Below are 60924 nucleotides of genomic sequence, written 5' to 3' on the forward strand. Positions count from 1 at the left end.
TGATACCTTGGACTTGCTCATGGTGCGGGTTTTGTGCTAGCGAGAAAGAAGGCCCAGTAGGACAAGAAGATCCGGAGCCTATAGCCTGAAAGGATGTGCACAGAGCTGGCCAGAAGAGCAGGGAAGCAAGGCAGAATGGGCTGTGGGAGCATTAGGTGCCTGTCCTCCCTACCCAGCCTGCAGCTGTTGGAGGCTGCACAAGGAAGGCTCTGTTTACTGGTGGCCATGGTCCCAGTGGGAGGGTGCATTACTGCCAGGCAGGAGCAGCAGGCAGACAGTCTTTGCGGCCTTAAAGGACCCTGTGGTCAGCTTTTGTGGAAGGCCTTCCCTCACCCCGGAAGAAGCGGTGCCAAGGTGTTTCCCCTGTGGACGAGGCCTCACTGACCTCCCTGAATGGATCTTCCAGGGAAGCAGTCTGGCTCAGCCCCGCCTCTGGAACATCAGAGAACACCATAAGGCTGTGTAAAAGCACCCTGCAACCAATCAATCACAAGAGTGGGTGAACTAAGGCTGCAGTGCACAGACCTTGCTCTGTCTTTCCTGGGGTTCATCTCTGCAAGTCCTTGGCTCCCAGAGCAGGCAGTCAATTCTCTTGATAGACAGAATGAATTCCAGGCCCAGGAATCCTAGGAGCTGGGGTAGGGCATAGCACAGAACTTGGGTGACATAGAGGCTATGGGTAAAGAGGCCTGGGTTGTTCTAAGATACAGAAAGAACCATAGAGACATTCACAATGTGTGTGGAGGATTGTAGGGAATCAGAAAATACAAAGCGGCCTAGACATATGGCTCAGGAGTTAAAAATGCTTGTTGCCCTTGCAGAGGGCCCAGGTTTGTATCCCAATACCTACGTGGTGGTTCACAGCCATTCATCCATCAAGGTGACCTGACACCTTCTGACTTCCAATGGCACCAGGCACAAGCTGTGCACATACATACACATAGCCAAAAAAAACAAAACAAAACAAAACCCCCCAATAAACAACAACAGAAACACACACATAAAATACATAAATCTAAATAAATGTTAAAACACACAACCAGGCGGTGGTGGCACACACCTTTAATCCCACCACTCAGGAGGCAGAGGCAGGTGGATCTCTGTGAGTTCAAGACCAGCCTGGTCTACAAGAGCTAGTTCCAGGATATCCTCCAAAGCCACAGAGCACAGAGAAACTCTGTCTCAAAACCTCTCTCCCTCTCTCTCTCTCTCTCTCTCTTTCTCTCTCTCTCTCTCTCTCTTTCTCTCTCTCTCTCTATCTCCTCTCTCTCTCTCTCTCAATCAAGGATAGTACCCTAGAGGCTCTCCAGGCTTCATCTCCCTGAAGGCCGTATCTGTTGACCCACAGTATCTGGCTAGGCAAACCTGGAGGTAGGGAAAGAGGTACTGGGAAAGGTTTTGGGGCAAGAAAATTCACACAGATGTGGGCAAGGGTGGTTATAAATGAAACAACTCAAACTAGTGGGCTTACTTATAAAACATTGAGGGTTTTGTTGTAACTCAGTTGTACAGTTCTGGGTCATGAGCTTTGCGATGACAATGTCGTGCCTCAATGTCAAAAGACTGGACATGCCTGAAAGTTGTGATGGACAGACCAGTGGATATCCCTGTCCAGTCCAGGGTCAGCTCTTCTGTGGGTCCCACTGCTATAATCCAGTGCCTGAGTTTTGGGTGGCTTTTGGGGGGGGTGGGAGAGGTGGGGGTAGGGTTGTCAGCAGCCTTGAGCTATAGGAAGTGGCGAGAGGCCTCTGCCTCTTTTCTGGTGTCCAGTTACCTTTTGGCTGCAGGACAGGACAAGCCTTCCTGTTTAAAAACCAGACCGCCTGTGGGAGGCACGGAGAAGGAGGGTAAGAGCCCCTACCAGGGCCCCATCCTCTCCCAGGGCCTTTCTTAGGCACTCAGGCAAAGAAAATGTCACCAACCACCACAGAAATAAACAAGCCCTTATATCCTTTCAGCTAGATGGGCAAGTCCAAGCAGGCTTTCTGGACAAGTTTGGGCACCAAGGTGGCGGAGGGAGGGTGCTGTTTAGGATCTCAGCAGGAGGAAGGGTGCCCCCTGGCGGCTAGGGAGACCATGCCTGACCAAGCTATGGGGCAGGACACAAGCTGAACCTCTTGAACAACTCAAACTGAACCTCTTGAACAGTCATATACTCTACTGTTGGGCCCCAGCCCCCATGGGGTCTCTGTGGGTTGCTTGTCAGCCAATAATCACAGATGCATCCTGTTTTCTTTTCTTTTTTCTTTCTTTCTTTTTTTTTAAGACTTTATAGCCTGGCGTTGGTGGTGCACGCCTTTAGTCCCAGCACTTGGGAGGCAGAGGCAGGCGGATCTCTGTGAGTTCGAGGCCAGCTTGGTCTCCAGAGCGAGTGCCAGGATAGGTTCCAAAGCTACATGGAGAAACCCTGTCTCGAAACACCCCCCCCCTCGAAAAAAGGCTTTATTTATTATTTATTTTATGTAAATGAACACTCTATTTCCACATACTCCTTTATTCCAGAACAGGGCATCACATCCCACTACAGATGGTTGAGCCACCATGTGGTTTCTGGGAATTGAACTCAGGACCTCTGCAAGAGTAGTGAGTGTTCTTAACCACTGAGCCATCTCTCAATCCTGTATCCTGCTTTCTAGTCCTGGCTTATAGTCCCTGCCTTGCCCCACTGGCATCAACCACACCTGGGAAAACACGAGTTCTTAACACCTGGGGTTTTCCCACCGTGCTGTAAGTCTGTATATAAGGTTGCTCCCACCCTACAATACAGACACACACATTCTCTTAGCACAAACAGACGTCTTGTCTTTCATTTAAATCTCCAGGCTTTCCCCCCATACATTAGATTTGCTCGTGGTGCAGGCGCCACACTCTACTGTAGGTTCTTCACACCCATCGCCTGGTGGATGGCTCTCTGGTCTCCCTCTCCACGAGAACTTGGGCTCTCTGCCCTGCTCAGCCTTCCCAGACAGCCCCCAGCCGGAAGGCCTCCTGTAAACCGGCTGTCACCAACCACCACAGAAATAAACAAGCATCGACCTAGGGGTAACTCTAATCCCGAGTTTCCGATAGGGGCAGCATGGAGCTGCTTGTCAGCCTCAACTCTGTTGGGATAGGTGCTTCCTCAGGCGGCATTACCTGAGAGAGAAGGTCAACACTCCTTGGTAACAGCGTCATTTATTTGCAAAGAATGGCATACAGGAGACTAGAACGTCCATGTTGAGCCCCTCCCCTCCGTCCCCAGGGAAGACTAGCGGGTGGTCTCTCCAGCCTCCAGTGGCCTGAAGCTGGTGTAACTAGGTAGATGTACTATGCCATCCACTTTTCACAGCTGCTGGGAAGCTATGATCTCTGGGTTCTCATAGCAGTTAGCCACTTTGCTGGCCATACTGGAGTTGCTTTTGCAAGCCCTGCAGGGGCAACAACCAGTCACCAGGCGGTCCCAGGGCTCCAGAGAATGGAGCCAGAGAGGCAGCCAGGCCCAGGATCGAAGACAGTGAGGCAGCCAAGATGGCCGGTGTCTTTGCAGGATATTAACCAGGATGATAAGGAGCACCAACCCCACCAGAGGACCTCCCACTGCAGCCAGCACTGAGCCCCCTGCCAGGGAAAGTCCAAAGGCTGCCAAGGGCAGCAGCAGGAAGGTGAATAGTAGGTAGACAATGGCTACCCAGCGGTACTGGGCAGTCAGGTCCCCAAAGCGCTTGGCCAGTGGAATGGGTAGTCTCAGGACAGGCACCAGGTACCACAGCAGTATGCCAGCCAGGTTGAAGAAGAAGTGGATGAGAGCAACCTGGTAGGCAGGAAGGGCAAGAAGGGGTGAGAAGCTTGGACCAGATGATATGGACCACTGGGCTTTTAGAAACCGGGCCTTTTGCCTGGTGGTGGTGACTCAAGGCTTTAATCCCAGCACTCAGGAGGCAGAGGTAGGCAGATCTCCGTGATTTCAAAGTCAGTCCTGTCTACAGAGAGAGTTCCAGGACAGCCAGGGCTACACACACACACACACACACACACACACACACCCTGTCTTGAAAAACAATAAATAAAACAAAGAAAAAGAAACCATGCTTTTCCCTGTTCCGCTCAAGTCTGAAGCTTGTCTGTTATGTCCCGCAGAGTGGTTCAGATAGACCGATTAGGATGACAGGGTCCATCCAGAGTAGGTTGGTGTTCACCACATAACCTCCCCCACATTTCGGGAGATAAGGGCCTATGCCAGCATTTGTGTGCAGTAACACATCCCTGCTGCTGTCAGAGACAATGCAGGGTGGAGTGGGGTGAGCAGGGAACACAACACATGGCCTTTCTGTGAGTGAGCACAATCCAGAGGACTGAGAAAGGATGGTTCATGGTCAGGAGGATCTGAGTGACAAAGATGACACAGAGGCAAAGATGCAGGTGGGGGGGGGGGCGAGAGAGGGCTAGGTTGGTGTTTTTCCTGGGAGCAGCAGCTAGCGCTACCCAAGATTTCAGAAACCGATCCTGTCCTGCACAGAGGGAAGTTAGAGTCAGAGCAGTGGACCAAAGACTAGGTGATTTAGAGGGTCAGAGCTCAAATAGGACTAAGGGTGAGGCACAGAGCTGCAAGATTTAGGGTTAGGGGGAGACAACTTAGAGGCAGAATCATGTCTCAGATGAGGTGGCATGATGCAGCTAGCACAGGTGCACACGTGAGCTGGGACATCCCCAGGGTGGGGTCTTTAGCTAGTGTTCTTGGTACATGGAGGAACAGGAATTTTGGAACAGTCACATTGGAAGTGTGGACCAGAGGGCCACTCTTGGATACCCCGAGAGGAGTCCAGGATGAAGGGACCAGAAAAGTAGTGATCCTTCAGAGGAAGCTGGGGTGCTGCCAATGATAGAGGGACAAAGGGCATGAGATGAAAGTAGCCCTGGAAAGGAAGAACTGAGGCTAGAGCTGTAAGTGGCTGCAGTGGCCCCCCGGATCTGGTGCTGCAGGCCTGTGGTTGGAGTCTGAGGACCCCAAGAAGAACTGGAGCTGTAACCAGCTTTGGCTGTGCTTGGAACAGGGAAGTGGTTGAGGGCTGTACCTGGACTGCGAAGAGCATCATGTCTGCAGGGCTGGCCAGGGCAGCCAGCAGGGCCGTGGTGGTGGTGCCAATGTTGGAGCCCAGGAATAGGGGGTAGGCCCGTTCCAGGTTGATCACCCCAACCCCTGGAGGAATGAAGGGTCAGCAGGGGCTCCAGCCCAGCTCCCCCAACCCCAAGTCCATTGTCCACTTTGGCTTACCCATGAGAGGCACAATGGCTGCTGTGAATACACTACTGCTCTGAAGCAAGAAGGTTAGGCCTGCACCAACGAGGATGGCCAAGTAGCCACTGAGCCAGCCAAAGGGGAAGGGGAAGTCTGCAGGGGTGTAGGGTGGAAGGCAGTCGGGTCATTCTTAACTTCCTGGCTTATCCTCCAGCCCAGTTCCAGGGCCCCATACACCTACCTGCATTGATGACAGTTCTCACAGCCTGTGCGATGCGGCCCTGCAGCACAGAGTTGAGCAGCTTAACGATAAGGACCAGACAGGTACAGAGCACCAGCAGAGAGCCCGCTAGCAGGATGAAGCCTACAGCCAAATCCGTGAGCCCGGTGCCCACAAATAGGTGATTGCCTGTGGCAGGGCAGGGTGATGAGTAGGAGGGAATTAGAGCAGTAAGCAGGGTAGTGGGTAGGACTGGTGGAGGTACTCACAAGGCACTTTGCTCTCCTCTGGGGATGCTGTGCTGTTCTCTGTGCAGGGGTTGAAGATGCTGCATTCTTCATTGCTGCCCTGAGGCTGAGGGGTAGGGAGGACTCAGGCCAGGCTCACAGCGGGCAGATAGAAGTTAAAAGGATCAAGATCAAGGGTGGGATGATTCAGCAGGTCAGAGGTCAAATGAGGGATGGGGTCAGAGGCACCTCACCGTCTCCTCCCTGACGCCACACCATTGCTTAATCAGGCTGCTGTTAGTGTTGTTGCTGGTAGCACTTCCAGTGATCACGCTGCTATCCAGCTGGTAGACAGAGGGGGCATAATTATGTGTCTGAGATTCTTTATCCCTCAGCCTATTACAAACCTAAACCCTCTTCTGTCCCCATCCAGGACAGGGCTTCTGCCTCCTGTTCCTCATCAGCCAGACACCGGTACCTTCTTATGGCACATCTGTCCTCACCTGGATGATGAGGTGTGTGAAAGGCTGCGTCAGTGCCTTGAGGATGTCGGGGGCCTGCCCCCCTGGCTGCAGGCTAGCAGCACCCAGGGCCAGTTCACTCAGCCTCTCTAATGCTGCTGTGGCGCACTCCAGTGGCAGCAATACCAACACTGTGAGCCAGTTGAAGATACCATGCACAGCCGAGCCGCTGAAGGCCCTGCAGTCACACAGGGCAGGCTGTCTGTCTGAGCAGCCTCTACTGAGGCCAAGGCAGACCCAGCCTGGCCCTTCAGTCATGACTCACCTCTGGAACTCATCCCGGTCCCCTGACTGCGCCATTGAGACCAGGGTGCTGGTGATGGAAGTGCCCACGTTGACGCCCATGATGATAGGCACAGATACCTGGACAGTCAGCACTGTAGGGGTGCCGTTTCAGCAGCCCTGCCTGTTCACCAACCCACCCACCGCTGCCCTGGGAAAGAGAGATGCACTCACACTTTGAGGCCACCATGCTGACCACGATAGAGGAAGATGTGCTGGAGCTCTGTACAAGGACTGTGACCAGCACACCAATGACCAAGCCAGCCACAGGGTTGGACAGTACCACATTGTCCTTGAAAATGTCTCCAGCCATTTTGCCTGTCCCACACAAAGAAATGCAATGAGGCTGTAAAGAACTAACTTCCTAGACCCACCCTGGCCTCCCCCCCCCCCCGGTCACTCACTGCCTAGCAGCTGGAAGGCAGAGCTGAGGATGTCCAGGGAGCAGATGAAAAAGTAGAGGCTTCCCAGGAGTCCACACAACTTGAGGAAGCCGATAACCACCTTGCGAAGCCTGCTGGCCATGCTGACCTCTAGGGACACCAGATAGACAATATTTGACCAACTGGCTACTACCCGGCAGCAGTACCCCCTCCATATATACACACACTTTGTTCCCGATGAACAAGGACCATGTTTCCTGTCACCTCTCAGGCAGAGCACAGGATCTCCCTTCTGTCCCATTGGACAGGAACCCATGTCCTCCTCATGTGTTCCCCAGGGCAGAGTCTGTGTCTCCTCCTTTCTGTGTCTCCTCCTTTGTCCTCTCTTGTTCCTTTGCCATATGGCTAAGCCCATGACCTTGGAGGGGGAGTCCCAGAATTGGAGCCATCATCAGGGAGGAAAAGGAAGACAAGAGGCTGGAAGGGGAATTTTCACTCCATCTCAAGCAGATTAATGTGGGTTTCTATGAGGTGTGTTCTGCTAAGTCCCAGCCTATACTCTGCTGAGAAACAGGAAGCCAGGGACCTGCCTGTCCACTGTCTCATCACCCCCAAACCTACCTTTCAGTTGGCCAGTGTTCTTCAGCTGAGGGAAGGCCCAGGGATCTGTGCTTCCCTCCTCCAGGCCTGGGATAGAACTGGAGGTCCCTGCAGGGGTCAAGTCAGATAGGGCTGTTGGTAGAACCCCCAAGGAGGAGGGACAAAAGGAAGTAAGAGGTGTAAGGGGCTGGGTACAAGGGGCCAGGGTGAGGAACAAGCAGGGAAGGGAAATGGCTCCGGTGAGTCTGGCTCAGGCCAGAGGTGTGAGGAGACACTAGAATCCTTCAAGAGGGCATCTAGAGAAACCTCATTTTGCCTAGTGTAGAGGTAGAGCCCTGGGGAGGCCTGATACCTGCATTTCTCGGATTCCGGTCTTCCAGGTCAATCGCATCCAGAGTAGGGTTGGGGAACTGGCCACCAGCGAGGGAATTCGGCATGGATTTCAAGCAGAGAGTGACCCAGGCCCAATCCTAGATCTGCTGAGGGCAAGGCAGGTAAGAGCTGGTTGTTCTTCCTACTTCACCTCTAGCCCACGAAGCAGTCTGAAGTCAGGCCCCTGATCTGAACCGTCAGCCACAGCCCCCACCACACAGGTCTTGGTGGCTCTCCCCTCTGACCATAGGCAGATGGCTACTGTGACCTCAGGTGGTTGTCAGGAGAGCCCAGTCTAGTTTTAGAGGGCAGAAGACAGGGACTACTGGAGCCCCAGCTCTCTTACTGGTCTTGGCTGGAAGAAGGTTTGACAGCTCACTGAGGGCACAGGGTTCTGGGGCGCTGGCTGGAAGTAGCCGGTAGCTAGAGAGCCCTGGGATTTCTCCTATCAAGTGTCAGTGAGGACACTGCAGATGGTCCCAGCTTAGACTTTGGTATTTGATACCAAACAAGTGACGTCTTTGCTTGATAAGAGCCCCACCCCACCCCCAACTTAGGAGCAGGGCTTGGGAGCCCCCTGCTCACGTCAGGTCCCTTCTAGCAGCTCTGGCTCCATGGGTCTCTGGGTATGGAACTCTTTGAATCCTAGTCTACCCTGACCCCCTTCCCTAGTGCTTGGGCTCAGGTCCAGGGGTCCTTTGTGTCCCCTCCCTCTGGCTTGCCCTTAGGTTCTTCTCACTTGCTCTAAGGTCCTGGGGGTTCAGAATGGTGCCCAAACCCTGGAACTGGTGGTCACTCAGCTCTGGTCTAGTGCCCCTTAGCTTGGTCTAGTTCTAGGAGCTCCTACCTGCATGTGTGGTGAGGGGCACCAGCAGGAAGGAGGCCCAGCAGGAATAGCTGCAGGTCAAAGATCTGCCCAGTGTGCACATGACCTGCTGTGTGTGGAGCCCCATTAATGTTTACCCAGGAGCTGGGGCCCCCAAGGGGAGACCCTGCCTGGCCCCGAGGACTTACTCAGGTCCTTGTCATCCTAAGGTTAGGAGTTCTGATCCCCCAGCCTAACTCTTTTGGGGTGGAACTTCTAGGGATGGGCAACACATGGCCAGGAGTATAATAGAGCTAGACACTGCAGCCACCAGTAGGCATCTGATACATTTAATGGACACTCTACACCACCCAGGCAGGACGCTTTCATTCTGGCTGCGGCTGCCTAGGGACCCCGGAATGTTGCCCTTCTCTTTCTGTGTTCCTTTGAACTCTGCAAACCTTATCATGATCATCTGTGCACCTGATAGAGATGAGATGGAAGAAGCCCTTTGCACCAACTGGGTGTGGAAGACAGATTTCCTCAGGTGGCCTGGGAAGGTACCCAGGCTCTCAGGTCAGCAGATTCAAATCTGAATTTAAGGGTAGTGCTAGGTCCAGAAGGGCTTTCTGTGGAGACTAGCAGGGGGCCAGGACACAGAGTCTCTATCTGCAAAGATGGAGGGAGGAGGGCAGAGCCCTTCCCCATCCCACAGTGTTCATTGCCTGAACCCTATCTGAGTATCTTTTCCCAGATGAGTGCTATTCTGAACCCATGTGCTGTGAAATGTCCTGTCTTGTGGGTCAGCCCCCTTCCAGCCCCTGGGTTGGGTACTAGGCCCTCCCCTGCAAGCTATTTCTCCAGCAGCCCTGTAGGCTCCAGCACCCTGCTCTGCTCACTGCCCAGCTCTGTCCCTGGGTGCTTGAGGGACTTTGCCCAGGGAAGGAGTCTTCTTGATGTCTATTCAGCAAATTCTCTTTCTTCCCCATCCTACAACCACTCCTCAGGAGGCCCCTCCCAGGGGCTCCTGAATACAACTCCTTCCTAGAGGGATGGAGGGTTACAGAGGGTTTGGCCTGAGGGTTGTCAGTAATCTGTAACCTTGAGCACCTATACAAGAGTCTATGTTATTATGGTCACCAGAGGCAGAAAGAGGCTGGGAGTCTTGAGATAGGATGATTGAGCCGGGCAGCGGTGTTGCACACCTTTGATCCCAGCACTGGGGAGGCAGGGAGTTCGAGGCCAGCCTGGTTTACAGAGAGAGTTCCAGGACAGGCTCCAAAACTACAGAGAAACCCTGTCTCAAAAAACCAAAACAACAACAACAAAAAAATTGTATGAGATAGGATGATGAGCTGTGAGACCTCAGGCAAGACTCCTTGTCCTTATGGTACCCTGGTGTGATGCCTGTCAAAGAGGGGGCTTTGTGCTACGGCAGACACTCTCAGAATAGTGCCTGGCTCATGGGAGTAGCTCAGTGGCCACTGTAGAATAGATGAAACAGGTAAGACTCCGGGACAAAGGAGGTAACCTGCTCTCCCTCCTGGCTCATACCTCTGAATGTCTACCGAGAGGCAGACCTGCTCTGATGCCAGCCACTCATACACAACCACAGCCTGGCCCTGTCCCAGCCACTTATTCCCACAGACTTGTAGGAGCCACTCTCTGAGCTAAATCCTGGGTTTACAGGTGACATAGACAGAAGAATGTTGGTTAGCCAAACAAAGTCAGGCTAGTTTGGGGTATGGAAATCTAGACTAGTATAATGGGAAGTCACCAGCCTACTGTGGCCATTGACTCTGACCTTAGGTTATAACCTGAGATGTCTCTGGTCAGGGTGACGCCACTATGTTGGGTCATGCAGGACTATAAGGAGGATTCCCTGCTAGCAGGCTGTTCCATTTGCACGGTGTATGATCAGTGGCTCCAAGGCAGGCAAGCTGCTAGCCCGGTTTGCTTTGTGGAGGTGGAGATAGCCAGAATTTAGATCTCAGGGTTCCCAGGGGGATACCAACACAGTCTTCCCCAGCCCCAGCAGCAACAGCCAGGCTCAGGAAAGTGGGGTTGGGGGCCCAAGGTGGGGTAGAGTCCAGCTGGCTGCTGAGTGATGGTAGTGCTGACTTTGAGGGGGACAGAGGACCTGGGTTCTAATCTTGATGGTTCCCGTTCAGCTTTGACTGCCAAAAAGGCAGCTAGGTCCAGGTCCAACATGGTCACCCCTCCTCGGGGCATAGGGGTACTTTGACGGCACTGTGGGCAGGGGATCCAGTGCTGTTCCTGGGCTGGAGTGTCCAGCCGCCGCATGCATGCCTGGCAAAAGGTGTGGCCACAGTAGAGGCGGCGAGGCAAGTGTACTGAGAGGTCATAGGCAGAGTAGCAAATGATGCAGTCATTCCGTGGGGCTGTCAGGGCTGCCCCTTCCTCCAAGGCTTGGGGGCCTTCAGGCTGCAGCATCCTAGGGAAAGTAAGAGGGAACCAACAGGGCAACAGCACAAGCTACAGTCCACCTCAACCCACCTATGTGATGTTTTGGTCCATGTTAACCCCTAGATGACAGATGACAGGGCTAAGGGACAGTAATGTCTGCACACCTGGAGGGAAGATGTTGGCCTTGGGCTAACACCAAGTCTGGACATACCTCTCGTTTCTGTGGCCATCGCCTGAAACAACACTGCACCTCACTGTTGAGACCCTTCCATGGCCCTCCCCAGCCCTTAGCCTTACTGAACCCCAGGCTTCTCTTACCTGCATCCACTCCACCAAGAAAGATATTCCCAGCTAGAGGATTGCAGGAGAAGGGGGTGGGGACCCTGGACACCTCATGGCTCCTTCCTTGGGCTCGCGTTACTGGCCACACAGGCAAGTCGGCAGGAGGCAGGTGGTGGCTGCATCAACTGAGAGTGGGCTCCCCTTTCAGCCACAAAGCGCCTGCAACTGGATCTGAGGCACCACCCACTGGGCAGGCAATCAGGTGAACCAGCCCCCTGCAGAACGGATGCTATCCAGACCACTCCCTCCTGTAACTCCTAGAGATCTGGCTTTATCTTTCTCCACCCTAGATGTCCCCAGAGTTTATGTCCTCCCCATTCCTGTACCCTTCTCCCAAGCTCAAGCCCTCACTCCTCATTTGATCCCCCTTTTGTAATGTTTTCCTGTTTTGGCCTGAGGGATGCTCACTCTTCAGCCTCAGCTCACATCACCTCCCAGGGAACCTGCTCCTACCCCTAGCTCCATGGTAGGGAGCATATTCTTGCTAATTTATGGCACTTCTCAGGATCACCTTCCTCCCTACCTAAACTAGGTCTATCCTGTGATGTCACAGGCAGGAGCCTGCCCATCAGCCCTGAAGTGGCACTCAGATAGACTCCCTCACACAACCATCATCCCAGAAACCCCACACCCCATCCCAAGCACCTCCCAATTGATTGCCTATGGGACCCTTAGCCTTTGCAATAGTCCAGACAGACAGTTGAGGGAAGTGGGATCAGTGTTCCCTGTGATGAGGACTGGAGACAGCACAGAATGAGGGAGACCCAGTTGAGATGGGACAGGCTGGCAGGACCCCTAGGACTGCACACAGGGTTGCTAGGAGAAAGCCAAAGGGCACAGCAAGCTTCCTTTCTCACTTTTACCCACCTGCTTGGCAATCTGCCTTTAAGACTGGTCAAACGGGTTCCTGTGCTGGCCTTCACTGGATCAGGGGACAAGGGGCTTGGAGAGGAGAGTCAGGGCAATGAATGACCTGGAGACCTCTATACACTACACATCTAGCCTGCCCTCTTATATGACCTGTCTCTGCATCAGGGGAGGGCCAACTTCAGGAGGACTCGTTTGTCTTGTGAGGCCAGCTCTTCCTCTTCATGTGGCGCTGTGGCTCTGCCCTGCCCCGGAAACACCAGGCTACCCAGAGCTGGCCTGCTTGCACACTCCCTACCCTGGTGTCTCATACATGCCCCCAGCAGGCATCTTACACTGCTTGGACAGACAAGAAGAGAACACTCCCCCTTCACCCTTCCCTGCCTCATCTTCAAAGCCTGGTACACATCACTCGAAATAGGTTCAACAGCAGAACTTTGGATTGTAGGAATTATCTTTTGTGGGAAACTAGAAACATGCCCTGGCTGAGGCCGGGAGGTGACTCACATTGGGCAGGGCTGGGTTTTGGGCCCTGGATCTTGAGCTCCCACTCCCTGAAACCTGCTAACATCAACCCCACCCACCAACAGCCCTCCAATCTGATCCTTCCCCAGAGTATTTTCTTGGGGCCCCCCACAGTGGCAAGTATGAGACCCCCATCTTGTGACTTGGTTAACCTTGTTTACTACCTCAGCTTTAGCCCTAGGGAGAACTGGGACCTGGCCCAGGGAGGTGAACATATTACCACCTACAGGCCCCTGGGTGGACTGAAGCCTGCAAGGCCCCTAAATTGTGGATGTCATGAGGCAGTGGCTTTCCAGTCTCTGGAAGGTCCCACAGGGTCTGGGAGCCTACTGGGGAGATTGTATTTGTGTATTTGAGGGCAAAAGTAGCTGTCCAGACTAGGACCCTCTCCCAAATGGGCCCCTGGCAAAAAAAGGAGTCACTGGCACAATGCTCACCCTGCTTTATTGCCAAAGTCTTGCAGGAACTGAAGGGTGTCCCTATTCTGCCAATGTGGTTGGTGGCTGGGACCATATTCCAGAGGGCGCCAGTTGATCCTTCCTGGTGGACAGGCTCCCCCGTCCAGACCAGCAAGTGGCTGATGCCCATGACAATGGCCGCTTCTGATGTCCAGCACCACTTTGGCATTGAGCTCAGGCCTGGGCCCCACAGCCCTGGATATTGGATAGCCAGGCTAGGAGACAACACAACAACAGCTGTGACAACGGCAGAATCGTGGACAGTGGCAGCAAGAGCAGCAAGGGAAGCAGCAGCAGTTGTGGGCAATGTCATCGCCACGCCCCACAGGCGGCAGGCCAGCATAGGTCAGTCCTGATGGACGCTGCCCACTGCTATAGGGATTGCAGGGTGACTGCCAGGTCTGTTGGCTCTGCTCAGGAGTACCTTTGATACCCTTGATCCCCTTGGGCCCTGGGGCTTCAGTGGGTTGCAAGATGCCCACTGGTTCTGGGACACAGGTTCCTGAAGGCAGAGGCTGAGTCTCAGAGGAGGAAGATGAAGAGGGAACCTCCTCTAACTGCTGCCCCAGGTCAGACCGCAGGTGAGCCCGAGGGATGCTGATATGGGCATATGGATTCTTCGTAAGTATCTCATGGGGGTCCATGGCCCAGGCTGCAGGGGTGAGCAGAGACACATATGTGGACACAGGGAAGAAAAAAGCTGCTTAGAAGCCTGTAGCCCAAGAAGACACCCATTTAGGAGGAGCCTGCCTTGTGAAGAGCCATATCACTGAGGTATCTGCAGGCAGATGTGGGGACATCAGAATACACACAAGGCCTATGTGTCTTGGAGGTAGGTCCAAGTACCAGTTGCCACCCTCCATCAAGTATCCAAGAAATGCTCCTGGATGCAGCTGGGAATGGGGATATAAGGCTAGGAGACACTGGTGAGCTGGTCCAAGGGAGAGTAGGGGCTGTCTTAGGAGGTCCCTCTAAGTACAGGTCAGTCACTGGGGCAAGGACTCACCTGCAGTAAGCAGCAGCAGCAGTATGTGTTCTTGTCTTCCAGCTCCAGGTCCCAGTGCCTGCGAACACAGCTACCAGCAGGTGCCTTTTCCCTCCTAGAGAGGGGTGGGGCTTTGGGGTGGAGCTCAAAGATGGGGTTCCCAAGATCCTAAGAGGCCTTAGCAACTAGAGCACAGCAGCCAGTCACCCCTCATTCCCAGATGGGTGGAGGCCAAGGTTTGGGCTCTAAGGGGCATTTGCCAATCTAGGGTGAGTCAATCACGATTCATCTACCTCCTTGGGTCATGGCCTCTGGAAGGAAGTGGAGGCAGGCCATTGGATTCTGGGGCCTTCCGATGGGATGGGGTTATCCAGCCGTTGCTCACATTTCTACAGCACTGTCCAGAGTTCCTCCTTGCCACCTACTGCCCATACCCAGCAGATACTGGGATTCTTGAGACTACTTGGAGGGTTGTCCACTTTAATAATAATAAAAAAATGTTTGACACAACTTTGTAGATATAATTTACTCATCTTATAATTGGTGACATGGATTTCAGACACAGTGACATTTTCGGCTTGTTTTTGAAACTGCAGTTTCCCTGTGTTGGTGAGTTGGGGTGAAAGTTTCCCAAAGTTTTCTGTCCCCTGCACCCATTCTTGGCCCTGGCACCCTTTTGCTTCTGTATCTTCACCTCCTTGCCCATAGGGGACACGAAGAATGACGGTGGGGCTAGGGGTGAAACAATAGTAGCAAGCTTATGGACCAACCGGTGAGCTCTTCTGGATCTACACTACAGTGGGACAGGCTCGGACACCATTCGGGAAAACACCAGGAAGGAGAGACCAAGTAGGACAGGGACTGCAAGCCAGGGTGACTGAGTAGCCTGCGTAGAGCCAGTCAGGCAGGTTGAGCAACTTAGCAAGTAGAAGGAAATGGGTCTGGGGGAAACATGCTTAAGAGGTGGAAAACCGAGCTCTCCACGTAGGAGTCCGACTCCGCCCCTAGCCGCGAGCATGCGTAAACCCAGCCGAGGTGCCCAGTGAAAACTTAATTCCCCAGAAGCCTTCGCGCTCCAGGGTTTCCCGAAAGACCCGGTTTGGATGGATCCTTGCCTTGCTCCACTCAGGATAGAACTGCGGCGGGGGGATGGGAGGAGCGCTTATTCTCCCACGGGGCGTGGCTTTATTTCACGGGGTGGGACTCTAGGCAAAGGGTGGGGCCGTAGGTGGCTTTGCGCGTGGGCGGAGTGGGTGGGTGAGCGAACGGAGACCTCCCGGGAAAGGTGGACTCATTCCTTTCTCTGGCCACAACTACCTGAGTTACCCCAGCATGATGCCAGGATCCCACAAGACGCCTCCCCTCCACATGCCCGCACCTGACCCCTTCTCTCACCTGGTCTTGCTGAAGGAGCCCTGATGTGTGTCCTTGGTTCCATAGAGCTGTAAAGTCTGGCCCAGCTTTGGCTCACCAGGAACACTTAAGAAAATCTGGACTGTCCAGGGTCAGGCAAGGACTCAGTGTTGGTCACAGGTATGGCACCATGCTGCATGGTGGCCATGAGGTGGTAAAGAATGGCATTCTGAACATGTAGATATCCTGGTCCCCAGCGTGTCCTTTGTCCTTTCCTCACGGAGGGCTCCCCTGAGGCAAAGGTGTAGTCCAGGTAGAAGAGGACCAGGTAGGAGGAGGAAGACGAAAGGAATGGGGCCTCTGCTGGGTGGGGTCAGTTTAGTACATAACTGAGACGTAGAAGCACGTGCTGACCTGATGCGATACAAGAAAGGGCTACTCCACCCTAGGCAGGTGAGTGCTCAGTGGGCCCTCCACCCAACACGTGGACTCCCATCCTGTCCGAGCCTCCTCGTGACTGCCTCAGCTCCCCTCTGTCCACTCCTCTGGTATCCGCTTAGCCCCTTATCCCTTTTACTGTCATATCACCCTCTTTGAGCTGATGAGTCTTGGGTGCAATGTGTGGATACGTCAGTGAGTTGGAAAACTCCCGGCGTTCAAACAGGGGGTGTGTCGGGGTTTGGAGTGAAGGGACCCTCCCTGCCCCTTCAGAGCTCGAAAGGTAGAGGCGACACTGGTGGAACGCTGGGACTCCTGCTCGGGCATTGTGAGGCTCAAATGTGAGGGAATAAAAAGTGAAGGTTTCCCTTAGAAAATTCGGCGGAGGGTTTGGCCCCTCCGAGTGCCAGCTAAGAGGGAAGGGAATGTTGGCGACCCGGGTATCCTGACCCTCCTGTAGCTAGCTGGGTGGGCGACCCTGAGAGCGGACGCCGGGCCAGGAGTGGATCGAGGGGCGGCTAGGAGACTGGCCCCGCCCCGTGGACCCCGCGCGGGTCCCCAGACGGGGGGTGGCGCTGCGGGCGCGGCGGGCGCCGCGCGCACTGCGGTCCCCGCGCCTCCGCCGCAGAACGCGCCACGCTCCGCACGCACCTGCCGCTGCCGTCGCCGCCGCTGTCGCCGCCGCCTCGCGGAGCCTTGCGTCCAGCACCAGCGCTCGCGCCCCTGGGTGCCGCCTTCGCCCGCCATCGCCCGAGGTCGCCGCTGGAGCCGCGAGAGCTATCGGAGCCGCTAGAGCGGGAGCGCCAAGGTGCGAGCGCTGCATCCGGGCCTGCCTTTGAGACAACCTCTGCTGCTGCGGCGGCGCAGCCGGGGAACGCCAGGCTGGGGCAGGTGAGCGGGGGGAGGGGCGGGGGTCAGACGCATCATTCCTTCCTTCTCTCATAGGGTCAGTCCTCCGGACAGTGAATCTGGCCTCGGAGGGCATACTGGGGAGGGGGTTGGGTTCAGAATTCCGTGAAGACTTGGATCCCACGGATGAGGTCAGGGTCAGAGGTCGGGCACCCTGTCCTTTGTGCAGGGGTGGGGGTGAGGGCGAAAGTGAGGTGGGCCCCGTGCTGCCCTCACGCTGTCTCTCACCCGCAGCTCGGGCCTGGTGCAGGCCTCTCCATTGCTGTTGCCGCGGAGCCTGCAGCCCAGGTCCTCCGGCAGCCAGGGATCAGGCTAGCTGCCTTCTCTGGGCGCCCTGTCCTGGAGCCATGGGGCCCACCTAGCCCCTGCCTGCCCAGATGTCCCGGCCCAGGGACTGCTGACCTCTGCTGCAGGAGGAGGCCCCTCCACGCCCCCTTGCCAGCCTCAGCAGACAGAGACCCTGGGTGAGCCTCTGGGTGAGCCCCACAATCCAAGACAGCCTCCCATACCCCCCTGCCCCCGCCTGCTTCCCCCTCCCCCTCCTCTCCCTCCTCCTCTTCGGACTGAACCAGATAAGCCATTGTGGCCACTTGGGGGGGGGCTGCCCCCCAACCTGTCACCGGCTGCCCCTTGCAGTCCACGTTGTAACCGGGGTCCTCACCAGGCCTGGCAGGACCAGGATGCAGCCCCTTCTCTTCCCCCACGGCCCCACCCAACACCCCCACCTGTGCCAACGTCCGGTCTGACTGTAGAGAGCCGGATGCCAGCTGACCCTGGGCCCGAGGTGGGCAGTGGATGGCCGGGCCTCCTCATGTCCTGCCTGAAAGGCCCCCATGTCATCCTCAAAATGGAGGCCATGAAGATTGTCCACCCTGAAAAGTTCCCTGAGCTCCCGGCGGCCACCCCTTGCTTCCCACCTGCACCCAGGCCCACTCCCACTCTGGCACCCAAGCGTGCTTGGCCCTCAGACACAGAGATCATTGTCAACCAGGCATGTGGGGGGGACATGCCTACCTTGGAAGGAGCACCCCACACTCCACCCTTGCCAAGGCGGCCCCGCAAGGGCAGTTCTGAATTGGGCTTTCCCCGGGTGGCACCAGTGGATGAGGTCATTGTAAATCAATATGTGATTCGACCTGGCCCAACAGCCTCTGCACCTTCATCATCTGGGCCAGTGATAGCAGGTGAGCCCCTGGAATGCCCCACCTGTGGGCACACATACAACGTCACTCAGCGGCGGCCCCGTGTGCTGTCTTGCCTGCACTCTGTGTGTGAGCAGTGCCTGCAGATTCTTTACGAGTCTTGTCCTAAGTACAAGTTTATTTCATGTCCCACCTGCCACCGTGAGACTGTGCTCTTCACTGACTATGGCCTGGCTGCACTGGCTGTCAACACATCCATCCTGAGCCGCTTGCCACCTGAAGCCCTGACTGCCCCATCCGGTGGCCAGTGGGGGGGTGAATCTGAAGGCAGCTGCTACCAGACCTTCCGGCAGTACTGTGGGGCTGCATGCACCTGCCATGTGCGGAACCCACTATCAGCCTGTTCCATCATGTAGTGTTCACCTGCCCACTACTGCCTGCCGGCCCTTGCTCGCCGCTTCTTCAGGGAACTGGCCCTGCCCTGTTGCCCGCTGACCCTTTCTCGCCCACTGTGGCTTCTGGCCCTACCCCGCGTGGCATTGTCGCTGCAGCCAACTTTGCCATTAAAACTCTTTGCCAAAGTTTGCACTTGTTCACTGATTGAAGCTTACTCCTGTGGCCTATGCCCACGCTTGGGCCAAGGGTAGGTTCCCAGGGCTGTAGCCCAGACAGGGTCTCATTAAGAGCCAGAAGGCCACCCAACTCCATTCAAGGTTAGTCTGCTCTACTTGTTGATGGCCAGGCTGGGCCAAGTTTGCTGCTGCTGGGTCAAGTGTGCTGCTCAGGAGACCTGGGACTAGCTGTGAACATATTGGTGCAGAGGACTGCTAGTATGTGGCACATGGGGCTGTGACCCAGCTAGGCTAGAATTTTCAGCTGTGTGTGGCGATGCTCATTGGTAATCCCAGCACTCTGGAAGTTAAGGCAGGAGAATTGTGAGGTCAGCATGGGTTACACAGTGAGATCCACCCCCCTCCCAAAGTACCTTTCCCCTGGCCAAGGATGTGTGGAAATGGCCTTTGGACAGCATGAGTAGAGGCTTACAGCCGGCTAAGATTATGGCAGGACAAGACCCAGCAGTCTCCTGTATGGTGCTGGTCTGCCTGTGACTGGAACAGGTACCTTCGAAGGGTGTCAGGAGAACTGCCTGGATGGCAGAGATGGAGTAATGATGAGGATGACTGGTAACAATGGTATCAGTAGCAACAGTTTATTGAGAGCCATTCTTACGCTGGGTATAGACTGAAACATCCTACCTTTCATTGCATCACCAATAAGCCACGAGGTGGGCTTACATTTATCTTCATCTCCCAAGTGAGGGCTCCTAGTCCAGTGACACGAATTGTAGTCAACTAGAAACAGAGCTGGACCTTAGGCATTTACAGGCTTCGGGGTCTGGATTGAACCTTGGCCCTTGCAGTACAAAGTCAGTATTGATCCCAGTTGCTCTGGGGGCTGTCCTGCCTGGTGAGGGTATCTTAGGTTGTGTGAGGAGCTTTTAAGGCTATGTTTGTGCAGTGCAGGCCTCTCCTGCTAGCTACTGTGGCCTTCAGGGACACACCCCAACCTCTGGATCAGGTGAGAGGGTCTCTGCAGCCTTGCCTTCTCCTATAAACAAAATTACTGCTAGATCTCTGTTCACATGTGTCTACTCTCACCAGCTGGACTTCAGGAGCCAGTGTTATGACCCTGCCAATGCCTGTGGTCAGTAAAGCCCATGGCAAGCACATGGGTTTCTGTTCACAGCCCTTCCTGTTGGGCCAATCTCCTTCAGAGGCTGTCCTTGGGTTAGTGTCCTTGGCTTTAGCCAGTATCTGGGCTGCAGGGGTGTGTAAGCACTGAGGGCTGGCTCAGGCTCTTGGGCAGGCCTGGTCTTGGGATTGTGACAGAAAGTCTTTGCTGATTACCAGAATCTGGGCTTTGCTTAGCGGCCGGAACGGTCTAGGAGCATGAAGAGCACTCCTAGTAACATGAGTGGCATGAAGATGAGCACCAGCCCCAGCAGTTCTAATGCTAGAAGGCTTAGCAGTGAGAGGCGGCGGGCACAGGGGCCACGTTCCCGAAGTGCCCACAGCCAGGTACCTAGGCTGGGTGGGCAGGGTAGGAAGGGGAGACAGCTTCGGCCTCCCACAGGCCCTGCCAGAAAACGCAGCTGGTAGCGGTGCTCTAAGGATCCCCAGGGCCCAGGGTCAGGACGGAGGGGTATGGTGGATGCAGTGAGCGCTGGGCGCTGGGGTCCATCAGCTCGAAGCAGTTCCTCCTGCAGCTGACAGATCTCCCACTCTAGCATGGGTGTCTTCTGACGACACAGTGGACAGCACACACGGCCCAGGTCAGCTCTGGGGGTCATCCCTAACAGCTGGTGCAGGCAGCCCACACACAGGCTGTGACCACAGTTCAGCAGGGCTGGGTGGTGTTCATCAGGCCCATAAGGCTCAGTGCAGATGGGGCATTCCTCCTCTGCCTGCCCCTCACCCTCTTCCTGCTCCTCCATAGTTGACAGGGCCCAAGCACCAGTTGAGTCTCTGGCTCCCAGTTCAGGCTTACTGTCTGGACTCCTGGCACCCTGAGGGGGCATGAGATTATCCTCTTCATCTGATGGTAGCTGGCACAGTGGGTCCAGGAGCTCAGGACTCCAAGAAGCACAAGGTGAAATGGTGGGTGCAGAGCTGGTGTCATTAGGCCCCAGAGTAGAACCACCAGAACAGAAGTCAGGATGGGCAGATTGTGACTCCAGGGTGACAGCAGGGATTGATGGGAGTATGAAGGTTAAGTGTGGCCCCAGAAGCCAGGCAGAGTTTGATCTTGTCACTGGAGCACTGACCTCCAGGTACACCTTTGGCCTTGCTGGAAGTCAACTTCACTTGGGTCCGCACAGCGTTGTCAGCTCTTGGTATCTCAGGCCTAAGAGTGGTGTTGGCCAGGCCTGGTCTCTGTTCCAGCCGTTGTCGGACAAAGCAGAGGTTCCTCAGCTCCCAGCTGCCCTCGGACCTGTCTGACTCCTCCAACAGGGTTTCTCTTTCCAGGGGTAGAGGCCCTGCCCATGGGCGGGCCAACTCATATCACACCCCTCTACCCGCTCACTCTTCCAGATAGTACGTTCCAGCACTTGGTTGGGACTTTCCAATAGCTCTCTGGGCCCTCTGTTTGGCCAACAGAGAAGGGTATGAGCTTGGCTGAGCTGTTAAGGTTTAAGATCAGACAGAGCCAAGACTTGCCCTCTAAGAACAAAGGAGACACCAACAAGAACTTACGCATCAGACATCCAAGTGCAGTGTGACTCAAGCATAGCTATCTAACAAGGACACACACATACACAGTACATAGCCTGTGCACACGCTCTGCGAGGGTCTTTGGCCACCACTAGCAGATGCAGATAATCCATGTCCCACTTACCACCCTCAAATTTAGAAGAAGCAAAAAAGCAGAAGTGAGTAGCCACCCAGGCAGTTTACTGAAGATGTTAAGGACCCGGAGACAGACTGACTTGCTCATTTTCAATGCTCAGGAGACTTAGGCCTTGAGGTGTTGTGGGGTGAATGGAAATAGCACCAGGGCAGAGTAGCAGTGTAGCCCTCACAGACTCCATGCCTTTTGGAGGTCTTAGCAGGCCCCCGGTGGTATGGACCATAATGTATACCTGTGGACACAATGAAGGAGACTGAAGAGGAAACCAGGATGTAGGTTGCACAGGGGTTGGGATTAAGTGTGGGTGGGATACTGGATCCCACTAAGTATTCAGGGAGTGCTCTCCTAATCAGCTGGAGCCAAGAAGCTACACCATGGGTCTAACCAGTGTTCTGGGATCAGAGAAGGACAGGAGGTGATTTCAGTAGGTCTTCCAGTGCAGCTGTTATGTGGGAGTGAGCTAGCAAGTAGCTCCTCAGGCCCAGGTCTCAGTCTGGAAGCGCAGTGTCTGCTGGAGTCTGGCAAGGTAGACAGCTGCATCTGGGTTGGAGAGTTGTCCTATTTCTTGAAAAATGGATGTCAAGGCTTCCGCAACGTCCGTAGGCATATACTTTGCATTGCTGGAGGGGCAGGCCTCAGAAAGCTCAGTGATCCTGTGGCCCCAACCCCCACTCCCCACCTCTGAAGGCTGGACCACTCCTCTATACTCCCAAGTTGGCTCACCCCGCTAGATAGAAGTAGGCACCGCGGCGATCCAGCAGCTCCCAGACAAGTGGCCCTAGTTCTCGGAGCCGGTGCTGCACGTATACCTTCTGCTCCTGCAGGTATCAGAGGCTGAGTTTCAGCCATCCCCACTCCTGCCCCATCTAACTTGAGTATACTCACCTGCTCCCGAGAGAAGGCTGTAACCAGGGTCAGGCAGCCCTTCTTCTCTAGTTCCTGCCACTCAGTCTGCCAGTAGAAGTCCTGATCCCGCTGGCGGCAGCCAAAGAACAAGAAGTTTCCTGGGGTACAGAGGGTAGCCCCCCCCATCTGGATGCAGGGATTCAGTAAGACCAGTCTCAGTGGTCACACTGCCCTGGGACTCCTGTACTCACCAGTTTGGCCATGGGCCACTCGCTCTTGAATGGCTGCTCGAAAGGGGGCCACACCAGTTCCAGGCCCCACCATAATAATGGGGGTATTTGGTGTCTCTGGGAACACTAGGCTCCCAGGTCGCACCCATAGAGGCACCCGGACAAGTCCTGTTGCAGGAGGGAGATGTTGAGGAGGTCAAAGACAAGGTTGAGGTGCTTGCTCACTGGTGGGGCTTGAGCTCCTGTGGCAGGAGTCACAGGAGCTTGAGGCTACAATCTCTCCCACTCCCAGAAATATGGATTACCTTGCTCAGGATTCAAGGATGCTAGCCAGGAGGAGCAGAGGCCACGACGGGGCTCCTTGAGACGAGTCTGGTACTGTACCACAGCCACAAGGATCTGTAGCCTCCTGGGATGAGCCTAGGGGCACAGTGAAGGCCCTGCCCTACTAAACCACTCCTGCCTGCTACCAACCCCACCCAGAGACAGCCTCTGGTAGAGAAACAGTCCCTGTTCAGAAGACAGCCCCTGCCTGCCCTGTCCCAGCTTTCCCATGGCCATCCAGTCTTCACTTTTACTGGGTCCCTCACCAGCAGGGAGGAGGCGATGGAGAAGGCCCGTGGACGGATCCGAGGGATAAGGTCCAAAAGGTAGTCTGGAGGGATGGCAGCCGCCGTGTGTGGGAAGTCACATAGCACCTGGATAGAGGGAGTCTTAGCATGGTGGTGGTGTGCTACGGTTCAAGGGCCCATACCCACTGCCTGCCCACTAGCCCACCTCCAAGATGGTCCTGCGGGGCCGATTACAGTACTCCCAGAGCTCTTCCTGACCTCTGGCAGAGCTGAATTCCAGCAGCTTCTCCCGCTCTAGCCCATGTTGGGAAAGACAAGCCAAGAGCTCAAAGAAGGAACGGCGGGGCACGCTGGCAATGTCCAAGTACTGTGACACAAGATGCCACACAGTGCAGGGCTGAGGCAGTCCTGGTGGGTAAGGGACACCTGCAGGAATGGCATGGAGACTTACTTGGTGGGCAGGGACATCAGGTGGTGCCCTGGACCTTAAGAGTTGGTACATCTCCCAGACTCACCTGGCTCCCGTGCCTTAAGCACGAAAAACTGATTGGGGTCCAGGCACAGCAATTGGCAGAACTGCTGGATGTGGGTCTCCGAGTTAGAGGGCATAATTAATACGACATCACCAGCAGCAAAACTATATGGAAAAGTCACCAGATATGTGGGAATGGTGTGGGGAGGACAAAGGAGTTGAGGGGAAGGGAGAGTATGTACTTTGGGGGAGGATGAAGGGACTAAGTAGACTGAAGAGGAAGAAAGCGATTATTCAGGGAGGGCTGGAGGGCTGTGCAAAGATCTCCAAGCCAATGGGCTGCATGGTCCTTGGCTTTGGCAGACCTTTCTGAACCCCCACCTACGGCCTACTTTTTCCCTGACCACGCCAGTTTCCTAAGAACACACGGCACCCTGCCCAACTTCTTGAGGGATTTGGCCCCTCACCTGATACTTGAATCTGTAATGTCAAACTCAATCAGCCGAACATCCTGGAAATGTTGGGGGCCAGTGACCCTCTGGTTGGTGACCACAGGTGCCAGGAAGGGCTGTAACTCTGATGGGGGTCTCTGAGGAGCTGAGCTGGCTATGGTTAGCTCCTCAGCTCCCACGCTGGGGACTTCCTCAAGAAACTGGAATATGAACTTGGAGGGCAAGCTGTAGGGGAAAATGGAAATATCAGGTGTGCAGGGGCCACTCAACCTTACCTTGAAGGGGTGCTAACCAGCTCAAAGTCCCTTGGTATTCACAGACCAAAAGTTCAGACTCACGGGACTCCATGAGGGATCTCAGGAAAGTCAAGGGGCACTGGGTACAGTCCCAGTATTTTCTTCCAAAGGTCCCCCAGCCAGGGGTCAATGGCAGCATCAGGACTAGGAGAGAGCACAGGAATTGGCCTCTGTTGGCCAGAGCCAAGATGGGGTGCCAGAGAGGTAGCCTGCAACCACCACTTACCCCAGCTCATGCTGGTCATCACCTAGACATGGGGGCAGAAGGGCACTGCCTCCTAGCTGCAGCAGCCTACGATGTAGTTTCTTGGCCACGAAGTTGAACCTGTGAAGACAGCAGGCTGGCTGGGACAACCAACAGTGAGGAGAGGTAGTGTAGCTGACCTCTTGGGCAGAGTCAATAGTACAGGGCTTCCCTAAAGGGTTACTTCCTCAGCAGTGCACATTGGCAGAATCCTAGGAAGGGGTAGGGCTTCAGCAGGCAGGGGATGAGAGATTAGAGCACCGAGGACCACAAATGGTAGGTTCCCTGATCTCAAGAAGGTGTCACATGGAGGACAGTCGCATTTTATTGACCTACACATATTTCTGAAGTGACTCCCTTTGGTCAGGGCTCCAGTTACCATTTGAGATTGGGAGAGGGTGCAGATAACCATGTTTTCATGTAAAAGGATTTTCTTTCTTTGGTCTGTAAAAGACACACTGGTCCCTGCACCACCTTCTCTTTTTGGGGACCACATCCATAGTTGGACTCCCTCCCATGTGCTCTGTGCATCCACACACATTCAGTGAGCAAAATCTCTAGCAGAGCAAGGCCATGTTGCCACCCATCTCCCGATTTTCTATTCTTTTGGGTTTAGTGAGATAGGGCCCCACACTGAAGCACAGGCTGGCCTAGAGATTGTGGCAATCCTCTCATTTTAGCCTCCTTAGTGCTTGGACTATAGGTGAGTGAGGAGCCATCATGCCCAGCTTCTATTTTCTGTTCTTTTTATCTAAAGAGGTTAAGTACCCTGAGATGGGGGGCTGGAGAGATGGCTCAGTGGTTAAGAGCACTGACTCCTCTTCCAAAGAACCTGGGTTCAATTCCCAGCACCCTCTTGGCAGCTCACAATTGTCTATAACTCCAGTTTCAGGGGACCCAACACCCATGGCAAAACACCAGTGTACATAAAAAAAAAAAAAAAAAAAAAAGAACCCTGCCAAATACACAACTTTTTATGGTGCTCATAAATGCTGGATCCTGGGCCCTATGAAAACAGGAAATGTTCAAAGTGCTGTTTGTCTTAGGTATTAGAGATCTAGTTGCACCTCTGAGCAGAAATCCCTCATTATCACCACATGAAATAAATGATGCAAAGAGCATTGCTTGTTAAGAGACACAGCTATCCACAAAAACCCTGAAAGAGAAAACTCATGAGCTGTCTCCATGTCTGACAAGTCACTTGAAGGTAAGCTGTCTTTTCAAGTTGTCAATACTTCACAGATCAGGTGTTGCTGAACTTCATCATGTGTTGTAATGTAATGCTGGCTGGTCTCAGCCTCCTCACGCCCTGAATTCCGTCTCTGGTGGTACTCTTCCGCCCTGTTCCTTCCCGGACTATGGTCTCCACTGTGCCAAGGCCTTACAAGAAGTAGGGTGCCTACCAGGGACTATCTGTGGATAAGATTGATCAGCTAACAGTGCAGGGACACATGGTCTACAGTGGATGGGCACTTGAGGGCTCAGTTACCTGTATAATTTCTTTTTTTTTTTTTAAAGATTTTATTTATTTATTATGTATACAACATTCTGCTTCCATGTATATCTGCACACCAGAAGAGGGCACCACCATGTGGTTGCTGGGAATTGAACTCAGGACTTCTGGAAGAGCAGCCAGTGCTCTTAACCTCTGAGCCATCTCTCCAGCCTGCCTGTCTAATTTCTTGCTTGATCTTGAGAACGATCCCTATCTGGCCAGCACGTCCACCCCTACTCACTTGGCATATGAGGAGTCCCCAAGGCCTAGGACAGCAAAATCCATTTGACAGAGGGAGGTAGACAGCAGGCTCTTCCGGAATATGAACCTCCAGAAGTTCTGTAGCCACAGGAAACCATGTTAGGACCCCAGCTCAGGCTGGTTTTCTGTCTGTCTGAGGCCCCAGCTGGGAGAGGATGCTATGTAAGTAAGATCATTAGAGCCCAGAAGTGTACACTGGCCAATCTAGATATCTCTCCTTTACATGGTGCAAATTACAGACCAGGAACTTGTATACAAAGAAAACTTATCCTAACTGTAAGTATTTCTCTTAAATGGTGACCTGAAGCTCAATGCCCCATGCTGTAAGTGGTAATCTAGTTACTAGGGCAGCCTGATGCCCTCTTGCAGTATACTTAATGTTTACTCTTTTGGTCTAAGGGGTGAATTCAGTTGCCACCCACCAATTACTTCCCTATTACTGTAGTGGTGGACCAGCCAGAAGCTTTGACTGAAGTCTTCTGGGTGAAGAAAGGGAGATGGGGTGTGCCCCAAGTCTGATTAATGCCCTGGAACTCTGGGTTTACACTGAATTCTCCAGTTTGGTGACTACTGCTGAGAAGCCAGTGGCACCTATTGTTGCCCTCTGTCCTGTTGGCCATCAGGTCATGCTGCTCTTCCCCAGTAGTTAACCCTATACTCTGTGACTGCCCTTTGCCCTCAGTAGGCCCCTTCCTAAGATGGGGTCGCTATCTTGGGCTGTAGTCTTGTCATTCCATTATGTGCCTTTACTTGCCTGTCACCGGGGTCTTCACTCTAGCAGATTCATTCACTCATTCTCTCTCTCTCTCTCTCTCTCTCTCTCTCTCTCTCTCTCTGTGTGTGTGTGTGTGTGAGTGTGTGTGTGACCTATTTGTACTTGGAAGCTGATGAAAAAGCTCCAGGACATGCCTGTCCCACAGCAGGTTTCATCAGCAGGGGATAGGCAGAGACCCAGTTACTGGATCTTTTCCTATAATTCCAATGTGTTTTAAAGATCAGGGCAGAGAGGCCAAGGCCTTCCTGTTCAGCAGACCATCTGTTACAAGAACATGCCCTTGCATGTGTTTTTGGGCGTTGGGTCTGTAGCTTCTTCAAAGGTCTTCAGTTCCTGTTATGATTGAGTCAGACACTACTGACTCCTACTCTTAGGTGAGGGTGCTGGGTACCTTATCTGTCCATAGACCAGAACACCTCAAACCTGAGGGAGATCTCTATCTTTCACCTCCTTGGCACTTTCTTAGGTATTTTTTTTTAGTTAATTTATTTTTAAAGTGTGGTTTTGCTTGAGGCAAGTTTGAAGCTGGCCTCAAACTCATGGTCCTTCAGCTTCAACCTCTGGAATGCTGAGATTATGGCTGAATGCCACCATATCTGGCTGATATTTTTTGAACTTTTAAGACACTTGTCATGTAGGTGAGGGCAGCCTTGAACTCATTCTATTTTAGCTTCTCCAGCTCTAGTGCTTGAGATTATAGTCTCTATCCCACATATACTGCTCTCCTTAGCAATCACCACTGACCCTAGGGACACCTCTCCAGACTGGTTTTTATTCTGCTTCACCTCGGATGGCTGCTACTCCTCTCAAGACTCCCACCTTCTTATCATTGACCTAGGGAAGGGGAAACTCCTCCTGTCTGACCATGACCATGCTAGATGGCAGTCCTGGAGTAGACAGGGGCTTTGTTTTTTCATGATTTTATTTTGGTTGCTTTAACAGTGACTCTCATGCTAGGACCCTTCTAGTACTACACAGCTAACTGTAGTTCCTGGGTTATCTCCTGGCCCCTGCACAACCAGATTCCACTCACTCCACAGGTGGAACTACAGTGTATCCTGTTTGCTGTGTTGTGATTCAGTCCTTCCTCGTATTCTAGATTCCTCTCATGACTCTATCTTTCTGGCCTCTCTAGAATGTGCCTGTTTTATTCTGCCTTGTGCCACCACCCACCTCAGACCACATCAACACCTTTTACTTGTGGTGGTGCATTCCCTGGCATTACTCCTGCCACCTTCAGACAGATGGTGATTTTGCTACACTGTGGTGGCTACTGTGTCACTTCCATAGTTTCTGTAGCTTTCATCTGAAGCCCAGGTGTTTCACTGTGCCACCCAGATCTTCTGAATGAAACTTTCTTCCTTCCCTCTTTCTGCCAACACAGTCTGTGGCTGGGGAATCTTCAACTTCCTGTCCTTCACTCAGTTTGCTTCTTACCACCACCTGCCCCTGGCTTTTATTTATTTTGGAGACAGGATCTTACTATGTAGTCAGGCTAACATGGACATCACTACACAGACCAGGCTCGTCTAGAACTCACAGAGTTCCCTCTGCCTCTCAAGTGCTATGATTAAAGGTGTGCTCCTTTCTTCCAAACAGCTGTGTCTTATTCCATGACCACCCCCCCCCCAGAACATCTGGCATCTGGTATTTTCCTGGTAACTGGCCATTAATCCTGCTGTGTTCACCACTGAGCTCCATGAAGGAGAAACGTGGCTGCTGTGTCCCAGATGGTGCCAGGAATATATATGCTTGAGAAAAAAAATTAAAGAATGTTTTCTGAATGTTAAAAACGTTAAACTTCAGCACGTGACTCAGACTAGATTCCCATGTAGGTCTGGGAGAACAAACAAAATGGCTAAACAATAGAAATCAAGGCTACTGAGTGTCTATTAAGAGCTATTTCTCTCCCAGATCCACTCAAAGAATATCCCTCAAAGCTACCTCTCATATACAACATGCACTGAAGGCCAGCTATTTCCTGTGCACCCAGGGGCTCTCACAGCAATGAAAAAGGGGTGAGGGTACAAATAAGGCTAGTCTTACCTTCATGTTGTCAGGAGGGTCTCCTTGGCCTGTGGTCGCACAAACAAATACCACCAGGGGCTCCCTAATGAGATTCGCCTCAAGGACAAGACACGGGTATGCGTAAGGGACTGACAGCCCTGGTCAGTCCCCTCCCTGCATCGCTCCCAACCCACCCCATTCAGATAGGGTAACAAGAGTAAAGTGTTTGAAGACTTGTTCCCAGTGGCTACCGGGCCTTCTCTTTTTCAGGCCTCAGCCTCGTGCCAAGCCCCCTTTCCCCTAAATCTGCCTGGGCCGTAGGGCAGCACTCAAACGCCCTCCGTTCGAGGACGCGAGGTTCGGGGGAGGGTCTCCGCCGTATCACCCGAGCCTCACCACCGCATAAGAGTCGAGCGCCTGCACGCGGCAACCTAGCCGCCGGCGCCGGGCCTCGCGACCCAGCCTCTCCGCTTCATCCTGGGCTGTGCCAGTCTGGCTGCCGAAAAGCACAAGCAGCTGCGGAACCTGCATCACCGCACCACGCCGGCCAGAACAGTACACACCACTAACTTCCCTTTTCCTCTGTCAACAGGAAATGACGTGTTTAGGCTGCGCCAGTGCGAGGTGGGAGGGCGCGCGGGTGGGCGGGGCTGGCTCTGGGCCGCGGGCGTTCGCTAGCATCCAGTTCCGGGTCCGGGTTCGAGGTCTGGAGAGCGGCGGTGCGCTGGGGCCGGGGTCCAGGCCGGCCTGGACCGCTTGCTGCCTCGCGTGTGCAGCGGCGGCAGCAGGCGGTAGCCAGGCCCTCGGACGAAGCGGGCACGGCCCGGTGCGAGGCGCCGTCGGCCGGATTCCGGCCGGTATTAAACAGGCGCGATGTTATTCTCGCTGCGGGAGCTGGTGCAGTGGCTGGGCTTCGCCACCTTTGAGATCTTCGTGCACCTGCTGGCCCTGTTGGTGTTCTCCGTACTTTTGGCACTGCGAGTGGACGGCTTGGCCCCGGGCCTTTCCTGGTGGAATGTGTTTGTGCCGTTTTTCGCCGCCGACGGGCTCAGCACCTACTTCACCACCATCGTGTCTGTTCGCCTCTTCCAAGACGGGGAGAAGCGACTAGCTGTGCTGCGCCTCTTCTGGGTTCTCACAGTGCTTAGCCTCAAGTTTGTCTTTGAGATGCTGCTGTGCCAGAAGCTAGTGGAGCAGACTCGAGAGCTCTGGTTCGGCCTGATCACGTCTCCGGTCTTCATTCTCCTGCAGCTGCTCATGATCCGGGCTTGTCGCGTCAACTAGCCTCGTGCAGGGGCTGGGAATGGAGCACTGCGCAGCTGGAGTGCTGGGTCATCCAGTCCAGACCCTACTTGGCGCCACACTGGAGAAGCTTTGGTCAGAAATCCGTGTCTGCTTGTGCCCCGTTTACTGTCCAGTTTTCTCTATATCTAAGATTGTTTCCTCAGCAAAACTTAAAAGTGAAGCCTCGATTATTAAAAGTTATTTCCTGTTACTCATGCTCTGAGTTGCCAGACAATACTGAACTTTTATGACATTTGGAAACTGCATATACGTAAACTATCCTGATAGGCTCTGAATATTTCCCATGGTGATATACCCCTTTATGAATCAGCTTGTTCACTCAGAGCTTACCCCTCCATCGGTCCAGGCCAGACTTCTTTATACAATTGATAATCTAACAGAGCTTGCGTCACTTTTCTCTGTCCTGGGGAAGAATAGCCTTTTTTCATTCCATCCCACATAGAGACAGCAGACTGTTGAAAACAAAGCATGAATAGGACCCAGTGTGTTTATCTGCAATCTGAGAAAAAACTCTGGTCTCAAGACATTGCTTGGTTTCCTGGCCCAACAGATTACAGTTTCACGGAGTTTCCCACCACCTTGTGGCAGGCATCATTAATACACTGTGACAGACAGACCTCCCTAAGGGACCAAAGACAGGAAGAGGCGCTCACATGCTCATGGAAATGGATACTTACACATAAGAGCTTGTGAACAGCTTGAGTTTATTGACCTAAGGTCTTGATTTTATGTCAATCATGTGCCAAATGAGATCATTTGTTGAGATGGAATAATGTTTCTTGAAATCAATATATACCTAGACATCTCAATGTTTGAGTAAGGTGAATGCTAAGATCTTCCTTGTCATGTGGACAATTGGTCACAGGGTTGAGGTGGTGGGTGCACCAGAATGTACAGTTACAGCACAATGGGTGGTAGACTATTTTTGGAAGGTCCCTGTTTCTTGTTTTAGAAGATGGGTAACTTGGGCTGGAGAGATGGCTCAGAGGTTAAGAGCACTGACTGCTCTTCCAGAGGTCCTGAGTTCAATTCCCAGCAACCACATGGTGGCCCACAACCATCCATTATGAGATCTGGTGTCCTCTTCTTGTGTGCAGATATACACGGAAGCAGAATGTTGTATACATAATAAATAAAATCTAAAAAAAAAAAGATGGGTAACTTGCACCACTTCCCACCCCAGCTTAGAACAACAGGCTCTACTTTCTAGAGCTTGATACCAGAGCCCTTGACTCCTTGTTAGTGTATATAGCCATTGGTGAGCTCTGATAACATCCTATAGAGTTGACAAATGATGGCCCAAGGCCTAGTTTTTCTTTTCTTTCTTTCTTTTTTTATGACCCAGATTTGAGAATCTTTTTTGTTTTTATCTTTTTTTTTTTTTTTTGTCTTTTTGACAGAACTCAGAGATCTGCCTGCCTCTGCCTCCCAAGTACTGGGATCAAATAGGGTGTCATGTAACCAAGGCGTATCCCAAATTTGCTTTGGTTTTGTGTTTTGTTTGTTTGTTTTTTCAAGACAGGGTTTATTTGTATAGTAGCCCTGCGCCGTCCTGGAATTCTTTCTGTAGACTGGCCTTGAACTCAGAGATCTATTTGCCTCTGCCTCCCAAGTGCTAGGATTAAAGGTGTGTGCCACCACCACCTGGCTTAACTTCCAGTTTTATGTGATTCTGGGAATCAAACTGAAAGCATGCATACTAGGCAAGCATTATATAATTAATAGTAATAGTAGTAAACAGGAACTCACTGTGTAACCTAGACTGGCCTGGAGCTTACTCTGTAGACCACGCCTCAAATTCATAGAGCCTGGCCTCTGCTTCCCAAGTACTAGGATTAAAGGCATGCACCACCACACTTGACTTAGGCCAGCATCCTGCCAACTGAGCTACATTGTGGTTTTTACATTTTAAAATTATTTCTGTGTGTGTGTGTGTGTGTGTGTGTGTGTGTGTGTGTGTGTGTGTGCGTGCAGCTGCATGTGTGTCACACCACTCATGTTTGTTAGCCTTGTGATCCAGGGAGCAAACTCAGGTAGTCTGGCCTGCTTACAAGCCCCTTTACCTGCTGAACCACCTCACAAGCTAAGTTTTACATTTTTAAAGGATTTAAAACAGGTTGCCACAGTGTTTGCTAAAGTGGCTGTAAAAAAGAAAGAGGAGAAAAGGGACTTGGGGCTATAGCTTTTTTGATAGATTGTTTACCTAATCCCCCTTTGGGTGGGGTGGAGGCAGGAGGATCAGAACTTAGTTGGAAGCTAGCCTGGGCTGGGCTGTGAGACCCAGCAAGGTGGGGGGGGGGCAGAGTCTAAACGAAGATCAACGAAAGTTAATAGTTGACAGATTTAATGTGACCTGGCAGAGTACAGGGTTCCTCAGCAGAGCTGGATTTTTTTCTTCCTTCATCCCTCCCTACCGCCCTCCCTCCTTCTCTCTCTCTCTCTTTCTTTTTAAAGACAGGGTTTCTCTGTGTAGTCTTGGCTGTCCTGAACTCTTTTTGTAGACCAGGCTGGCCTTAAACTCACAGAGATCCATCTGCCTCTGCCTCTTGAGTGCTGGGGTTAAAGGTCTGTGCCACCATTGCCCAGCTAGATCATTCTATTTTATTTTATTTTATTTTATTTTATTTACTTTTTGGTTTTTCGAGACAGGCTTTCTCTGTGTAGCTTTGGAGCCTATCCTGGCACTCGCTCTGGAGACCAGGCTGGCCTCGAATTCACAGAGATCTGCCTGCCTCTGCCTCCCGAGTGCTGAGGTTAAAGGCGTGCGCCACCAACGCCCCGGCTAGATCATTCTATTTTAAAGAAATCATTTAAAAAAAAAAAAAGATTTCGTGTGTGGGTGTGCACCACGTGTGCAATGTCTGTGGAGGCCAGCAGAGGGCGTTGGATCCCCAGGAATGAATTACGGCCATATAGCAGATGCAAGGAACCAAATCTAGGTCCTTTGTGGAGCATCACGTATTCTTTTTTGTTTTGTTTTGTTTTTCGAGACAGGGTTTCTCTGTGGCTTTGGAGACTGTCCTGGAACTCACTCTGTAGACCAGGCTGGTTTCGAACTCACAAAGATCCGCCTGCCTCTGCCTCTCAAGTGCTGGGATTAAAGGCGTGCACCACCAACGTCCGGGGCCACACACACAAGTCTAAGCAACAGGTCTGGGATCTACAAAACCGAGATTATCGAAAAGCATTTCCTTATTCCTGGGCGGATCTCAGAAAAGGGCCCCTGGCCTGCCTATCCACCGAGGTTCAAGGGCTCCAGATTGGACCAGGGTCTGGGCCCAAAGGTGGAAGGCCCATGCGTTTGTGTACCGTCCACGGGGGCAAGCAAGGACCTCCTGGCTTCCGCGCAGAGATCTCTCCCGAGAAAACAGAGTAGTTGTGTGAGTGTCGAGGGAGTCGGAACTGTACGAAGGTCATCTAGGTCGCAAGGGTCTGCTAGGCGTTATGCCAAGACCAGCCCTGCCAAATTGTGGTCCTCAGGCTCCGGGTTCAGAGCGCAGAGGCGGAAGTGAGGGGCAGACATTGAGGTGCGGAGCGTGTCCACTGATCTTCACCCATAGGGACTGGTCGGTGCCGGTCGTAGTCCAATAAGAACGCTATAGGGGAGGGTGTAAATGCGTGTCCTCCAATCAACTGGGCGTATACCTCTACCATTGGCGGGCAGTTCTGCCCTTGGGTCAGAGCACACTTGCCCAATTGGCGGCTACCAAGGGGGGCGTGGCACGGCGCGGTACTGAGGCAGGTAGCTGAGAGAGTCTGTCTGAGCGAGCCGCAGCCTGTGCAGTCCCGTCGGCGGCTGCGTCCGCAGCATGGCCGGCCTAGGGCGGCCGGGCCCGGGGCCGCGCACCGCGATGCCTGCCTGGAAGCGGGAGATCCTTGAGCGGAGGCGAGCTAAACTGGCCGCCCTGAGCGGAGGCCCGGGACAAGGAGCGGCGCCGGAGGGGCAGGACGAGAAGCTGGTGCTGGCCGAGAGTCTGGGTCCGCTAAGCGAGAACCCGTTCATGCGACTTGAATCCGAGCGGCGGCGCGGGGCACGGCCCGCGCAGCAGCTGCTGGAGCTGTACCGACGCGTGCCCGGCGTGCGTACCATCCGAGCCGACAACATCCTCATCATCGAGTCAGCGCCTGGCTTCCCGCCCGCCGTGCCGCCTGCTGCAGGCATCCGCGCTGCCGAAGTAGTGGTGTACGAGACGCCTCAGCCGGGCCGTGTCAGCCGCCTGTTGGAGAAGTTCGATTCGCCAGCCGCGCCCCGCAGCCGCGGGAGCCCGGAGCGTTCCCGCCCTGGACTCCCGCAACTACCCGTGGCGTCTGCATCTGCTGCCACGCGCGCTCCCACCAATCGGTCGTTGGCTCCCGCCCCGTCGGTGCCTCTCAGCCCGCCCGCAGTCCCTGTTTCGCCTGTCCCCGTTGCCCCGCGCGCGGGTCAGCGCTCCGCCTGTTGCGAGCCTGCGCACCCCGATGGCACCGCAGGCCCCGGGATCCGGCGCAGCGACTTTCTACAGAAGACCGGCAGCAACTCCTTCACTGTCCACCCCCGGGGCCTGCCCCGCGTTGCGGTCAATCGCTCGCTTTCTCATGGACCCGTGACCCAGAAGTCCCCGGCCGGCCCTGCCAATGGGTTGTCGGGTTCTCCGCCTGCGCCGGGCAAGTGGAAGCCAAAGGTGGAGTCAGGGAAACCCTCCCACCCGCCCCCCAGCCAGGGGACCCCAAGTGCCACTCCAATTGGGCCCCCTGCCTTCCCAGCGCCCAGCCCAGCCAGTGCCACTCCTAGCCAGCGCCGGTGGGTCTCTTCTGCCACAAGCGCCAATGACTCCTTCGAAATAAGGCCGGCCCCCAAGCCAGACGTGGAAAGTATCCCAATCGGGGACCTTCAGGCCAGGGCTCTGGCCAACCTCCGTGTTAACTCCCGCAATTCCTTCATGTTGATCCCCAAGCGCAAAGCCCCTTCGGAGGCAGAGGGGAGGCAGTCAGAAGAGCCAAACGGGGAGGTAGGCTGGGCCTCTCGGAGCCAGGGGCTCAGAGCCCAGCTGGTGTCTACAGTGGATGGTGCCCCTGCCCCAGAGGGGAGTCCCTTGGCTGCTGAGATGCAGTGGGCAGCTAGGGAGGGGGGCTGCCCCAGGCCAGCCACTGCTGTCACAGACAGGTCTGTTAGGTGGCAGAGGCCATCCTCACCACCTCCATTTCTATCAACCACTGTTGAAGCTGAGCCAGCTGAGGGCTTGGGGCTTTCTGGCTTGGCCAAGAATGGCCAGGAGCCTGGGAGGTCAGGACTTCCAGTCACCTTCATTGATGAAGTAGACTCAGAAGAGGAGGCCTCCCAAGAAACCAAACTGCCGTCCTCAGCAGTTGGTTTACCTTCCCAGTATCACCTGGACCTTGCCAGGCCAAGGCACACCTCAGAGCTCCCAAATCGAGGGAGCAATACTTTCATAGTGGTGCCCAAGAGGAAGCCAGAGACCCTTCAGGTGCCACACTTCAGTCAGGCCAATGGGCAGTCCCAGCAACAGGAGGCTGAGGAACAGGATGCTGATAGTCTCTCAGGACCTCACACTGCTCTGGAGAACACCCTTAAGAAACGCTACCCCACTGTGCATGAGATTGAAGTGATTGGTGGTTACCTGGCCCTGCAGAAGTCCTGCCTCATCAAGGCTGGCTCCTCAAGAAAGAAGGTAAGTGGTAGGTAGGGAGAGGGCTGCTGGCATGGTCGGTTTCTATGTAGATAAAAATTGGGCTATGTGGTTGTGCCATGTTCAGGGCCTTTGAGCTGTTCTGGCTCAAGGCTGGGGTCGGTCAGCCTACTGTTTACCCCAGAGATTTGGAAGGGAGAGCTGGCCAGGCAGTGTAGAGCTCCTTCATCCTTTGGAATGGTTAGTTCCAACTAATTGCAGGTCTACCTTCAGGAAATAGCCTGGCCTGTTGGCTCTGACTTGGTCTTTGATTGGAAGGTAGCCTGGTATATTCCTATGGAACCTGGATGGCACAGATATCCAGAGCCTGGATGTAAATGAGGAGTTAGGCCAGTCATTCCTTGCAGATCCTCACCCAGAGGTCAGCCTGGACACAGCCTATACACCAACCAGAGGTTTTCAGCACCCTAGAAGGTACAGGAGTCAGAGCTTGGCAGGCCTCTGCCTCCTGCAAGCATGGATTGAGCACCAAGGCTTCATGCCAGACTTGGTCAAGAGGAGCTTGGGCAGAGATACTCAAGAACAATCCCCTAGAGGCTCATAGTTGGCCAGAGTGAGCCATATTTCCTGTCTAGCTCTGGCCAGTGGCTTGGAACCCTCTGGGCACAAGGAAAGCGTTCAGCAGATTCTTCCTGATTGTTCCAGGGTCTGTGTTTATCCCCTGGGGCAAATTCCAAGACCAACCACACATGACTCTCAGTCAGCTGGTACAGGGAGGTGCACCTTTCCCTTCTGCCAAGATGGCACCTACAGTTTCTGCTCCACAGCTAGAAACTAGGCTCACCCAGGTTAACCACCTCCAGCCTCAATTTCCTTGGAGACCCTTTGTAATAAGCCACACCACCTCCTCACTCTTCATTTTTTTCCATCACTTTTTGCTTCCTGTCACCATTGGGCTTGGCTTCATCTCTCTTGCCAATTCATCTGCTGGGTCAGGAATCCACAGTGATCTTTCTTGGATTCAGGTGAGGGGACCCAGGCTGTTACAGTTTTTGCCACACGAGGCCACGTCTCTTCCATGTCATCTGTGCTCTTTACCCCGAGTTCTTAGGGCATACTGATCCACGCCTCTTCTCCCTCTTTTCTGCTCCTTCCTTCCCTGCTTCCTGACCCTGGCCTTGGCATCTCTGTGAGGTGGCCATCCCCATGCTTGTCCGAGAAGTGATGAAAGCACCCCTTATGGAGATGAGGAAGCAGAAGCTCAGGAGGTTCATGAGGCTGTGGAGCTCATGGGACAGGAGCTGAGTTCAGGTTCCTATTTCCAGAGCCTTGCTCCTATCCTGGGATACTTCACCTTGAACTTAGTTTCATTTTGAGACTGAAAGGCTGCTACTAAGAGCCTGGCTATCCTGCCCTGTCTAGAGACATCCTGTGGGAGTCACTCATGGCAGGGTTAAAGTGAGAAGAGCAGGTGTACCAGGTGTGGTGGTTCATGTAGATTTCAAGAACAAAAGCAGGTCAAGGCCCAGATATCAGCAGGGGCTTGGGGAGGGCCCTGGCCAGCAGCCTGGCTGTCTTGGCTGGTCTGGGGTAGCTGAGGGTCCAGATGGATGATGCTTATTATGGCCAAGTGGCCTGGGCAGGGCCTCCTGTATCTGTGCAACCTGCTGGTTGTGCTCTCCTGCCTGTGCATGCACCAGCTGCCCTGCCCAGCAAGACACAGAATGCCTGTGGGAGGGGGCAGGGCACAGAGCTGCCCAACCTTCAGAACAGTGTGCAGGGTGAGGCATTCATGTACTTTGTCCTTTCCCTGACATTTCTCCTACCTGCAGCCCCTAGGGAAACCCAGGGTGCTTGTTTTGAGGCTCAAGTCATTGGCTTGGTCCAGACTCCTGCTTCCTTCTGGTGGGAGTAGGTGGGCCCAAAGGACCTGGAGCAACTACACTTTGGTCCCCCTTCCCCCATGACTGGGTGACCCCAAGGCAATGCTGGTGGTTTTCTAGGGGGTAGGTGAGGGATTGCTCTTCATTGGGCCTTCTAGGCAGCAGGGCATGATGTGGGGGTAACCTGCCTTGTCCTGGCAGCTTGACAGAGGGTATCATGACTTCCCAGGGATTCAGCACTGCTCTGGACAATGATGCCCAGTGTCTTTGAGGGGCAGCTTGGCAGAGACATTTCCATTTAGGTTATCTATTGGGAGAGAGCCCCTGTCTGTACCCCTCTTCTCTGATGTAGTGTGTTGAAGCCTCCCAGCCCCCACTGTCTTCTTGGCAAGAGGGGTGTCCTTTTAACCCTCCCTCCCTGATTGGGAGCACCAGTGGCTCCTGTCTGGCTGCTTCTTCCTCTTTCCCACCTCCTGTTCCGGTGCCACACCCAAGTGTGTTAGTGTCCTCAGGGCTCAGGCTTCCCACCTTCCCTGAAGGTGTAACCTTCACCCTAACTTCTGTGGCCTAGTTGTGACCCTCAGCCTGGCTCCCATTTGAAGGTGTGTCTGTCCTTTTGGCTCTTTCCAGTAACAACATCTTCCTTCAGTCTGCAACTGCCTCCCCTCATTGAAGTCTGAGTGTCTTACCACCCGCCTTTTTGTTCAGTTTCCCTCCCCCAAGTCTTCTCATGGGTGACCCCCTAAATGATCTTTCTGAGGCCAGAGACCCCAGAGAGGGACTAGACTCTTATTCATGCAATCTTCTCACTGTTATCAGGTCTGCACTCAGGAAGAAGCAGCTGTGGATATCCCAGTTGGGTAGCTCTGATCTATTGTCCTGCCACCCTTGGGAACTTTGGCTGGGGACCAATGGGGGGATGGGAGACAGACGTGTGTGCAAGGGAGTGGGGGCAGGGTCTGGCTAAACATCACCTCCAGCCAGTTGAGCAGTTTCCCTGCTTTGAGTCCCAGGGTGGACACCATTCAGTAACCCAAGCTGGGTGTGTATGGGTAGGGCAGGTTGAAGGAGAACAAAAGGGCCCTGTAAAAGCTGGGAGGTTCTGCCACCATAGGCCCTGTGAAAGCCCATAGGTTCCATACCTGCCTGTTGTATTAGGTGTGCTGGGTAAAGTCCCCCAGATACTGGTGACCAGGTTATGCACAGTGACAATCCCTGCCTGTACCTCCCCCACCTGCCCTGGCAGCTCCACCCCTTGCAGCATGAGTCACCATGTGACCCACTGACCTATGCTGGAAGGGAGGAGGCCTATCAACACTGGTCTGACAGAGGAGACAAGGGAGATAGTAAGTGACTGGGGGGAGCTGGGCCCCAGTTGAGACAGGCAGGCTTATAAGCCACTTCCCCACCCCCAGCCTGGCCAGGCTGTGCCAGGCACCATACTCACATGTATCTATCCCCCCAGCCTCCCTGTGGAAACTGGTCATGCAGACTAATGAGGGTGTGCTAATCCAGCTGGGCCCTGGCAGCTGGTCCTGTATTCTCAGTAGTAGGGGGATGGGCCTCAAGGGCCCCATTCAGGGGCCACTTTAGTGTAGAAGGCTTCATGCTGTTAGGCCCTATATGGTCTTGGGCTCCTACTAGGTAGGGTACCTGTCTCAGAAGATAAGTCAGGAAGGCCAAGTGACAATGTCCCTATGGCTCTACCTCACTTGTCTCCAATTTGACCTAGTCTTCAAGAACTAGGTAGGCCTTGAGACCAGAGCAGGGTACAACATGCCTTCATATGGCATGGACATCTTTGTTTTGCCTGACTCAGGGGGTCTCTCCATCTGCCTGTTCATGTGTGCAGATGGCCAAAGTAGGGAGGACCTGCAAGAATAGACCTGAACAGGCTAAGGAGCTAGGTGCTCTGATTCCTGAGGCCTTTCCCCTGGTTCTCATTTCCTCATTGGGAGGGGAATCTCCCAATGGGCAGAGAGGGCTCAGGGGTATCAGTAGCCATGTGGGCTAGTGTGGCCATTGGTTGAGAGGGACAGGAGGCAGGATGCTGGCTCCTAATCCAGGCTTCCTGCTTTTGTGGGCCTTTGTGGGCCTGTGCCAGGGTCACTTTGCTGCCTCAGGAGAGGCTCAACCCTCCTGCCAGGCCACTCTTCCATCCTGCTGGGCCTCTGGCTCCTTCCAGGGGAAGAGGGGGAACCTGAGCTGGCTGTTGGTGTCCTGTGCCTGGGAGTTTAATATTTCGAGCCCGGCAAGACTGCCCCGTCTGCTGCAGAAGAGTGCTCATGTTCATTACCAACCCACTAGACTGAGCTCAGCCGAGAGGGCTAGGGACCTCAGCAGTCATAAACTGAGGTGCATGTGTGTGTGTGTGTGTGGGGGGGCACTCCCAGCCCAGGTAGCAGACAAGAGGATCATGACAGAGGATGCCCATAGCTTTCTGTTCTTCAGAACCAGGCTACTGGGAGAGAAGGGAAAATTTGCTTGAATATGAAATTCCAGAGCCATTGAGGTACACAGTAGGGTAGGAGTTGCGAGTCACTGATGATATTGTGGAAACCCTAAACTCTATGGAAGTAGGATACCCTGTCAGCCTGAAAAAATGGGTGATGTTCTGAGCGTTAGCCTTATTATTTTTTAAATTAATGTAGAGAGTTTTATTGGGTGAAGGGATGGTAGAAAGGGAGGGAGGAAGGGGGGAAGGGAGGGAGGGAGGGAGGGAAGGAGTGAGTGAGTGTGTGGGAAGGAAGCAGGCCCCTGACAGTATGATGGTTGGTGCTCAGGATGTTTTAGGTGCACAGATACCTAGAATGTGGAATTAGCTTTAAGAGCTGCTGCCAGCAGAGTGTAGGATAGGTGGGGCCTGTAACTCTTTGTAGAAAGGTCTTCTCTCCCTGCTAGCATCTCTGCTTAACTGGGTAGTAGGACCCCTGCTGACATGGCTCTTACTCCTAGATGAAGATCTCCTTCAATGACAACAGCCTGTATACAACATTTGAGTACCCTTCTGAGAGCTCCCTGGAACAGGAAGAGGCGGAGGACGAAGAGGAAGGAGAAAAGGATGGTGAAGGGGAGGAAGTTGATTCAGAGAAGCCTTTCTCCGTCTTCCTGCCCCGGGCCACATTTGTAAGCAGTGTGGGACCTGAGATCCCCCGACTACCAGATGGCAGCTCAGGTAATCACCGCCTGTTGGGATGGACAGCCTGGGGGTGGAACCTGGGCCACATTTTCCATGTGTCTATGCCTATTCTCTTTGGTCCAAAGGCCTGTCCAGCTATACTCCCAAGCATTCCATGGCTTTCAGCAAGTGGCAGGAGCAGACGGTGGTGCAGGCTCCAAGTGAGGTGGAACTCCCACCGAAGGAAGTCATGGTAAGCCAGGATGGAGTTAGGGGTAAACACCCAGACCTCCAAGGGCTGGCCTGCTTGGGAAGGGGTTGATGCCTGGAAATCCATAGTGGCTATATTCTATTCTTTCTCTCAGCTGACACCTGCCAGTCAGAATGATCTCTCGGACTTCCGCAGCGAACCAGCTCTCTATTTCTGACCCCTGGAGCTGCCAGGATGGCCAAGACAGCCCCAGGTGTGGTGGCTCTGGAAGCCAGTCAATGCCCAGGAGCCCTGACTATTATTCTGTGCCCTTCCATCTGCTCTTTCTGCTTTCCTCTCTCCCTGTTGGTTCCTGCTTTAGAGCTAGGTCTGAATCTCATTCCTGTTTTGGGGCTCCAAGGAATAACAGATGGGAGCAGGCTGACATCTGCCTTTATATCGTCCCATCTGTGAGGAGGTTGGGGCCTGAACAGATCTTGTCCCAGGGTGCTATCTGTCCTGCCTCTCAACTCCTACCTTTTGGGGAGTGCCCACTGTCAGGAGTGAGAGGCTGTCCTATTTGCTCTTTGCTGAACCCCAAGCTCTTGCCCTCAGCCCATGATTCTATGGTAGAACTCAGCTACCCTTAATGATGGATGGCAGGGTATTTTTTCCCGATATTGGACTCAATAAACAGCACTGTAACAAGGCTGCTTTTGCCTTTTTTTACACAGACCTTAGTCTGAGAACAAGGTGGAGGCCTAACTTGGGCACCTGTACAAAGAAGCAAAAGGTGGCCTCAGTCTGGTGTTCTCATACCTTGAGGTCTTGCTGGTTCAGGATCTTGTCCTTGTTCTCTCCCCATCCCAAGCATGTTACTTTCCCCCTCAAAACTAGTACAGTGGTAAGTGGTCTAATCTCAGGTCTGGAACGCTATGTCCCAGGTACCTAAATGTCAGATGGGAGGAAGGTAAGTGTTTTTAAGGATTCACCATGGGGCCACGCACCTAGTAATATAGCTAGTTGTGTACAGCATAGGAATGGGCAAAGTGGAACTTGGGAGATCTTTTCTCATGTTTGATTTGGATACCTCCTGACCAATGAGACTGTAACAAGGCCCTAGCAACAGAGAACCCCAGGAGTCCAGGGAGATGCAGAGCTTGGAAGCTGTGTCCTCAGAGGCTTGGGCAGCCAGTGCAGAGATAGGGCTATCTACAGACGTGGGCAAACTGTCACAGGCACTAACTGCAAGTGTTTTCTCTTCCTGTCACCTAAGAGCAGATACAATGCTTGACTGGGCTCAGATGAATGTTACCTATGTTTCCCTCAGAGAATAAGTCCAGTGTTATGGATACTTTTTGTTTAAAAATGGGTCTCCCACTATAACCCAAGCTGGCTTACAGTTTACTATGCAGCCTAGAATGGCCTTGAACTTAAAGCCATCCTTTTCCCTCGGTGTTGGGATTACAGGTATAAATTACCAAACCTGTTTTCTGGATCTTTTTGTTCAACAAATACTTCCAAACTTGCCCCGGAGAAGCTGTGGCAAAGGGCTGGGCCATAGGGCACATGGAGATAGGAGTAAGCAATTCCTGTGGTTGGGAGATGGGTCCTGTCAGCAACAGCAGTGTATTGGACCAAACAGAACTTTGAGGAACAGACATGCTATATGAAGAACCCCAGTCCACGACGGCACTTAGAACCAGAATAGCTGCTATAGTGTTGCCAGGTTCTGTTCTGTACTCACCTCCATGGCATAGCAAAGCCCCTCACAGGAAAGTGGTTTGTGAACTGGACTCAAAGGAAAAGACCAGCACCTTTACAAGCAGAGGTAAGGACTAGGGCTGGCCTCAGTTCTGCGTTTGAAGATAGGATAGTCCGGGGAAACTTCTTCCCTACCACAGAATACATGGTAGATGGCAGACGATGCCTCAGATCTTTGTAAAACAATCTTTATTGAAACATCAGAGACCATGGGGATGGGCCCTAAGGTTTCCGTTCTGGAGTCAGGATTCTTTCCTCAACATGCCTGGCCTGGGCCCTTAGTGGCTGAGGAGACAAAGTGAGGGGCTCCCACAGTACTTGGACTAGGACCAGGGCCTCCTTGGCAGCCCAAGGGGATACAGGAGCTTCCGAGAGAGGCCCCTCATGGAGCTAACCAGGAGCTCAGGGTCCCCATGACACATGTGAGTACAGAGCCAGGAACTCCTTTCCTATTGGACTGTCCTAGGGCTTTTCTTGTCACCCAAGGCAGGTGGAGGTCGGAAGTTGCCCCTCTGGGCACCTGAGATAGTGAGAAGGCATCTAAGGCCACGAAGAACAAAGATGCTTCAGGACAGACATGTTGGGGACTGGGCAGCCATAGGCCACGGCTGAGACAGCCACTTGTCAGCTGTCCTTGCCTCCACTACTCTTCTGGTCTGAGGCTGTGGCTTTAGTCAGGTTCCCAGCTTCCCTTTTGAGGACACTAAGCAGAGTCTGAGAGCTCTCCAGGATCTGGGGCCAGAGAAATAAAAGGATTGTTATTTCTCTGGTAGGAAGATCTCACCGCCGCAGCCACTCACTCTGGAAAATGGGAATCTCCATCTGGCCTGTGCTGAAACCAACCGGCCACGGGGGGTGGGGGGTAGGGTAATAGTTACACTCCCCAAACCCACCCTCCCTGCAAAGCCACGCTGCGTTAGTTCTGGCCCACACCATGTACTCTTTCCAATACACCGCCTGCTCACTCTCCTGGATCCCATAGACAGAACAGCCTCGGAACCGCAATGGGCCCGAGCCTGAGATCCTAGTGAGGCACTGACAGAGCACAGCTGAAAGCCCCACCTTGAGGTAGGCGGCCTCTGTCTCTGCGATGGTCCGGTCAAACTCGTTGCGAGAGGCGATCTTGCGCGCCAGGTTCTCGTTGACGCGGGCCAACTTCTCCGTCAGCTGCCTCACCTCATTCTGAAGCCGCTGCTTTTCATCCTCCTCCTGCTGGATCTGCCGGCACAGCTCCTCTCGCTTCTGACACAGCTCCTCGATGCCTAGGGTGGGCGGGAAGACAGAGCTGTGGGCTGGGGCTCGTGAGCTTCGGACCCCGACTAGCACCACACGGGGCAGGCCGCAGAGCGAGGCTCGTGAGGCGTGTCCGCGCGGCCTCCCGGGTGGGTCGGCCAGACCCTGGCCCGTGGCCCTTAGCCTCCCGTGCCCGTTGCTTACACTTGACCAACTCGTTGTTGTAGTTCTGCAGCGCCGCGCCCTGTTGGGTCATGGTCGGCGCCGCGTCCGGAAGCCTCAACCGCCGCCCGCACGGCCAGGCCTGCGCCTGCGCACTGCCCCCGCAGCGCGCGCGAACGCGGACGTCACAGCGGCGCGCCAGTCCCTTGCTTGCGTCATCACAGTGCGCTACATTGGGCGGGTCTGTTTTGTGGACGCTGATGGAGGCCGAGGCTGTAGCGGTGGCGGCGACGGCGGCGGCGGCGGCGGCGGCGGCGGCGGCGGAGGCAGTTGTCGCCGCCGATGACTGTGACTCTGGGCCTGGACAGGAGCTCTTGGTTGCTTGGAATACCGTGAGCACTGGTCTGGTGCCGCCGGCCGCACTGGGGCTGGTGAGGCCTGGGGAATGGTTGGCGGGCCTGTGTGGCGTTGCCTCGACTCTGCATGCTTTAGGTTTAGGGAGTCCATCTAAAGTCCTGTAGGGGACTCGCCTCCTTCCTCAGCTATCTGATTTGTTTGGTTCCTCCTGCAGCCTTTGGCTGCTGAGTTTTTTTTCTTTTTCTTATTCTTCTTTCATTTCCCTCCCCTCCTTTTACCTCTACCTCGCCCCTCTGCTCCAGGCATCTTCTCGTACCAGCGGTGCGGTTCCACCAAAGGAGGAAGAGCTCCGTGCAGCGGTGGAGGTTCTGAGGGGCCATGGTCTTCACTCAATCCTGGAGGAGTGGTTTGTGGAGGTGCTGCAGAACGACCTGCAGGGCAACATTGCCCCAGAGTTCTGGAATGCCATCGCCCAGCGCGAGAACTCTGTTGATGAACCCCAATGCCTTCTACTGCTCCTGGATGCGTTCGGCCTCCTGGAAAGCCGCTTGGATCCCTACCTGCATAGCCTAGAACTCCTAGAGAAATGGACTCGTCTGGGCTTGCTGATGGGCACTGGAGCTCAGGGGCTTCGGGAGAAAGTTCATACCATGTTGCGGGGTGTCCTGTTCTTTTCCACCCCCAAGGCATTTCAGGAAATGGTCCAGCGTCTCTATGGCCGTTTCCTGAGAGTCTATATGCAGAGCAAGAGAAAAGGAGAAGGGGGCACAGACCCCGAACTAGAGGGTGAGCTAGACAGCCGGTATGCCCGCCGAAGGTACTACCGACTCTTGCAGAGCCCTCTATGTGCAGGATGTGGCAGTGACAAACAGCAGTGCTGGTGCCGACAGGCACTGGAGCAGTTCCACCAGCTCAGCCAGGTCCTGTGAGTACTGCCTCCTCGGCCATGCCCCAGTTTCTTTGGATGCCCCATTTGTTCTGAATTCAGTAGACCTCTGTGTAGAGCTAGTGACAGGTGAGGTCTTTTTCCATTTTTACTTGCTGCCAAGAATTATTTTGGTTTTTCAAGACAGAGTTTCTCTGTGTAACAGTCCTGGCTGTCTTAGAACTCACTTTGTTGAGTTCCAGGTTGGCCTGGAACTCTCAAAGATCTGCTTGCTTCTACCTCCCAAGTGCAGGGATTAAAGGTGTGTGCCACCACTCTCCTGGACATAGGTATAGGGTATAGAAGGGCCCTCCTAGGTAAGGGACAGGTGTGTGTTGTGGGTTCTCCATGAGCAGGGATTTCCTCCAGGCATAGACTCAGTCTGCTGGAGAGGGTCAGCGCTGAGGCCGTAACCACCACCCTGCACCAAGTGACTCGGGAAAGGATGGAAGACCGCTGCCGGGGAGAGTATGAACGCTCCTTTCTTCGTGAGTTCCATAAGGTGAGACTTCTCCCTGGACTGTGACCTGTCAAGGGCAAAAGTGGACTTTCTGCAGACCTGATTGCAAGAAGTAGGCAGATTGACCAGGAGTAGTGATAGCTGAAGTTATCTTGGTGCTGTTTAGAGGCCAATCCTGGACCCTGGTGACAAGGACAAATCTGGTATGTACTAAATAGGCCTGTGCAGAATCCTATAGCTAGAAACAGAATCCTGGGCCAGAGGTGGTTCCAAGGGATTTCCCCAGACAGATATGGCAAGACAGGCCCACCAGACCCTTTTCTTTCCATTGCCCTATAAAATGTGTGCTCACTTAACAGTTCCTTCTGGATTAACCCACAGTCTGTACCCTAGCATGGAGTTAGGGTGTCTCAGTGAAGGCCTCTGGTTGCCGATAATATTGAGGTATGGTATGTAATTCTGCTATGGGGTTCCCAGCATTGTGGAAAAGCTAGGTTCAGCCCCATGAAGCTGTCCACCCTGTTTCTGCTTCACTCCTGACCTCCCATTTTTCAAGTATCTATCCCCTGTGGATGCCTGTTAGCCATGATGGGAAATGTTCAGAGTGGGTGTCCCCATAGTGATCATGAGCCTAGAGTCATGAGCCTGCAAGCTCTTGGGGCAGCCACATTGAGCCTTGGGCAGTGGAGTGCAGGTTTGGTGGCTCCTCTAGGGTCCTGTCAAAGGCATATGGCTACTGGGTCAGGCTGGATCATTTAAGTGTTATTACACCTCATACACTAATGATCTTCCACAGTGGATCGAGAGAGTGGTTGGTTGGCTTGGCAAAGTGTTTCTTCAGGACAACACTACCAGGCCAAGTTCTCCAGAAGCAGGGAACACACTGCGCCGTTGGCGCTGCCACGTACAGAGATTCTTCTACCGTATCTATGCCAGTCTGCGCATTGAGGAGCTTTTCAGCATCATCCGAGGTTGGTCCTGTCTCTTACCCTGCAGAACCTTCCTTTTCCAGAGATTTCCTATGCTTTACCTTCAGCTGTTGGCAAGGTGGTAAGTTGAGGAGAGCTGGACCTCCTGACATGACTCAGAGTCTAGAGCAGCACTGAGCAGGTGCTTCTAAGTATCTACTCTCAGTTTTTTGTTTTTTTTTTTCCATCTTGAGTCCTGCTTGCGACTGGCTTCATGTATCACTCTGTCATGTGTGGTTACTATTGATCAAGTGTGAACTTGTAGAAAGTGTGTAGGGGCTGATGAGGTGGCTCAGAGGTTGCTCTTCCAGAGGTCCTGAGTTCAATTTCTAGGAACCACATATTGGCTCACAAGCACTTACAATGCCCTCTTCTGGCATGCAGGTGTACATGCAGGAGGAACATTGTATATATAGTAAATCTTTAAAAAGAGAAAAAGAACTTGTATAGGATAGGGATGGAGAGACAGCTCATCAGTTAAGAGGATTTGTTGTTCTTACAGAGAACTCAGAATCAATTACCAGCACCCATGTGGCAGCTCACAGCCATCTGTAACTCCAATTCCAGAGGATCCAAAATCATCTTCTGGCCTCCACTAGTATCAGGCATGCACATGGAGCATATCCATACAGACAGACAAAAACTCCTTACAAGCAAATAGTCATACATATAAAAATTTCAAATCTTGACAGGCGGTGGTGGTGCATGCCTTTAGTCCCAGCACTGGGGAGGCAGAGGCAGGTGGATCTGTGTGAGTTCAAGACCAGCCTGGTCTGCAAGAGCTAGTTCCAGGATGGCCTCCAAAGCCACAGAGAAACCCTGTCTCGAAAAAAACAAAACAAACAAAAAAATTCAAATCTAAAAAAAAAAAAAAAAAAAGGGGCTGGAGAGATGGCTCAGAGGTTAAGAGCACTGGCTGCTCTTCCAGAGTTCCTGAGTTCAATTCCCAGCAACCACATGGTGGCTCACAACCATCTGTTATGAGATCTGGTGCCCTCTTCTGTGTGCAGATATACAAGGAAGCAGAATGTTGTATACATAATAAATGAAATATATATAAAAAAAAAAACCCACAAGATTTGAAGGCAGTCCTTATTAATTGCAAGTTATTTGACAGAATTGTTTATTTCTCTTTTCCCAAGAGCCTTAAGTTAATATCAAATTAAATTTCACAGCTAGTACAACTTTGGACAGTTCAGCTGCCTGCCATTGTACACCACAGAAGGGATTGACTGTGTTCTGTGAGTTAAGGTACTTGTGGGTATCAGAGTCTTTGAGAGTCAAACAGTCAGCTGAGTCTGTAGGCAGATGAAACAGTCATCTCTGTTCAGGTTGGCCTCTAGTGAAGATTACATTGAAAATTGTAATATTTTGTTATAATGGGTGTCTCTTGTCTGGGCCACTGCCATGATACACACACCATATACTTTAATGCTTATCACACCTTTTTACTTACCTATTCTTGTGGCATGGTTCTCTTTCAGACTTCCCAGACTCTCGGCCAGCCATTGAGGACCTTAAATACTGCTTGGAGAGGACAGATCTGAGGCAGCAGCTGCTTGTGTCCCTCAAGGTGGCCCTAGAGACTCGACTCCTCCACCCAGGTACCATGATGTGTGGCCACTGTGGATTGGCCATTCAAATAGCCCTCAGAGCTCACAAGAAGTTTCTGTTTCTAGTCCTGGATTTGTAGGCCTGAGAAGGGAACAGGTTAAGAAGCAATTTTTGAAGTCCTTGGGAGAGCTGGGTTAACCCTGAGATTTATCTATCTTTGGAGGAAGTCAGAGCCTGTCTGACTTGGTCTAAAGGTTGTATGTGGTCTTTCATAACAGGCTGCCTGGTAAGGCGAAGGTTTGCGTATTGTGTTTCTGTGACCAAATGCTTGATAGAATCAACTTTAAGAGTGGAAGGATTTATTCTCTTGGTCTCAGGAGGTTACAGTCCCTCATAATGAGAAAGGAATGATGGCATAGTCACATGATAGACAAGAGACTCCAAGACTTCAGGAAGTGATGTACTTCAGTACTCTGCTTACTAAAGGCTCTTTGTTGTTGTTTTTGAGACAGGGTCTCCCTTTTTTTTTGACCAAGTGGCCTTGAACTCACAGAGATCAAGCTGACTCTGCCTCCCAATTGCTGGGATCAAACCACTACACATAGTTTGCTAAAGGTTCTTGGGCCTTAAAAATAGCACCACAAGTTGGGAATCAAGCCTTCAAAACATGAGCCTAGCTTAACAGTGGTGGTGCCCACCTTTAATTTCATCACTAAAGAGGCAGAGGCAGGTGGATTTCTGTGAATTTCAGCCTAGCCTGGTCTACAGAGTGAATTCTAGGACAGCCAAGGCTGCACAGAGGAAACCCTGTCTCAAAACAAAACAAAACCAAAAAACCATGAGCCTATAGGGGACATTCTAGACTCAAAATATAACAGACTGCTCCTTGGAAAATTCTAGAGGCTGTGCTTATAAATCAATGGAATAATGGAATGGGGTAGGGGCAAGAAGGTAATATGCAATCTCCTCGAATGAAGGTCATATGGTAACCTTCAGATCACCAGACAGTTGTAGCCAGCTTCATACTTGTGTTTTGGCATTCAGGGGGCTGCTGAACAAGCTGTGATTTTTGGCTGCTCCTCCCCACTGTAGGTGTCAACACATGTGACATCATCACTCTCTATATTTCTGCCATCAAGGCATTACGTGTACTAGATCCTTCTATGGTCATCCTAGAGGTGGCTTGTGAGCCCATCCGTCGATACCTTAGGTAAGTGGCACTAGCACTTGGTTCACTCCTTCTACTGAGCTCTGTTCGGTGTTTGCAGAACCCAGAGAGACAATTAGTCTTGATATGGCATAGACATGTATTGCCTCAGGGTAGGGGCCTCTCCTTTTGCTAGTGCTAGGTAGTTGTCCTTTCCACCCACACAGTGTCCTTTCCACACACTGTATGGGGTGTGTGTGTGTGTGTGTGTGTGTGTGTGTGTACTCGTCAGGGCCTGCTGCCCCACCCCCCAATAGAGAAGCTTATCAGAGCCTAGCCTTGTTCAAATTTGACAGATTAGCTGGGCGTTGGTGGTGCACGCCTTTAATCCCAGCACTCAGAGGCAAAGGCAGGTGAATCTCTGTGAGCATCCTGGTCTACAAGAGCTAGTTCCAGGACAGCCTCCAAAGCTCGAAAAACAAAACAAAACAAAAACAAAAAAATCTGACAGATTAGAGAAGAGGCCTGGTATCTGTACAGCTTCAGCCTTAGGTACCTCTGTGGCCTCTCTGGTTTCCTTGGCAGAACTGGCTAGAAAGCCCTTAAGCAACAGAGTTTCTAGGTTTAGGGATTAGTGAACCAGGTGCCAGATTAGTGACCCTAGTACCTGACAAACTAATAGTGTTAGGTGCCTGCTCTGGATTTAGGTTTTCTGCCTCCTGGTGATGAGCCCATCTCAGTATCTCAGCCCCTGCTTTTTTTTAGAGTAGTGCTTTGGTTTTTTTTGTTTTTTGTGTTTTTTTTTTTTTTTTTTTTTTTTTTTTTTTTTGTTTTTTGAGACAGGGTTTCTCTGTGTAGCTTTGGAGCCTATCCTTGCACTCGCTCTGGAGACCAGGCTGGCCTCGAACTCACAGAGATCCGCCTGCCTCTGCCTCCAGAGTGCTGGGATTAAAGGCATGCACAACCAATGCCTGGCTTTTTTTTTTTTTTTTTTCTCTCTATGAAGCCAGATGGGCCTGTCTTTAGTAACTGTCAGTGAGCACTTCGCCACACTAGGATGGGCTGTAGCAGGTGTCATGATGCCCATGTACATTGTTGGTGACAGCAGCATTCAATCCCGGCAGGACACGAGAGGACACAGTTCGGCAGATTGTGGCTGGGCTGACAGGGGACTCGGATGGGACTGGGGACTTGGCTGTTGAGCTATCTAAGACTGACCCTGCCAACCTGGAGACGGGCCAGGACAGTGAGGATGATTCTGGAGAGCCTGAGGACTGGGTCCCTGACCCTGTGGATGCTGATCCAGGTCAGTTTTACCTATTGGCCTCACCTTAGTCCTCTCCTAGGCTTTTTTGGAGGTCTACTGAGTTCAGTTATGTTTGTTGCTACCCCTGCCTGGATGTAGCAGAATCATCATTGTCTCAAACTTGAGGGGTCAGAGGTCAGGGCCTTGCTTAACACCAGCCAGTTTGCTATATTTTTCCCCCTGTCTGGCTACCCCAGCTAGCTATAGTAGGTGCCCTTGTGGGTCATACATGAGAGAACAGATTCATGGGAAGTCTGAGTACCCCACTTCTGTCTGTGATTTGGTCCTGGTCCCCAAGTATATTAAGGTGGCATCCTTTGGCCAAGCCCCATCTCTTGCTTGGCCACAGTCTGCTGGGTTTTCAAGGCTGTGCATTCTTTGTCCTGCTTAGGTCTTAGTATGAACTCTACATCTTCAGCCTTTTAAAGGAAAAGCCAAGGACCTTTATTCTATTCCTGATTGAGGATCCAGGAAGCTGCTTGAAAGATAGGAGGCACTGTGGATCAGAACAGTTGCTCTGGGAACCAACCCTGGGTCTGCTGGGAGGCTTATTACTCTCAGCTGCCTAGGACTTTAAGAGCAAGCCCTTTAGGCCGTGCTAGACTGCTGTGTCTCGCAGATGAATTCTGAGGTGTCACTGTCCTTGTCAAGGTGCCAGTGGTATGCTCCCCTCCCCAATGCTGTGCAGGGAAGTCAAGTTCTAAGCGACGCTCTTCAGACATCATTAGCCTGCTGGTCAGCATCTATGGCAGCAAGGACCTCTTTATCAATGAGTACCGCTCGCTGCTTGCAGATCGCCTCCTCCACCAGTTCAGCTTCAGCCCTGAGAGGTAAGGCAAGGGGCTGGTTGACCTCCAGGGGGCGCTGAGGCCTAAAGCCTTCATTCTGTATTTGGAGGAAAACACACGGCTGACTATTCCTGCCCAAGATGGCCAAACTCTGGCCCTGGTGCTTCCTTCCTGCCTTCCCTCCAGCCCAGGGTTCTGGGCAGAGTGGGTTGCTTAAGCAGGCTGTCTAATTAGAGTACCAACTGAAATGGTGGCACACTGCAGCCCCTCCCAGAAACATGTCCTTCCAGGGAGATTCGTAATGTGGAGCTGTTGAAGCTGCGGTTTGGTGAAGCCCCCATGCACTTCTGTGAGGTCATGCTCAAGGTAAGTGTCCAGGACTCCCCAGCCAGTCTTCCTCCCACCCCCCAACATTCAGCCCAGGACATTAATGGGATATCCTTTCTTAGGACATGGCAGATTCCCGACGCATCAATGCCAATATCCGTGAGGAGGATGAGAAGCGGCCTGTGGAAGAACAACCACCATTTGGGGTCTATGCTGTCATATTGTCCAGTGAATTTTGGCCTCCTTTCAAAGATGAGAAGCTGGAGGTCCCTGAGGACATCAGGGCAGCCCTGGATGTTTACTGCAAGAAGTATGAGAAACTGAAGGTACAGCCAGTAGGCCTCTTGGTAGCTTGTATCTCTGTTCACACCATCAAACCCCACATGGAATTAGCCAGTGTGGCACATATGTCCAGGTAGCATAGCTGAGACCGAATGATGTGGAATCTGGAGTTGCAGTGGTTGGTGTGACCAAGTGCAAGGACCCTTCCTCCTGAGTGTGTGGTCAGTTACAGCAGAGGAGGCAAGCGTCTGACACACTCCACAGGTAGAGATGCCCGCAGTAGATCCTGGCTTGCAGACTAATGTGTGCTGGGACCCAGAGATGCTGAGAGGAGAAGGTTGTCGGGTGCAAGCATCCAGGTGGCAGGCGCCATAACTGAAAGAGCCTGTGGGACCCTGTAGGGATCAGGAAGGAGCAAGTAGATGAATGTGCAGACAGGTGTGGCGTGGGAACACCTGCAACATCTTGTTTGTGATTGGGAAGTGCTGAGTCTAAATGTGTTTCTTCTTGCAATCAGAAGGCTCCGTGCTTCAGGCTAAGGGGCTGTGCAGTCCCTTTGAAATGAGTCCCTGTGAGAACTTGAAAGCACATTTCCTTCAAGGGGCAACAAAGTGGGACTCGAATGGAGGGCCCTGACTAGGAAACTTAAAGAAGGGGAGTGTTGCCGGGCTGTGGCGGCACACACCTTTAACCTCATCACTCGGGAGGCAGAAGCAGGTGGATCTCTTGTGAGTTCAAGGCCAGCCTGATGTACAGAGCTAGTTCCAAGACAGCCAGGGCTGTTACACAGACAAACGCTGGTGGGGTGGGGTGGGGGGGGAGTATGGTGTTTGTTGCCTTTACTGACCCCAGGTGAAAGTGGGGTTCCTGGTTAACAGTGTGTCCTCATGGTGATGTCTAGTTACAGTTTTTAAGTACCATAATGCTACCACTTCCTGGTGGATGGTCTGAGTGGTCCTATATACTCAATTCCTCTCCCACTGTCCAGACTAATGCAGTAGTACCATACTCTAGTGTCCTTTATCTTAATTTTTTCTGGACACTGAAATGGCTCTAATAAACCCCAGGGCTACTATAAAAGATCAGGCCTATGGTCACAGTTCCTATATCATTCACCACAGAGCTCCTAGAGGAGGATCTTGGCTGGGTCTGTAGGTGACTCTGTAGACCATGTATTGTGACACTTTTGCAGGTCACAACTTTAGAACCAGTGCTTCGAAGCTACACTGGCTGTAACCAGGGGAAGCCACTGATGCTGCCTCCTTTCTATCTTTGAATTGAATTAATTGGTACCTCTCAAGAGCTACAGGGGTTACAGAGGGACTCAGAGCATCACTTGGCCACCAGAGCAGCAGAATCAGTGTCCTGAGTGCTACCTTAATGAAAAACTGCAATTGCAGGGTTTACCAGATTAGAAATGTATTGATATTGGGGCTGGAGAGACCTGGGTTCAATTCCCAGCACCCACGTGGCAGCTCACAGCTGTCTGTAACTACAAGTTTGACACCCTCACACAGATATACATGCCGGAAAAACACCAATGCAAATAAAATAAAAACAAATTATTAAAAAAAAAGAAATGTATTGATATTAGGTTGTGCTCCCCTCAGAATGCTGTAGGGGGAAAGATCCTTCCTGTCGCTTGCAATTTCCAGTAACCCTAGCTGATCTAAGTAAATGTTATATCTTTTGTTTTTGTTTTGTTTTGTTTTGCTTTTCTAGACAGGTTTCTCTGTGTAGTCCTGACTGTCCTGGAACCCATTCTGTAGACCACTCAAACTCACAGATTTGTCTGCTTCTGCCTCCCTTGTGCTGGGATTAAATGTGTGTGCCACCACTGCTACGCTGGTAAATGGCATTTATGTCCAAGTTTTCTCAATGTCTGTTTCTCTCTTCTTGGGATATTAGTTATATCAGATTAAGGACCCATTCTGTTCCAGGACAACCCCATTTTAATTTAATTTAATGACTCCATTTCCAAATAAGGCCATATTTGAAGACAGGACTCTGAAGTGTCACTGGAATTAAGTAAGGCTTTACTATCTCTTTGAAGATAACACAGTTTGGCCCCGACAGTCTGTGGTTTTTCTAAAATTGTCTTCCCATGAGCAGAGTCCATTTAGCTAATACCAGTATCTCCAAAATTAACCATCTCTACATCAACTCTTAAATCTCTTCTAATCTAGGCGTGGTGGTGTATATCTGTGATCCAGCACTCAGGAGACTAAAGCAGGACAAGTGGTTCAAGGCCAACCTAACACTGAGACCCTCTCTCGCTCGCTCGCTCTCTCTCAAAAAAAAAAGTCTTATCCATCTATGTAAAGCAGGTTTCTTTTCCAGCTTGATGCTGTGAGGTTGTCTTGTTCCAGAGCACAGTGTTGAGACAAGTCTAGTTTAGAAATATGCTGGGTGGTGGTGCAGGCCTTTAATCCCAGTACTTGGGAGGCAGAGGCAGGCTGATCTCTGTGAGTTCTAGGCCAACCTGGGCTACAAAGCTACACTGAGAAACACTGTCTCATAGAAAAAAAGAAAGAAAAAGAAAAGAAATAGGCAAAAGGAGCAAGTAGAAGGGTCATGAGCCCTAGCCCTTGGCTTGCCAAGCAACCCCACATGTCAGTATGGAGTTTAGAACTGTCTCTGTCACTTTCATTCAAACTAGCATTATTGCTAGCATAAAACTCAAAAACTTTGGTGGATTCCCATGAAATTTTCAGTGTCTAAGCTATCAGGTAATAGGATGGTCCAGAGCCAGGTGTGGTGGTACATGCTTGGAAGGCAGGCACAGCAGCAACACTACTACTTGAGGCTAGCCTGTTCTGTATAGCAGTTTCAAGACAACCAGGACTATTTAGTAAGGTTCAGTCTTAAAAAAAAAAAAAAAAAAAAAAAAAAAAAGCAAAGAAAGTGGAAGGGATATCTTCCTGCATATCCCATCTGTTTACTGGTTTCTCCTGAGATGATGGGTTGGATCCAAGTTACATTTGACTCTAGCAAATGTCTAACTACAATCTGGCAGTTTTGTGCTAGCTTTTTCCTTCGGTGTTCCCCATTTCCATCTGAGCCCTCACCAGAAGGTCCTCAATGCCAACATTTCTCCCAACATTGTTCTCCGTGGTGTTTTCCATGGAGTGTGCATCTTCTGGGATGACAATGGCTTTCTCCTTGAGCCTTCACCAGCATTATCCTTTTCGTCCATGTTATACCAGTTGTCTCCAGAAAGTCTAGGCTTCAGCCTCCATGTACTTCCCTATTGCACATTCCCGAGGCCACGCCAGTATTTCAGCTCTTCATTTAGATGATAGTAACACTCACTAGAACCATAATCTTCTTGGTGGTTTTTGTCTGTTTTTTGGTTTTTCGAGACAGTTTTTCTGTATCTTTAGAGCCTGTCCTGGAATTCACTTTGTAAACCAGGCTGGCCTTGAACTTACCTCCTCTACTTCCCGAGTACTGGGATTAGAAGCACGCACCACCACCACCATTTATTTATTTATTTATTTATTTATTTATTTATTTATTTTAAATTCTTAAATTATTTTTGGCTTTTTGAAACAGGGTTTCTCTGTGTAGCTCCAGCTGTCTTGGAACTCACTCTGTAGACTTGGCTGGCCTTGAATTCAGGCTGGCTTCTGCCTCCCAAGTGCTGAGATTAAAGGCATGTGCTACCACTGCCTGGTAGAATCTTCATTTATTGTGACTGCTATAGCGAAGTGTTAGGGACTGGGTAGTTTTTGTTTTGTTTTTTTTTTTTAGATTTTATTTATACAACATTCTGCTTCCATGTATATCTGTACACCAAAAGAGGGCACCAGATCTCATAAGGGATGGTTGTGTTTTTGTTTTTGTTTTTTTCTGAGACAGGGTTTCTCTGTGGCTTTGGAGGCTGTTCTGGAACTAGCTCTTGTAGACCAAGGAACTGCCTCTTGTGGTCTCGAACTCACAGAGATCCACCGCTGGGATTAAAGGTGTGCGCCACCAACGCCCAGCCTTTTTGTTTTGTTTTTGGGTGGTTTTTTTTTTTTTTTTTTTTTTTTTTTTTGGTTTGTTAAGGGATGGTTGTTGTGAGCCACCATGTGGTTGCTGGGAATTGAACTCAGGACCTCTCGAAGAGCAGTCAATGCTGTTAACCTCTGAGCCATCTCTCCAGCCCTCGAGACAGGATTTCTCTGTATTGTTTTGGAGGCTGTCCTGGAACTCCCTCTGTAGACCAGGCTGGCCTCAAACTCACAGAGATCAACCTTCCTCTGCCTCCCAAGTGCTGGGATTAAAGGTGTGCACCTCCAGTGCCCCGGCAGGACTGGGTAGTTTTAAACAACAGAAGTATGTTGTTTTAGTTCTGGAAAATAGAAGTCCAGTATCAGGGTGTTGGCAACACTGTGCTTTTTCTGACACCTAATTAATTAATTAATTTGAGATGGTTTCTCTGTGAAGTTTTGGCTGTCCTGGAACTCTTTTTTTGGGGGGGGGGGCAGCTTTGGAGGCTGTCCTGGAACTAGCTCTTGTAGACCAGGCTGGTCTTGAATTCATAGAGATCCACCTGCCTCTGCCTCCAGAGTGCTGGGATTAAAGGCGTGCGCCACCACCACACAGCTCCTTCTGATAACCTGTAAGAAAGCACTCCCTTGCTTTCCCAGATTTTGGTATATCACCATACTTTATGCCTCATAGCCACTACCTTCTGTGCCTGTGTTATAACCTTGTCCTTTTCTTGAAAGAATGCAGGTTTTATTAGATTAAGGCCACCCTACTTCAGAATGACCTCTTCTTAACTAATTACACCTACCTGAACTCTGTTTGCAAATAGCTCATGTTCTGGGGTACTGAAGGATCCAACATGAGAGGGATATAATTTATCAGCAGTGCCCATTGTTATATTATGGTTGCTCAGGAGCTGGGCACTAGAACAAGGTCTCCTGGGATGGCATTGGTATATAGGCTGTTTATTGGTACAGGAGCCATTCCTTGCCAGGTAACATGCCATATGAGCCTCTGCCTTGCTCATCTGGGTTATTCTTGCTGATTCCTGCCCAGGCTATGAGGACCCTCAGTTGGAAGCACACCCTGGGCTTGGTGACAATGGATGTAGAGCTGGCTGACCGCACCCTGTCTGTTGCAGTGACCCCAGTGCAGGCAGTGGTCTTGCTGTATTTCCAGGACCAAGGTAAGTCCCTAGAACCCCACCTGGTCTGCCTGAGCACCCTACCGTGGAGCCAGTGCAAGGTACTACTGTCTAATGAGCTGTGAGGTGACGCACTGCCCCCCACTGCCACCCGGTTTGGGCAGGAGTCAGAGGTAGCAACCATTCTTTTTACCTGTGAGTCAGGCTGGACAATGCACATCCCTATGGGGGCCAGCTGGCTAACAGGAATTAGAAGGTATAACCTTCAGTGTCCCCAGCATCCCTGTGGCTCTGCACACAGCCAGCTGGACCCTGGAGGAGCTGAGCAAGGTGGTGAAGATGCCTGTGGCATTGCTGCGGAGGAGGATGTCAGTGTGGCTGCAGCAGGGTGTGCTACGGGAGGAGCCTCCAGGCACGTTCTCTGTTATTGAGGAGGAGCGGCCTCAGGACAGGGACAACATGGTGCTCATTGACAGTGATGATGAGAGCGACTCAGGCATGGCCTCCCAGGCTGACCAGAAGGAAGAGGAACTGCTGGTGCGTTGGCCACTTCCATAGTGGGCTGGGGGTGGGCCAAGTAAGTGGCTGACTGACCATGCCTGGCTTCTGTTCCTAGCTCTTCTGGACATACATCCAGGCCATGTTGACCAACCTAGAAAGCCTTTCTCTGGAGCGCATCTACAGCATGCTCCGAATGTTTGTAATGACTGGTCCTGCACTGGCTGAGATTGACCTGCAGGAACTTCAGGGCTACCTGCAGAAGAAGGTCCGCGACCAGCAGCTCGTCTACTCTGCAGGTGTCTACCGCCTGCCTAAGAGTTGCAACTGATGGCCCCCTTCCAGGCTCTGACCCATAGCATTCATGCCTATGTGGAAAGACAGCTAGGATACCTTCTGACCCCATGTCCATGTGCCCAGCCTCCACCCATTCCCTGCCTAACACCCAGAGTACAAATTAAAGTAGATTGGTTCATCCTTTTGTGTAGTTTTTTGGACCCACATGGTCATATATAGATTTGTCCTCTATGGCCACCCTAACTTAGCTCTGTAGGGCCTATTTTCCCAGTAGCAGGTAATGGGGCTACCCAATCAACCAGGCTTACTCCAGTCTGTAGGGAGACACATACCATGCCTCCTAAGGGCTGGCTACAGGTGTGCCTGACCACACCTGTCAGGGTATGGTCAAGGTGAGGTCAGGAAGCAAGGCACACGGGACCCTTCTCTCTGGCTGGCCTTCCTGCCTTGCTGTCCCTGGCACACTCTGGCTTGTGTTTGGCTGGTGTTTATCTGAATAAAGATATCTTAACCTTACAGACTACGGATTGTCTCTCGTTATACCTGGCGCCCTGAAACCCACGACCCATTCGTGCTCAGAGCAAGCCCCATTCTGGGGCGGCCTCTGCTTTCAGAGCCGAAAAGTCAGGAAAGGCCTTCTGTACTTCTGTGTTTGGGCAATAGATTCCCTGAAGCTGTCTGTTTTCTATAGACTGCCCAGGACCCATGCTGGGACTTGTTTGGGTAAGAATAAATAGGGTTAGCTGCCCAGAGTCTCCTGAGTTAGACTTGTAGTGCCATCCTGCTTTTGTGGCCTCTAAAGGAACTCTTGGGTCTTCACATCTGTGTAGCCTTTGTGGAGCCAGTGCCAGCCTTTGTGCTGTCAGAACATTTGCACTCCATCAGATCTTCCAAGGTTAGACAACCTGAGTCAAATACATTCCTTGTGTCCAGCAGGACATACCCAAATGGCCAGAGGATTAGACCTTGGAACTTAAATGTATACACTCAGATTCTTTCATGTCCTCAAGACCTGCATCAGAATTACAGGTAAAGGGCAGGGGTGAGAGGAGAACCCAGAAACCAACTTAATCCTTTCCCTCAAGTTAAGGCTCAGACACCCTTGGGAGCAGGTTGTGTCCCATGTGCCAGTCTAGGCCAGGGTAGAACCTGGTGGAACACAGCATGGGATCCTCTCCCCGTTTCAGAAAGACTATTTTCAGTCAGGAAATACCCTGGCCTAAGGTACCATCCTCAAAGAGAACAAAAGCCCTTTGGAATCATTGCTTGCACATCCTGATCTTTGCCCAAGGTGGATCCCAGGTCAAGAGCCACACCCAGTTTTCTCCGCTGCCACTGTTCCCAGATGCCCTTCCCACTCCCCTCAGCTCCAGCTGATGCTACAGAACCACCTCTCTCTCAGCAGCAGCTACTGGCTTTGGCTTATTTTGCACTTGGGTCCTGGCAGAAATCCCTTCAAAGGTTTCACCTTGCCCTTCCTATTCTAGAGATCTTTTGCCTCAGGTTTTAAGGAGGTGGAGCAGGTATAAGACACACAACCTTGGCCATAACCTAAGGGTTCCCATAAACCCAGGAAGCCTTGTTCACAGTACTTCAGAAATGAGCATTGTTCTCTAGTCCCAGTTCTCAGACCCTGACCCCACCCCATTTATGTGCTATTGATATAAGAATTGTCGCTCTGAGTTCTGGTGACAGCAGAGGCCATGAAGGTGTTCCTATCTGGTTCATACCACCTGGCCACAGATGGGTGTGTCTTTGTCCTAACCAGGATATAAACTTGCTAGGCTGGCCTGGCAGGGTGACAGTGCCAGCCCCTGGGCCTCAGGCACACCTTCTGCCCTGCATTCCCTTAGACTAAGTTTGTAGATGTGCCTTAAAGGCCAGAGAGGAAATCTTGGTTCTTATCATTTAACCAATACAGAGCTCATGCCAGGAGTTTCTACTGTTCCTTGACAACCAACCCTAGAAGGGTACCTGTGTTTGCTCTCAGGGATGTCCCCAGTGATGAGGGCCACTGGGTTCAAGCTGTGCCCTCCCCTCCTGGCACCCTTTTGGCCCCAGCTGGCAGGAGGCTGGGCTCAGTCAGCTGCAGGGCTGACATTTCCTCCTACTGCCTCTTAGTTTGCTTGGCTCGTAGAGGAGAGTGGCAGCAGGGTGGGTGGGGCTGCACTGCCTCCCAGCCTGGGACACCAAGTTCAGGACAGAGATGTAGGTTAACCCTGATCATGCCAGCCTATAGGCAAACTAGTTCCCTTGGGCAGAGACAACAGACCCTCAGAGCATTGACTAATGATCTATTATTGACTAATAACAGGTGTGAGCCAGAGACTGCAACCCTTTCTAAGCTATCTGCCCCCTAGGGGTAATATTCTAAGGATACGACATGATGTCCTGCTCAGGCACATATAGCCAGTGACTCTCCCATTCCAGTGGATGATCAAGGATTCTTTCCTTAGGATACCAGCAGTCCTCTAACCTGGGTTTT

The 60924-nt window shown here is 52.3% G+C and overlaps 9 protein-coding genes across 12 annotated transcripts; 4 read left to right on the forward strand and 5 right to left on the reverse strand.

Annotated features, from left to right (window-relative positions):
• Window positions 1–3195: 3195 nt before the first annotated feature.
• Window positions 3196–7885, reverse strand: Slc34a3 (solute carrier family 34 member 3). Of its 2 annotated transcripts, none has more exons than XM_035446962.1 (12): window positions 7801–7885; window positions 7470–7556; window positions 6870–6998; window positions 6640–6783; window positions 6449–6560; window positions 6166–6361; window positions 5931–6006; window positions 5705–5800; window positions 5457–5624; window positions 5252–5368; window positions 5052–5176; window positions 3196–3790 (listed from the first exon to the last, which is right to left on the reverse strand). In XM_035446962.1, the coding sequence occupies exons 1-12, from the start codon at window positions 7883–7885 to the stop codon at window positions 3323–3325; spliced, it is 1803 nt and encodes a 600-aa protein (XP_035302853.1). In that variant the 3' UTR covers window positions 3196–3322. The 2 variants fall into 2 exon arrangements, with proteins under 2 accessions (XP_035302853.1, XP_035302852.1); XM_035446961.1 differs by having other exon boundaries at window positions 5705–5789; window positions 5917–6006.
• Window positions 7886–10608: 2723 nt separating this feature from the next.
• On the reverse strand, window positions 10609–11079 carry Rnf224 (ring finger protein 224). The gene has a single exon (XM_027422748.2). The coding sequence runs from the start codon at window positions 11077–11079 to the stop codon at window positions 10609–10611; it is 471 nt and encodes a 156-aa protein (XP_027278549.1).
• Window positions 11080–13228: 2149 nt separating this feature from the next.
• Cysrt1 (cysteine rich tail 1) lies at window positions 13229–14630 on the reverse strand. Its single transcript, XM_027422849.2, has 2 exons — window positions 14251–14630; window positions 13229–13896 (listed from the first exon to the last, which is right to left on the reverse strand). The coding sequence occupies exon 2, from the start codon at window positions 13886–13888 to the stop codon at window positions 13460–13462; it is 429 nt and encodes a 142-aa protein (XP_027278650.1). The 5' UTR covers window positions 13889–13896; window positions 14251–14630; the 3' UTR covers window positions 13229–13459.
• A 3059-nt stretch (window positions 14631–17689) lies between these two features.
• Rnf208 (ring finger protein 208) lies at window positions 17690–18487 on the forward strand. Its single transcript, XM_035446236.1, has one exon. The coding sequence runs from the start codon at window positions 17690–17692 to the stop codon at window positions 18485–18487; it is 798 nt and encodes a 265-aa protein (XP_035302127.1).
• Window positions 18488–21501: 3014 nt separating this feature from the next.
• Window positions 21502–29720, reverse strand: Ndor1 (NADPH dependent diflavin oxidoreductase 1). 2 transcript variants are annotated; one of them, XM_027422846.2, is made up of 14 exons: window positions 29526–29719; window positions 29169–29246; window positions 26328–26425; window positions 24574–24672; window positions 24390–24491; window positions 24067–24276; window positions 23643–23764; window positions 23333–23553; window positions 23146–23253; window positions 22861–22975; window positions 22577–22723; window positions 22365–22483; window positions 22203–22297; window positions 21502–22099 (listed from the first exon to the last, which is right to left on the reverse strand). In XM_027422846.2, exons 1-14 carry the CDS (start codon window positions 29658–29660, stop codon window positions 21955–21957), a joined length of 1794 nt encoding a protein of 597 aa, XP_027278647.1. In that variant the 5' UTR covers window positions 29661–29719; the 3' UTR covers window positions 21502–21954. The 2 variants fall into 2 exon arrangements, 1 of the variants encoding a protein (XP_027278647.1); XR_003486701.1 differs by lacking the exon at window positions 21502–22099 and having other exon boundaries at window positions 22365–22454; window positions 29526–29720.
• Window positions 29721–29790: 70 nt separating this feature from the next.
• On the forward strand, window positions 29791–31243 carry Tmem203 (transmembrane protein 203). Its single transcript, XM_027422850.2, has one exon. The coding sequence runs from the start codon at window positions 30003–30005 to the stop codon at window positions 30411–30413; it is 411 nt and encodes a 136-aa protein (XP_027278651.1). The 5' UTR covers window positions 29791–30002; the 3' UTR covers window positions 30414–31243.
• A 2240-nt stretch (window positions 31244–33483) lies between these two features.
• On the forward strand, window positions 33484–41962 carry Tprn (taperin). Its single transcript, XM_027422853.2, has 4 exons — window positions 33484–36103; window positions 40900–41119; window positions 41209–41315; window positions 41428–41962. The coding sequence occupies exons 1-4, from the start codon at window positions 34244–34246 to the stop codon at window positions 41488–41490; spliced, it is 2250 nt and encodes a 749-aa protein (XP_027278654.1). The 5' UTR covers window positions 33484–34243; the 3' UTR covers window positions 41491–41962.
• A 1224-nt stretch (window positions 41963–43186) lies between these two features.
• Window positions 43187–44594, reverse strand: Ssna1 (SS nuclear autoantigen 1). Its single transcript, XM_027422854.2, has 3 exons — window positions 44454–44594; window positions 44079–44278; window positions 43187–43748 (listed from the first exon to the last, which is right to left on the reverse strand). Exons 1-3 carry the CDS (start codon window positions 44503–44505, stop codon window positions 43641–43643), a joined length of 360 nt encoding a protein of 119 aa, XP_027278655.1. The 5' UTR covers window positions 44506–44594; the 3' UTR covers window positions 43187–43640.
• A 50-nt stretch (window positions 44595–44644) lies between these two features.
• On the forward strand, window positions 44645–58619 carry Anapc2 (anaphase promoting complex subunit 2). 2 transcript variants are annotated; one of them, XM_027422851.2, is made up of 13 exons: window positions 44646–44842; window positions 45071–45693; window positions 46063–46195; window positions 46950–47124; window positions 48606–48725; window positions 49768–49885; window positions 50947–51128; window positions 51817–51958; window positions 52207–52282; window positions 52366–52569; window positions 57557–57686; window positions 57946–58181; window positions 58261–58619. In XM_027422851.2, exons 1-13 carry the CDS (start codon window positions 44672–44674, stop codon window positions 58471–58473), a joined length of 2523 nt encoding a protein of 840 aa, XP_027278652.1. In that variant the 5' UTR covers window positions 44646–44671; the 3' UTR covers window positions 58474–58619. The 2 variants fall into 2 exon arrangements, with proteins under 2 accessions (XP_027278653.1, XP_027278652.1); XM_027422852.2 differs by lacking the exon at window positions 58261–58619 and having other exon boundaries at window positions 44645–44842; window positions 57914–58108.
• Window positions 58620–60924: the final 2305 nt, after the last annotated feature.

Source organism: Cricetulus griseus, chromosome 6, assembly GCF_003668045.3.
Source record: "Cricetulus griseus strain 17A/GY chromosome 6, alternate assembly CriGri-PICRH-1.0, whole genome shotgun sequence".
Lineage (NCBI taxonomy): Eukaryota > Metazoa > Chordata > Mammalia > Rodentia > Cricetidae > Cricetulus > Cricetulus griseus.

What these genes read in the sequence shown, in the direction of transcription:
- Slc34a3 (XM_035446961.1), bottom strand. Translation starts at nt 7,885, where the DNA reads ATGCCGAATTCCCTCGCTGGTGGCCAGTTCCCCAACCCTACTCTGGAT. An exon ending in TGCCTTCCAGCTGCTAGGCA is followed by an intron (nt 6,784 to 6,869) that starts GTGAGTGACCGG and finishes TGTGTGGGACAG; the next exon opens with GCAAAATGGCTGGAGACATT. An exon ending in GAGAACTGTCATCAATGCAG is followed by an intron (nt 5,369 to 5,456) that starts GTAGGTGTATGG and finishes ACACCCCTGCAG; the next exon opens with ACTTCCCCTTCCCCTTTGGC.
- Rnf224 (XM_027422748.2), bottom strand. Translation starts at nt 11,079, where the DNA reads ATGCTGCAGCCTGAAGGCCCCCAAGCCTTGGAGGAAGGGGCAGCCCTG.
- Cysrt1 (XM_027422849.2), bottom strand. Translation starts at nt 13,888, where the DNA reads ATGGACCCCCATGAGATACTTACGAAGAATCCATATGCCCATATCAGC.
- Rnf208 (XM_035446236.1), top strand. Translation starts at nt 17,690, where the DNA reads ATGCCAGCTGACCCTGGGCCCGAGGTGGGCAGTGGATGGCCGGGCCTC.
- Ndor1 (XM_027422846.2), bottom strand. Translation starts at nt 29,660, where the DNA reads ATGCAGGTTCCGCAGCTGCTTGTGCTTTTCGGCAGCCAGACTGGCACA. An exon ending in CGCTCGACTCTTATGCGGTG is followed by an intron (nt 29,247 to 29,525) that starts GTGAGGCTCGGG and finishes CTTGTCCTTGAG; the next exon opens with GCGAATCTCATTAGGGAGCC. An exon ending in GATGACCAGCATGAGCTGGG is followed by an intron (nt 24,492 to 24,573) that starts GTAAGTGGTGGT and finishes GCTCTCTCCTAG; the next exon opens with TCCTGATGCTGCCATTGACC.
- Tmem203 (XM_027422850.2), top strand. Translation starts at nt 30,003, where the DNA reads ATGTTATTCTCGCTGCGGGAGCTGGTGCAGTGGCTGGGCTTCGCCACC.
- Tprn (XM_027422853.2), top strand. Translation starts at nt 34,244, where the DNA reads ATGGCCGGCCTAGGGCGGCCGGGCCCGGGGCCGCGCACCGCGATGCCT. An exon ending in CTGGCTCCTCAAGAAAGAAG is followed by an intron (nt 36,104 to 40,899) that starts GTAAGTGGTAGG and finishes TCTTACTCCTAG; the next exon opens with ATGAAGATCTCCTTCAATGA. An exon ending in ACTACCAGATGGCAGCTCAG is followed by an intron (nt 41,120 to 41,208) that starts GTAATCACCGCC and finishes TTTGGTCCAAAG; the next exon opens with GCCTGTCCAGCTATACTCCC.
- Ssna1 (XM_027422854.2), bottom strand. Translation starts at nt 44,505, where the DNA reads ATGACCCAACAGGGCGCGGCGCTGCAGAACTACAACAACGAGTTGGTC. An exon ending in CAACAACGAGTTGGTCAAGT is followed by an intron (nt 44,279 to 44,453) that starts GTAAGCAACGGG and finishes CGCCCACCCTAG; the next exon opens with GCATCGAGGAGCTGTGTCAG. An exon ending in CAGAGGCCGCCTACCTCAAG is followed by an intron (nt 43,749 to 44,078) that starts GTGGGGCTTTCA and finishes CTCTGGCCCCAG; the next exon opens with ATCCTGGAGAGCTCTCAGAC.
- Anapc2 (XM_027422851.2), top strand. Translation starts at nt 44,672, where the DNA reads ATGGAGGCCGAGGCTGTAGCGGTGGCGGCGACGGCGGCGGCGGCGGCG. An exon ending in CACCAGCTCAGCCAGGTCCT is followed by an intron (nt 45,694 to 46,062) that starts GTGAGTACTGCC and finishes GATTTCCTCCAG; the next exon opens with GCATAGACTCAGTCTGCTGG. An exon ending in GCTTTTCAGCATCATCCGAG is followed by an intron (nt 47,125 to 48,605) that starts GTTGGTCCTGTC and finishes GTTCTCTTTCAG; the next exon opens with ACTTCCCAGACTCTCGGCCA.